This window comes from Vanessa atalanta, chromosome 9 (assembly GCF_905147765.1).
Source record: "Vanessa atalanta chromosome 9, ilVanAtal1.2, whole genome shotgun sequence".
NCBI lineage: Eukaryota > Metazoa > Arthropoda > Insecta > Lepidoptera > Nymphalidae > Vanessa > Vanessa atalanta.
This window is the reverse complement of record NC_061879.1, coordinates 9,550,018-9,622,106: the sequence shown is the minus strand read 5'-3', so window position 1 is coordinate 9,622,106 and position 72,089 is coordinate 9,550,018. Positions and strand designations below refer to the sequence as shown.

The window sequence follows — 72,089 nt, the reverse complement described above, 5'->3', positions numbered from 1 at the left end:
CAGTGCATACGCTTGTTTCGAAAGCAAATAAGCCATTGGTCTTCTGGTCGTGTTGTATTGGCCGTCCCATCGGATTATAAGACCAAGATAATATAGTGCACCAGTGTTGGCGCACAAAACCGTGCACTATAGTATGTCGGAAGTCTCACGTTACAGATTTAAAAAGGAAGGAAGGAAAAGTAGGAACATAATAGTACTCATGTAAATTTAGGATAGTAAGTGCTTACATAAAAGTCATAAGATTTAACATTTAATAAATAGTCTTGGCTAAATTGTGTTAAATTATAAAAAATGCTACAACTATTTAAAAAAAAAATTACTCGTTATTTGGTCGTACACTTGCTATTAATAATGTAATACACGACCGTTAAATAACATCAGTTAAGAACATCATTTTTGTTAAAGTATTCCATTGTGAATTTTAAACTCGACATTATTTATTTTAAAAAGCTCTGAGAACCACTATTCATAATGAGTTTTCCAATTAAAACGGATAATGATGCTTTGTGAAATTCACTGTCTGACAATTGTACGCTCAGATTTGTTTTTAGACTTTATCATAAAGTATTAACTTTAGTCCTATAATATTATGTAAACTTTTAAACCGAATGGTTTAAACGTTTTAGCAATTTCCTTAATCGCTAATAACGAACGCATAATAAATTATAGTTCCAAATACATAGAAAGTAGAAGTTATATTAAGTTAGTTTTTAAGGACAACTACGTTCCTCAACGCGAAAATACGCAAAACAGTTATTACAAAGAGTTCCCGCATTACCAGTAGCAAATGAGTTACTTTGTACAATAAGAGTTTCACAACTTTTCCTATAAGGATAAACTTACTATTGTCGTATTTCGGTTTGAAGGGTGAGTGAGTTAGAACTACAAGCACAAGGGACGCAACAAGTTGCCAAGGTTGTGTGTAAGGAATGGTTAAAAATGTTGTTTTTGAGTTAAACATTAAAAATAAAGTGGTATACCTAATACGTGCCATAACAAAGAACTTAAAATTACGGAGGCGAGCTGATGAGAGAACAAAGTGGGAGGGTTTCGTTTTTAAGAGGTTTTCCTTAGCTTTCTTGTGATTTGGAAGGGAGACTTGTAAGAAGGTCACAGATAGAATGGTGAGGGTGAGGGGTACCAAGTTTTGTCATGAGATTGGTTTAATATATCTTTTATTAAGGAGTTTTCAAACTTTGTAGTTCATCGATTACAATGAAATGCTTATACATAAAGGTTTATTAAAACACAATTATCAATTATGTAACATTTATTTTGTTATGGCTTTCAATTATTTTTCTTCTTTCGAAGTAATACTGCAAATTAAAATACACCACATTAACAAATAGAACACAATATTTCATATAATTAAGATTCAATAATAAAGTTTGCAACAATTCTATTTATTCGGATAAAACTGTAAAGGTGAACTTTTTAATTTAGTACAAAGTTGATTTCTTAGAATATAATCTAAATTATCGGTTCCAGGGTCTGACCGTAAGTTTAGGCGCCCGCCAAAGACATATCTGAATCTGATTCTGATCTGGTTTGATTAATTGCAGGACTCGTAGAGCTGCAAACCATACGATCTTTTAAATTTAATAAAGTTATGGATTCTTTCGCATTATCGTTTATTTTTGACTTTGACATGACTTAGCTGGGGCCCTGGGCCCTAAAATTCATATGGTAGATCCGGCCCTGATCTAAATATACTATAATATACCCAATAAAATAAAGTAACGTGTTAAATTTAAATCATATTAATCTATCTATTTCGAAAATACAAAAAGGAATACTCACCTAAAGTTTATGTAACGTTCTTGTTTACTAATAATATAAACCAATATATTTTAATATACTCACATTTTTAACAACGCTGTAACAAAACAAAATTGTATATTAGTGATAACTTATACATACTTTTACTAGAATAATTTGAGAAGGACAGACCGACCAAGCGGAATTGTGCAAAGCCTTTGATATAATTTGAAACATGCAAATTATTGGTGAAAAAGTTGAATGAGTTTTTTTCCGGTCTATTTTTGGTAGAATTTACACTCAGAACCGGTGATAGCAATTTATAATTCACCCATGTATCCTATCTTCTTAAATAAGACTTCCAAAAAACCTGCAATTACCTTTTAAAATATTGTTAGTTATAGGCATGCCCTACCACTATAAATTAATATCGGGGTGAATCTACACTATATTTAATTTATCAAATCGTACTAAAAGTAAAATTCTCGATTAATCTTTATGCAGGTAAACTTGAATTTCGAAAGTAAAAATATATTAAAAATAAACTCACGCTGCCAACGAAAAATTTTACTGCTTCACCCTGTAAAAATATCATTAAGTTTTTATTTTACTACTTATGATGATGTCATCGTTAAGACCAACCCAAAAACACTCGATATAGTCGACGAGTGTCAAGAAGTATCAAGAAGTGTCAACAAGTGTGTGACACACATACACAAATGCACTCTCATAAGCCGAAAGTATTGTAAATCCGCCATTTATGGTTAAACTTACCAGTAATCCTCGTGGTCGGCATCTCCTATTGGCTTTATTTCCAGTATTTACTATCACTATATTTTTATTATCGTTATTCGCTTCTGCTTTGTTGGCCGAATTTACTGAAATATTATATTTATAATGAAGATTAAAACAATAAAATCTATATGTATATATTAATCATTTGTTTTTTTATTTCGATTATTAATAAATACTTTTATATTTATATTAATTATTAATATTGAGGAAATTCATATATTTTTTTATATATAATAAAATGTTGTGGGGGAAAATATATCAAATTAAATGTAGACAAAACTAAATACCATCTGTAGAGGTTCCATCAGGATGCGCAGTGGCTAAAACATAATATAATAATTTAAAAACATTTTGGCACCTTTTGAAAAAAGAAAACGATCAGATAATAAAAAAGCTTAATATGCATATTAATTATTAAATAATTCGTAATAATATGGAATAATTACCACTGTGATCGTTAGTTGACAGTAAAAATAATAAGAAAAAGCTAACAAATAAAACGTTAGTATTCATTCTTAAGGAATGAGTTGACGATTCACGATTGTCAATTGGAATGACTGTTTTGTAACGTTAAAATATATTTATATCGGTTAAAACAAGCTGGCTTAATAAAAATATACTGGCAATTAACATCGGTATAAATTTAATTTATTAGATGGTAATGACTTATTTGGCTTAAAATTATATTTTGAATACTAGCAAAAGTCTACAGTCTCCTTCTATTGAGGATATGTATACGGAGTGGCGACGACATCGTCTCATTAAATAAAAAGACGATTAACACGGCAACAATGAAGCTGATAAGTTGATGAATTAAACAAATACTCGATATCAAAGCTATTCACATAGAAATTAAAACTAAGTAAATCATAATTTGACAAAATTATTTACTAACCTGTAGAAACGGTTACATTGTGCGGCGGCGTCCTGAAGACATCTACATAGTTCTATCTAACTAAATGTAATAATTATAACTAAGTAACTTTAAAGTTAATGAGTGTATTTAATATATTTTTTGTATATGCTTATAGAACGCATTTATTATTTGGGCTATCATTTAATGTGATGACGTCATCGCCACTATGACTATATATACAATCTCAGCATTCAATAAAAATGACGAATGAAAAACGCTTAATATATACATACAAACACACATACATAGGTAGTTACTGTAAAGGTTTAAATATATTTGTGTTAAGATTATATTAATTCATTTTATTAATACAATATCAGTTATTTAGTTTGTCGCTTTGAAGATTACCTTTTTTTGCTGGAAAAACGCATTTCTTCTTTCCATTTAGCACATGAAGAAGGAAATATATAAGACTCACTGGCCCCAAGTGAACTGGAATACTCACTGAAAAACTAGCGGTCTGCCAACTCCATCTCTTTGAGATGGATCATGGGCTTGACCTGTAAAGGAGGTGCTCGAGGTACGGACTACCCCCTAGCACCGACGACAATTATTTTCAGGAAGGGATAGTACCTGACTATGAATATTTAAATAAATGAAAAAAAAGAGAATTAGACACCCGACGACCAGTTGATGGCAAAAAACATAAAAAAAATATAAAAAAAAATGTACACAGTAACTATCTTGATGCAACCGATAGTGCATCGATGTATAGTGTGTGCATATTGAGAGGAATAACATTGGATTCTAAGCTTCAGTTGAATCCTCATCTATCGTCCCTAATAGGAAGACTCAGCTCCGCAGGATACGCAGTTAGAAAATTTAGTCTACTAACTGATATTGATACAGGTCGTCTAGTATATTTTGGTTATTTTCATAGTATTATGTCATGTGGCATATTATTTTGGAGTAACGCTATAGATATTGAATCTGATTTTATTTTACAAAAAAAAATATGTCCGGTCGATTCATAATCTTGGCATAGGAACACTTGTACACGAGAAGTAAGGATAAGTTTATAACGCTAAGCTTCTGACTCATCAAAGTCAACGAATGGTTCTTGGGGAAAATAACTCGGTTCTAAAATGAAATTCCACAAAACGCCGATTCATAAATTCAAACAATTTCAAAAGTTTATTGGTCAATATGTTTTTCATAATTTTCAGTAATATTAAGTGATCCATCAAAATGATAATATAAATCTTATTGATCGTATAACTCATCAAGATTTCTTGATGAATGATGATGATGAACCATTCTTGGAAAATGAGCCAAAAATGTATCCCAGTGGTGGTATATACTCCCGATTTTGGTGTATACTTAAAGAAGACTTTATAGCATTTAAAACATATTATATTAAGCCCTTTGACTTAAGAATAAAGCAATGATATAGAAAAAGATCATCCTCATGTGACACACAATTGAATTCCAATTAAAATTTACCAATTACGAATGAAAACTACTATTTATAACGAAATTAATATGAATGTGTATAAAATGCTGACATACTCATAAACTGCATCAATGCTTAAGACGCCTTTGAAATAAACATTTTAACCAAGTATTAAAACTTTTAATACAAAAATGAAATCTATACTGTGATTCGTTAACTTCATAATAGTAGTATCAGATCCTAAAGTGTATGTTTGTGTACTAGAAAGGACCATTCGTTCGGGGAACAAAAACAATAAATGTGATTATTGAAACATTGGTTTTTACCATAAAAAAGCACATGTTTATTTTTCTTTTAATAAGGGATATTGCCTCCACGTCTCATTATTAGAGATTCTAGTCGGTTCCGCATAGATCTGATTAGGGTTATTAAACGATCTTGTGGAATGTCGCACTAATCTTGTGAAATCGTTGTTCTTAGTGCTGCCACTATTGTGGACACGGGATTTCTCACATATACATTTTTTTAAGCTGTTAGAAACATGCTCAATGAGATTAAGATCTGGGCTGGTCAATTATTCATATTATATATCACAATCTATTCGCGCCATGGAGAGGCATTATCTTGCATTTAAGTTAATTTTTCGCCTATTCATTCCTTGTAAGCTTCTCAAACCTAATTTATTATAAAACGTTGTGCCGTCAAACCATATTTTCTACAGTTTTGATGAACTATCTCGATTTACACAAGTTCCGTTCGCCTGATAATCGAAATGCCACCCCACAGCATATAGTAACCGCCTCTAAAAGGAACACGCTCCTCATCGCAATTTCGAGCAATTATATTACTGAATGTCTGTAAGAAATAGGAGTATAACCCATATTATCTACTTTTAAATAGGGGTGTAACTATTGAATATCTAACTAATAAAAGAGCAATTGTTTAATATTAAGTATTTCAAAATAATATATATTTACTACGGCAGTATTGCATTATAATAATATATTAATATTTTGTTAATGACTATGAATTAGGTACTATAAAAAGTATACCTACACTAAGCCTTATTATAAAAAAAGTACAAATGAATAATTCAATGATTTAAAAATATTTCATTTAGATGAAGAAAAAAAAGACATGAAACCAAATATATATACTTTTACTATAAACTCTAGTTTAAGCTACAAGGATAGTTTCACACCAAGGGTTATTAAAACACAGTTATCAATCAAATAACATTTATTTCGTTATAGCTTTGTCATTACGTCTTCTTGTTCCAAAGTAATACTGCAACATACAACACACTTGATCATAATATATAAGCACTCAAACCTACTTCTTCACATACTGTTTGAGATTTTACAAACTATTATTTACCTACACGTAAATATAATGCATTTTCTCTTCTTCTTCAAGAAATTAAGAAAAAATATGAAAATGTGGAATTAGCAATAAATATAAGCAGATTATCCCCTGAACAGACCTGTGACATTTTCCTTAAAAGTTACAGGGCAAAGGTGGTGTGAGGTTTCCACGCGGCATTTTTATTGGTAACGTATAATTGCGCAAGAGCAGCGACTTCTTAATATGTGTGGGTTACATTTGCAAACAAATTTTAAGCAAGTTCTACCCAATCTATTGAGCTTTCTAATTTTGCACACTACTATATAACAATAAGCGTATAATATATTAAACTGTCACACTTATACAACCCTTTATATATTTAAAATATATTTTTTCTAATTTGTGCGATTTATATTGAAACTGTTTGCATTTATTTATTTATCATTTGCGTTATATATTCACTTGGTAGTAGGGCTTTGTGCAAGCCCGTCTGGTTAGGTACCACCCACTCATCAAATATTCTACCGCCAAGCAGCAGTACCTACTCAGTATTGTTGTGTTCTGGTTTGAAGGGTGACTATAGGCACAAGGGACATAAAATCTTAGTTCCCAAGGTTGGTGGCGCATTGGTGATGTAAGGAATGGTTAATAAATTATATTCATGTGTGTATTAATACTGACTGAAATACAAAAATTAAATATTGTTTCTTAAATATTCTTAAACGAACTTACTTTTGTTAACAACTCTGTAAATAATATAAAAAAATAAATTAATTATCAGAATTAAGAAATAACTTTAATAATATTTTATATAATATAAATTGAAAATTACTTATAAGTTAGTAGCTCAACACCATTTTAAAGTTAGTAATACTACAATAATAATTTATCCAATAAAAAAATTATGCTTGGTGGCGCATAGATGGTAAAATTAGCTTGGTTGTAGGGCTTTGTGCAAGCCCGTCTGGGTAGGTACCACCTACTCATCAGATATTCTACCGCCAAATAACAGTACACTGTATTGTTGTGTTCCGGTTAGACGGGTGAGTGAGCCAGTTTAATCATACGTGGCGGCGCATAGGTGATGTAAGGAATGTTTAATATTTCATACAGCGCCTTTGTCTATGGGCGGTGGTGACCACTTACCATCAGGTGGCCCATAAACTCGTCCGCCAACCAATGCCATAAAAAAAATAATTACCAAATCAGGTAAGTATTGATTTGATTATATTTTAGTGGATCTCCACCGATATCGCCTTATATATTCTATCGCCAAGCTATAATACTTAGTATTGCTGTGTTTAGTTTAAAGGATGAGTAAGTCAGTGTAACAGGATAAAGGGATGACACCCCCAAACTTTCTGTGCCTTTCAAGCATTTGTTAAATTTCATACGATGTCAATATCTTTGGGCAGTGGTCGTGGTGGTGTGATCACATACTATAGGTGGTCCATTTGCAAGCACCCTAGCTATGTCATAAAAAATACGCCTAGCATTCAATTGGTAAGGACGATAGTGGTTTATTTAATGATACTTATAAGTATGACGAATAATGATGATTTTTTACACGTTTTCAATCTGCTAAAGTATGTTACCCGTCTATACATATTCTATTGAATATATCGTCTTACCCTATGTTATGTTATGTTATGTTTGTTGCAGATTTTTTGACGCATGTAATACAAATAGTCTTAATGCAAACGAATTTAGATTTTGTAGCTGAAAATATATTACATTTAGTTTATGTCAAACAAACTTACTCCTGTAAATCTTCTAAACACTGAACCCTGTAAAGAAATCAATGATATAAAACTTTTTCTGTAGCAAAGGGTCGTAAGTCTCTAAGTAAGTAAAGCTGTAAACGGTTGTTTCAAGATATTGGTATTACACTTGTGTAAGTGAAAATTAGCGACTATACCTAAATTATATTTAATTAAAATAAGTTGCCTTTTCCTTTACTAAAATCTGAAAACTTTCACCAAACATTATTATTGAAGACAAAATATTAAGGGTTATTTAAATTATCAAGCAAGCATGGTAATGTTATTGTTTCAATAAACCCCTCTTTACATTTAACTTTGATTTATTCTTAATAAGATATGCTTAATTCTAGGAGACGAGAATATGTCAAAAATATTCTCGTCTCCTTTTTTGAATATAGAAGCATTATATTTACTTATTGACTGTCACGAAAAAATCTAACACCTGTTCAGAGAGTAACACCACAGACCGAGAAAAATCGGCAAAAAATTTGGCAGGACTTTTATTTTTTTTTCAATAGTTATAGTATACTTCATATTTCTATATGAAACAGCCTGGAGTGTTTCATTCCCAAGTTGCCATAATTATCTAAGAAATCCTCGGTTTTATAATACAATTAAATATGTGTGTGAAATACACACACATATTTAATAAGCAAGCGTATAATATTAAGTGCTTTGACAGTACGCATCGTAGTATGAAACCAGCAGCAAATTTTCCAAAGAAAATGAAATCTTTTATGTTTAAACTTACGAATACTCCAGTTGGCCGGCATCTGTCTGATTGAGCACTATTTACTACCACAACATTTTCATCAGTATTCGTGGCCTTTGCTTCGTTGTCCGTGTTCACTGGGACAAACATTTATAAAATGGTAAATATTTTTTCATTAGCTTCTATAATTTGCACATAATTAATAAGACTTGTATTTAAAAAAAAAGCCCTTTAAGATCTCTTCAATGGGAGAGACCGTAGCCCAGCCGTAAGACATTTCATGGCTATTACATAACTTTTATTGAACGAGAAGAAATATTTTATAGTTCAAGTTATGCTGGAATAATAATAAAATTGAGAAAATATAATTAAAAAAGAAAATAATTACCCAAAGTATCAGTTCGTCCAGGATTTCCGCTAACTAAAACAAAATGTCATACTTGTAATAGGTAAGCTTCCAATTCCAAATCCAGTCTGGATTATTTTTAAAATATTGTGAGATATCACTCATTTTATGAGGTTGATGTATTATTAATTTTTAGATATAGACATTTAAAAACGGTCCGAAAGTATTCACAGAGTAGCAAATCTAAATCTGTTGTTTAATATTGAAGCTTAAAACTATTAAACTAATTACCGTAACCGACGTTCGTTGATAGCAAAAATACTAAAAAAAAGCTAATAAATAATATAATTTTTGTATTCATTCTTGAGGGATAAGTCAACGATTGACGCCCGCTTATATTATGTTTGCAGTGATTTGTTCACGATGTCAAATATTTTTATATGTATTTGAACTTGATAAAAATATACGATAGGCAATAAATACGTAAACACATATCAGTAGTTAAATGTGTTAATGGTATTGACGTGTTAGCCTTATCATAAATAAATTTAAGTACTCCTATAAAATTATACAAATCAAATTATTTAATTTATTTGTTTAGCTACACAAGTAAATCTCGCAACAATATTTTTATATCATATAAATTGTGACAAATGTGTCAAATCTGAAATGGCGTTACAAGTTAGCAACAATACAATACAGTTTATACACTTAAACAATAGTTTAAGTGTAATTTTTTTTTTTTCTATTTTGCATATTTGAATAAAAGCTTGTTTTTAAAAAAGATTTTTCTTTTAATTAATTTTTTACTCTTTAGTTAATTAAACTCGCATTTGTATTGTCAGTAATTCCTTTTATTTTATATTCATTATATCGGCAAGCACTAAATACTTAGTCCGTCATATTGGTTTACAGAGACGTCAGCTTATTATTTGACTTATTCTCAGCAAGCCCATTTATTTAATACCATTACCATTACCAGTAGAAATGAATTTAAAAAAGTATCCACTATTTCAGCATAATAGGTTAAAGATATCTGCATCAAAATTTATTTTCAAGCTTTAGAAATCCGCCATATTGAATAAAGAGTGACGTCACTTTATTTTTCGAGTTATTCTTAGCAAGCTCTTTTATTTTATACCCATATTGTAGGAGTGCGTTAAAAATAATTCACAATAATCATGATTATGCCGCCATGTTGGATTTAAAATGACGTGCACATGCGTCAACCATGCATTGTCATCCAAACTGAACGTGTGTACAAAATTTCAGCTCAATTCGTTGAAGATATCTGCTTCTAATTAGCAGCCCGTAAATGTCCCACTGCTGGGATAAAGGCCTCCTCTCCCTTTGAGGAGAAGGTTTGGAGCATATTCCACCACGCTGCTCCAATGCGGGTTGGCGGAATACACATGTGGCAGAATTTCGTTGAAATTAGACACATGCAGGTTTCCTCACGATGTTTTCCTTCACCGCCGAGCACGAGATGAATTAAGCACATGAAATTTCAGTGGTGCCTGCCTGGGTTTGAACCCGAAATCATCGGTTAAGATGCACGCGTTCTAACCACTGGGCCATCTCGGCTCTTATTATATATTATAAGCTTCTAAGCTATTATTATATATTATAAGTTGCAAGTTTTCACCCGTACTTACAAGTTAAATAAAAGCTTGTAGTAATAAAACTACCGAATTCTCACAGTTTTGTCTTAATTAATATACATACACAATTGTTTATTTAAAAACAGATACAAAATGTTTTTTTATAATTCTGTGTTTACTTATATTATTTTATATTATTATGTTTTTAATAGTTCGTGTTATGTTTTAATGCTTATGAGCAATGATTTTGTATTTAAATTCTTAAAACAATTAAAATTTTAGTCGTATGTTTTTAGCACGATAATTAAGTAACGACTTCAAGTTCAATTATAAATAAAGGTTTATTTACTTTAACGTGCATATTAATACCTATTAATTCTATTGGTTAACGTCACCAAAAAAATATAATATAATCGACCATTCACTAAAACATTTAAAACAAATATCGGCGGACACTGATTAACTAAGTTTCAGTTATATATCAACAACATATTATGAAATTCATCAAGAACGCCACTGACAGTTACAAACTTATTACCACCATAACAACCTAATATGGATGCCCCTTTCTTTTAGTACGTCTCAAAGGTGATGTCACTTCCTTGATCACGTCGTTCAGTTTTCGTTCTTATTGTAATAATGACAATTTGGGAAATTATACCTGCATAAAATATATTATTTTTGAGCGCACAAAGCACATTTTTAACTTTATTATTTTACTAAAAAATCTCATATTTCTGAAAACGTGTTTTACGAATAATATTTTTTTTAAAAGCTTTGTTTGAAAGGAGTTGAGTAGATGTGTAAATATAATTAGTTGGAGTAATTCGTTATTGCAATGATATCAAAGCTTGTATTTTGGCATAATTTTGTCTATGCCGAAAGTTACCAAAATCTTCATTTATAACTGATGTTTTTTTTAAATAAAGTCAAAGTATTTTGATTTTGTCATGTCATCATTTTTATGTGTATGTATAAAAAAAATAACTTCTATTATTTTATTTTTGTTTTTGACTGATGACCTGAATAAGTTGGCAGAGCTGGACTAGATGCGGAAGGCGGCGAAGGCGGCGGAAGGTGAGCTTTGGCGGACCTCGGGAGAGGCTTATCTCAAGCAGTGGATAGTGATGAAAAACGATGTGGATTTTATTTCAGGGTCTTTAGAATGTTGGCAAGAAGCAACACATAGGAAAATAAAAATTACAAAATAATTCATCAAAATTTTATTTTCGATTTTATATCGATGTATTATAAATCTGTAATATCGAGTAGTAATTATGTAATGTAATTTTTAAGTACACTAGCGACACTAATATTTGAATTTACGTGACGATCAATTATAACCAACTCTATGGTATTAGGGGTACATGTCAGCTCCTCCTCGTGGTGTACCCTGTACCCTGGGCAACGGGGCCAGCTTGAGCTTGCTCGTCGGCCACGGCTAAGACTGGCGGGAGAGATGCCTCGGGGCTGCCCCTGATCGGCATCAGGGCGGACCGTGTGAGTAGCCTCGTTGGCTAGGAGGGAGTGGGAGGGCTCGCTACTCGAGCTTCCCAGGTGTTTTACACCGGCGGTCAGCGGCGGAGCCTACCATCTTATCCGCCGCAGGGCGTCAGCTTTGTTGACGCCCAGCCTCCAGTGGCGGAATCGGGGGAGTTCGCCACATTCCCACGTGGAGGATGAGGGGGAAGGCGCGCACTAGGCGCGCCTTCCATGAATATTCAGCCGCCTTGCGGCGGCTGCCGCTGGTGGGGTCGCGGTTGCATGCCTTTGGCGATCCCGTGGCCTCACCACTCGACAGCATGGTGGAAACCCGAGGATGGTTTTAGTGGGTAAGCCAGGGCATTAGCACTAGCGTGCGCTGGCACGGGGCATTAGTTCCCGGTTGAGTCCCACATAGCCGTCCCGGTCCCTCGACCGGGCGGCATGCGTAAATGCATTTCCTCCTCGTTAAACAAAAAAAAAAAAACTATGGTATTGCTATGATTTATATTTCTTTTGGATATATTTTTGATAACAATCCGCTTGGCCTCGAATCTATTGAATCTAAGATTTTATTTTGAATTTGGAATGCTCTAGGATATATTGGCAGACACGCTTAAATTTCTTGAGAATTTTTGATCGTGATTGAATTCTTTAGTGGTATCTTATCCATATAATCTATCCATAAACCTATCTATATACTTCAAATAAGAGCGATACGGATTAATATTTGCACACTATCATTTAATTATAATGGTATCAAAGTCAAAAATCTATATTCAATATAGATAGGTGTTATACTTGCTTATTGAAAGTCAAAAATCTACCGGTTTGGAAATTAGCACCTCGGACCCGAGAAGAACCGGCGAAAGAAGCTCAGCGGGATTTCTTTTATCATTTACGTTCAAGTAAATTTTCAGCTTGAAAATGTATGCATAGATCTATTCATATGTCTATTCATATTATATACATTATATACATAGACTATAAATATATCTTTAAGAACAGTAGTATTATGAGATTAGTATTGCAATTTATTTGTCTGAATATTCTTCAAAACAAGATAGAATTCTAGAAATACAAATAAACTAATCACTTTAAGTTTTTGTCTTTATATAGTTAATAATTCATTTTTAAGGAATAGGGCATATATATTTTTTATAAAATGTCGCAGTTCATAACTGACAAGTGTTATTACAAACTAAGACATTATAAAAATATTCTAATAAAGCTCTTGCTCGCTCTAGCTATCGTATAACCTGTTTACTCTAAATTAAAAGATGTATTTCACAAAATCGAAATAATTATATATCACGATATTTCTTTTTTATAATGAAATTAATTCTATTGAAAAAAAACAAAAATAGAATAGCGTAGAAACCACAGTGTAAGCCATAAGTAGCTCTTTATGATTTAAAATTACGTGTAAAACTGTATTTAATAAGTATATTTTAATTCTAAGACATATTTATGGTATTTCTAGTTGAGCTTTAATATTAGTAAAACTACCGCTACTGAAGTTTTTTTTATGTACTTTTATGATAGATGATTTACTTATAATGTTTAAATTCTTAGAGATTTACGATGTCTGGTTGAAACTTTTTCGATTTGTAGCAACAAAAAAAAAAACATTTTTGAATTTACGTTTATTTTGAATAACAATGTCGTTATGCTGCGTGAACTACAATTTAGCAGAACTGAAAAATAAACAAAATATATATTATTATACTAAGTATTCAGAAAGGTGAAAATAAAAAATAAAATAAAAATATTATTGTCAGTTTTAGTTATTTAATTCGCAATATATAACATATATATGTATAGAATATATAAAAGCCACCATAGTTTGTATTATATATACTTATATACGAATTTTATCTTAATAATACGAATGATATTTTTCAAAAGACCTGTTATTTTCAAAATTAAATTATCACTGAAGATTATTTTTTTTTATATTATAGGAAAATATTAAACAGATTACCAAACCAAAACCATATAAACGGCGACGATTAACGACTTTCATCAACCGTTTGTCGGGTAGTTGGGTTCGAGTTGCTTGAAGATACAGCACTATTAAACGGATTCACTAAAAATAAAATTTAAAATTAATATCAATATAAAAACACCTACTTATTAAAATATATTCTTTTATAATAAATATAAAACCATTTAAAAGTAGTTCTTAGTCGCAATAGATACCTATATTGGGTTAACTTATACAGTCGAATAGTTTAATGATAATGTTTAATGATTACTGGTTAAAAAAACATATTTTCAACACTCCCCGAGACTTCTTCGAGCATTTTCACTATTCCTTATATATTTAGGTTTGGTTCTATCACGCTCAGTTGAAAGATTCTTTATGTATGGTTGTTGCAGAACTTAGCATGTTATTAACTTTATTGCCATGATATTTATTGATCCTAGGTCTTGTTTAAGCCCGTCCGTGTCAATATATTTTTCCCATATTTAGAATGATATCGTACAGACCGATTCTGGTTACAGAAGCATTTCTCAACGGAGACCGCGGAAGAGAGTGTGTAAACACAGCTGTATTTGCTTCTAATAAAACTTGAATGACTTTTGAAATTTGAAGAAAATTTGTTTTCGTAATTCGACTCAGAAAATATTTTGTGAAATATTTGTTTTCGGGGGAGCGCCTATGAATCTTTTATCATCAAACCGTTAGAAGTATTTTTAAGTAGACCAATAATTCCAAAAAATAAACCTGGTCATATTTAAATTGGGATGCCTGTCGCGTTGAAATTTTTTTTGTATAATAGCAACATTGAATATACGCGGGCGAAGCCAGGTTGATAGTGAGATAAAAATATCCATAAATACTTAAAATTAATTAAAGAAATTATAAAAATCGGTCTAAATAGCATAATAATACCGTTTACTGTGGTTGAACCATCACGATTGCTATCGTTTTGAGCACCATCATTGATAGGTTGTGAACGAATGGAAGAAACTGCAACGGAAACATTTTAGTAATAAGATAAATATTATTTCTAGTAAATATAAAACAAATACATTTAAAATAATAATATGTACTTTAGAAAAATATAATCTTACCATTGCATGATCCATTGTAGACAAAATATGCTAGGAAAATTGTAAATATTATAAAGAATTTCATTTTTAGTTTAAGGATTTTGTTTTTAGGAAAACCTTGTTTGTAATATTTTGTATTTAAGGTCTGTATGCCTGTTTTATTGAATCTACACTTTTTATACAATCGACGGAATTTAATGTCTCGTAAATATGTCGTGAAACATGATTCAAATTAAATTTTTATTTACAAAGTTTATGAGATATTTTTAATATATATTCTTGTGAATTTAGACCAGAAGTGAGATTTTAAACAAAAAAAACTAACTACCTTAGTATTTGAACACAATTTTAACTTACCAAATGAACAACAAAAGAACACAAATAAATCTAACCAAATAGAAAACTAAGTTTTTACCAAAAAATATATTAACCGACAGAGTAACGGCCTAACTATGCTACCACAATGATTGCTAAGACGCAGCCAGAGCGATGATTTGGAGTTCAGCCCATAAAAGTTGGCAAACAAGGTCTTCGATTTTCGTCGTTAGCTGCGCCCTGCAGTCTGTAGTCTGCTGCAGTGCAGCAGGGTCCTCTAGACACCTCTGCCTTTCCTGAGCACAATGGATATGAAAAAAAAAACGATATTGGTTCTACCTAGCGGCCCTAGTATCAGAGCTCGCCAGAGAACCAACCCAGCCTTACTCTAAAAGTACGTTTATTGTTTGCTAGATGAATATTTTATATAACGGTCAACGACAAACTCGTAGTATGATCACCGTTCCGAGACGACATGTCTGAGAAACTCTAAGACATCGTCCGCTCATGCAAAATTAACCTTAAGCCACACAAGATATGTCCCATATATTAGGATCGCATGTCTGAGCGCATGACAGCATCCAATAATACGAAACCTTTCCCTACTTGTAGTGTATCATTTGACCAGGACGGCGTATCTGACTACAAGGACCTCCGAGAGAGGCCGCGACCGCAAGATTTACTTCAACTTCTACTAACTTCCCAATAAGGCACAAAATGAGCATCTTTTAAATTTACAGCATCAAAATAAATTTAACAGACATTTCTAGTCCATTCGCCTTGCCATGGAATAATATGACCCTTGCATGCTGAAGTCCAGCTTCCCTGTCGATTACGCCTGTTTTCTAACAAAAATTGATGAATTAAGTTCAAACGTTCGGAGTGACTTGCATCCTCAGTTAATACGGATCTTGACGTACTTGGTTTGGAAGAAGGCGTTCAGATGCCCTCTGGCGACAATACTCATGAAGAGTTTCCCTGTTCAGGCTGGAACCCTTAATGGTCACATCTTGGACCAAACTTCTGATAAGTGGTGTTGCGGCATAAATACCAATCAGCAGGCTTAAAGCCGAATACTGAGTTACTTTGTGTTTTGTTATTTTGATGACCAGCTGCAGTTTCCACAAAGACAGTACAATATACTAATGAAACTACAAAACCAATAGAATTGGAGAAGGTTTTAATTTAGTCTGTTGTCGTAATCAGCGCGAATATTATAATTTTGTAATTTTATATTTGTAGCATTTTAAACGATTATATTCAATAATAAACAAATACAGGACGTACAGAAAAAAGACGATTATCTATTGTTTTTCTTATCATGTTCGAAACGTGTATCACGAATATTTTATTTTATTGATAATTAGGTATAAAATGCTAATGAACTATTTGAAAATCAGTAAATTCGTTTATTTAACAAAGCAATTATGTCCAAATTTTTTGTCGTTTGTTTTCTACTGGCATGTCTCGTCTGCAGCGGGAGTTGCAACTGTAAGTTATTATATTTAAATGATACAACAATATACGAGTATGTATAAAGTCTTTGAATCTAGAGATAAAACGCTTTTTTACAGATTTTCTGTTATTTAGACTTTTTACACTCATTCATTTTCCGTAGCTCTTAAATCTATAATATACAGTTATGGCTGCCTCATTGGTAGAATGACTAGCTTATAAGTTAGATCTGAAGTTAGGTACAGTCCATAAAAAATATGCGGTTGTTTGTCAAGAATTTCTCAGTAGCAGCCCGGTTTGAAGTCGTATCATATGTTTGTAAATAAAGAGTACAGTTGTGCACTACTAATTTCTGCGCAGTAGGTTAGTATCCCGTGGTCTCATTAAACAGCAGCACATCGTTTGTAATATGAGGCACAAGCCCATGTTTCTAGTATAGAACTGTGTAGCTGATTAAATTCAGGTGGCTTGCTCACCTGTGTGAAAATGAAAAATCGAATGGAACCCAAAAAATATAATTATTGTATACCTAGTTTCCAACTTTATACAGGTGTTGTGCTCCACTAGTTATTTTTTCACGTTAGAATCCAATGAGAATTTTATTGTTTTGCTTTTAATGCTTTTTGGATTATATATATAGATAGCTTAGTTAAAATTTGTCCTGAATAAAGTTTTTCTTATTTTAAATAGATTAATGTAATTTTGGACCACTTTTATTTTTGCATTTTATTTTGAACCTGAACTCTGTGGAATATTGTATGAATTATCTAAACATATGATTTTGTTTGCAGCTTTTCCGGTCCAGAGCCGTAATAATGGCGGCGGTCGCGACTCGACAACAGTTAGTGGTAAGATTAAGTGGTATAAATTAAATGCAAATATTGTGATGAATTAAATATATTACAATTTATTACTTAAATATCAATTAGTTACCATTATTCTTAAGTAATATTGTTTAGTAATGTGAATGTGCTTGGTACACTTATTCCACCACGCTGATGCAATACCGATCGATGAAATACAAATATTACAGGTTTTCATCAAAAACTTTCACGTTTTTAAAGGATTTGTTCCTTCACGAGTATAATAAAAAATATAGCACGATGATGAACCTGCACGTTGGTTAAGATTAACTTATTCTAAGACATCGGCCATCTCGTTTTCAATTTAATATAAAGTAATATATTACCTTTCAGTGAATCCTACAAATATTGCTAATTCAAGAAGCGATTCCTCTCCGAATACTGTTCAGGAAGTGAGAGGAAGACCTAATCGCTTTTCTCGAGGATTTCCGTTCTTTTCCCAGAATGGATTACAAGTATTTTAATAATTGTAAGTTAAGGGCACCTATTAATGCTTATAATGTCCCTTAATCCCATCCAAGGCCATATTCCTTCAATATAACATCGCAAATTTCTAAATCTATTTTTTTAATTTTTCAGGATACTTTGAAACTGTTCGTAGTTCGCTGATGGTTGTTCCAGATAATTGTTAAAATAAATAATAAAAAATATCATACATATTTATTTATTTATTAATAACTTATTATCGTAATGATAAAAAATATTTTTTTGTTATATGTAAACGATGTTTTCCCAGAACTTCTGTATTTAGATAACAATTGCAGTGTATGTATGTAATATTAAAATAACCGCTTTTTACTAAATGCATTTGTATTTACACGGTACATATAGCAAAATATCATTTTTTTACAATTTTTGTCGGTCTGTCTGCTTGTTCCGGCTAATCTCTGAATGGCTAGACTGATTTTGATGGGAGTTTCACTGGCAGATAGCTGATGTAATAAGGAGTAACTTGGGCTTAGCACTTTTATTTTATGTTTATAAAATAATAATAAAGTCACGCTGCATTGTCCAAATACTGTCCAGTACCGCGCGCAGCCTTTGCGCCGCCATCACGTCGGGTTGATGGGAGCACTTACGACTTAATATAAAAAAAGCTGCCTAATACAGAGTTAATAAGTTGTAGTAAAATCTGAGAACTGAACAATAACACTTTTGTTAAATTCAAACCCCAAATAGTCGCAGGCACAGTTATAAATATATTATATAGTTATTTATATTCATATATTCAATATACAGTTATAATTATATTCATAGTTTTAACTGTAACTTTTAGTGCTATTAATGTATTTATTCGATGAAAGTTTGATAGTTTTTAATTATAATTTCAAATTATTAATTTACCCAATTATCAAACAACTGCTAAATAAACAGCCAAAAAAAATAATTCTAAATGAAAAAGAAAAATCTCTAAAGAAAAAATAACTTAAAATCTTAACGTGTTATAAAACCTCGGAGACTGCCTGTTATTCTACGTTGCGTAAATAACAGATATGAATAATGTTGAGAAAGACCAATTTACAGTAACATATAATACCTATATATTAACATCAAAATCCTGATAGAAGCAATTGATTAATTATTTTAAGACATTTAAATTATCTGGAAAAGTACGAAAAAATGTTACCTTTGTAATCTTTATAAATCCAGCTGAAATTACTAACAGTATTTAAAACAGGATATTTACCATGTTTTTTATTTTTATTTGGTGGGCATCTCGACATTATCTACGAATGTCTTGTTCACGAGACATTCATGAATTCGTGAACAAGACATTCGTAGATAACAAAAAAGTAACAAACTTTTTTATTTCAAATATTATTTTCATACACTATTGTGATGCTGGAAAAGTGTTTTGTGGCTATACATATAAACAATACATTTTTTACATTAACAGCCTGTAAATTTCCCACTGCTGGGCTAAGGCCTCCTCTCCCTTTCGAGGAGAAGGTTTTGGAGCGTATTCCACCACTCTGCTCCAATGCGGGTTGGTAGATACACATGTGCCAGAATTTCGTTGAAATTAGACAGATACAGGATTCCTCGCGATGTTTTCCTTCACCGTCGAGCACGAGATGAATCATAAACACAAATTAAGCACATGAAAATTCAGTGGTGGTTACCTGGGCTTGAACCCGAAATCATCGATTAAGATACACGCGTTCTAACCACTGGGCCATCTCGTCTCGCCTCAACAATACATGGGATATATGAAACAATGCTATCGCCGAATACTGTGTGATTTATATATTTTTTCGGTTTTCGTAACTGGTTTAGCAAATCTATTGTTTTAAATGTACATGATCACATGATTGCAGCTACTGTTCAAGACATAGGATATATGATTCTTATTTTTTTGGATTTCTCTAGGGGATCGATTCTTTTAATACAGATTTATTACTAAAAACATAAATGTGACTTGATAGTTGCCTTTATAATGAACGCGAGCCGATGAGACGAAAGTTACAGACATTTGTTTTTAGGGGTTGGTTTATTCATTCTTGTGTCTTGCAGAGGAGACAGAGAGGGGGGGCATACAAATATGACAGTCGGGGTTAATCCCGAGAAATAAAATAATATTAAGTTTTTAAATAAAACTGATTGTTAAAATTAATAATAATATTTTTTGTATGAAAGGTATTTAAATAAAAATCTTATTATACAGTACATATATATTTACATAATTTACATTAAGATTCAATTATATACAAATTAAAAACAACTATTGTCCGACATCAACAATCATGACCGTGGAATGTTTCCGCATATCAGTAGGTCTCCAACTAAACACGACGCTGAACTTTGACCACAGATGCCCGTATTGAAAGAAATATTTTTGCGGATTACATGGCCTTCCTTGTTCAAAGAGTTCAGTTACATTTCCGAAACGGTATTCTTAATGATACAATAAAAAGGGCTTTTGTCACCATCAAAGTTCCTGTTCTTATTGAACCCTGTGGAATTTGTGTCGTGATTATGGCAAGAGACTCATTGGATTAACACTGGTTCCCCGGAAGCGAGGATATAACGTACTACTGTCTCCAGTGGTAAAATGAGACCTGGTGCATTTGGCGCTCGGATCGGAATTGCGGTTGAAATGTTGCTAACATTCTTGCCACCGTACCATGCATAAATATGCATATTGATTTAAATATTCTTTAATGCTAAATATTAAAATATATTTTATTTGTCAATTTTCAAAATTTTATATCAATGCGAAAAATAAAGTGTCAATAATTGTAATTAGTATATATTATGAGTTAAAAATGGTTACTTATAACCGAAAGTTGAAAATAATAATTAATTTATTCAAATTGCCATAAATAAAAATGCATTTTGTTAAACGTTTTTTTATGGCTTTGGTTGGCGGACGAGCATATGGGTCACCTGATGGTAAATGGTCACCACCGCCCATAGACAAAGGCGCTGTAAGAAATAGTAACCATTCCTTACATCACCTATGCGCCACCAACCTCGGGAACTTATATGTTATGTCCCTTATGCCTGTGATTACACTGGCTTACTCAACCTGAACACAACAATACAGAGTACTGTTATTTGGCGGTAGAATATCTGATGAGTGGGTGGTACCTACCCAGACGGGCTTGCACAAAGCCCTACCACCCGTTTGTCACGTGACACATGACATTGGTCGGGTTTAAGATGACGTTACTTGCTTGTTAACCTCGTTTTCCTACTGTATGTGGATTATACGTTCCACAGATTACAATACAGGCAAGTGACGTCACCGACCCCGTTGCAGCGGCATATTGTCAAAGTAGCGTTTTCGAATTTTCAATTTGATATTTTTCAGAAAATATATACAGGAAACAAAAAAAAACAACTTTTACTGGGTTCTTTAACCTCTACTAAATATTATAAAATCGGTTTAAAAAATCGATCAAATAGCCTATTATGATGAAATGTTTATACAAGAATATTTATTAAAACACATTTATTATTTAAGTAACGTTTATTTTGTTATAGCATTTTCTCAATCTTCTTTTAATGTAATTCTGCAAAATACAATACTATTTCATATTATTAAGGTTGTGTTATATTAATAATGAAATCTATCCTTATGAATTTCCCCGCTTTTCTAAGGATATGCTATGTTATATTCAATAAAATCAAATATTAAATTTGAATCATAAACCTAATACTTGTAACATACTTACTTTGTCAACAAGCCTGTAAAAAATTTGAAAATTGTATATTAGTGCTAACTTATCAAAATTGATTATACTGTCATAATTTAAGAGGGACCGGAAGAAGAACGTAAATCATCAGTCAAGAACCGAGTTCAATTAATGTCTAATAATGTCACAAAGTTTTATTGATGGACCATTTGATAAATGCAAATGTTTGATGGAAAAGAAAACTTAGTAGCCACTACTGAGTTTCTTGTCGGTTCTTATTGGTAAAATTTACACTCGAAACCCGTGATAAATTTACACAATATACGAAAATGAAAATTCAAAAGTCCCTCTAATATTTTTTTAAAATATTGACACTACATTTAATTTTAACAAAGCGTAATAAATTATTATCTAGTGAAATTTTGATGCAATAAGTTTTTAATTAAAAAACTATTATAAATGTACTCACCTTTCCTACGAGTATGTTTAAGGCAGCACCCTGTAAAATGAAAGAAATTTTTAACAACGATTGATTATGTCGTCTTGAACAATTATGGAATGATATAGTGCGCTAGCACAGATGGACTCTCTATTAATTTCTCATAAATCAATGGGATGGCTTATTGGACACAACCGGAAATAATTCAGGCGCAGGAGCAACGGCTTAACGTGCTTATGTTCTTCTCACTGTTACTTATAGAAAAAAAATAACAATAACCGGAAATCCGGATATCTCCGGCCTTATCTAGCCACTAGACCAATAATAAATCAATTAATCATAAAATCGTTATAAATTGCTATCATATCCGGTCAGGTCCCATCAGGGCTGGACTTGCCCTGCGCTGTCTGTCCTGGTAGGAGTTGTGGTATAAAAGAAGTACTGTCTTGAAAAAGTTTGAAAAATGCTGTCCATTTCAAAAGTATTATTTGATCGAATTCCATTTTCGAAATTGTTCCTATCGAGCTACTTGACCCAGATAGGTATATACACCAACAAAATCGGTTTCCCTTTGACGTATATTGGTCCCTGCATGACACGTCTGTTCAACATGATGTCGGTTTTGTATAAGTTTATCCAACAGCGGGACAACATCTCTTCGTCTTCTTCACTCTGCATAGTTGAATCGTCTTAATTATACCAAGGACGGAATTAAATGCTCTGTGCTACTCAAATTTCTCTAAATTTTAATAAGATCATTATTGACCAGAAAACCAACTCCACCCTGTACACTTGCCATAGAGTAAAGCCCGTACTCACCACGTTGGGCTTCCTTGATCGTGAATGCAGTGCATTGTCCCAATCCGTTAAAGATTTGTATCAAACACTTAAGACTAATTGGAATTAGCTTGAAGCCCATTTATCCCCAACGTTTTGGTAAAGTAATGGACAAAAAAAGCAATCCATACGTTCATTTTATTTTATATAACTGTTGACATTGATGAGTATTTATTGTAGACGTACCTGAAATACATATGAGTATAATTAGGGGTAAGCTTACCAGTATTCCTCCTCGTGGTGCGCATTTCTTATTGGCTTTAGGTGCAGTATTTACTATCACTATATTCTCATCCTTGTTATTGGCTGCTGCTTTGTTGGCCGAATTAACTGAAATGTTATATTTATAACGAAGATTAAAACTATAATACCGTGAATGTTATTTATTTTGGTTTTTCAGTAAGAAATTAGTTATTATGAACACGTTTATTTACAGGCAGGCAAATGATTGCAATTAATAAAATATTTTGATTTAATAATACAATAAATACCAAAAATATGATTCTTATTCTAGACTAATTAGTGTAGAAAAAATATACCAGTAGTAGAAGTTCCACCAGGATGAGCAGTGGCTAAAACATAATATAATAATGTACAAACTTTTCTTCATCTTGTGCGACATAAAATTAAAAAAATGTTAATAATTAAATGAGCAACTATTTATCATGTATATATTTGTCATAAATATAATTAATCTTCAGATATCAAACGGAGAGAACATTCAATAAAGCTTGATATTCATTGAAAATTGAATAGTTCGTAATGATGTGCACTAATTACCACAGCGATCGTTGGTTGACAGTAAAAATAATAAGAAAAAGCTAACAAATAAAACGTTAGTATTCATTCTTAAGGAATGAGTTGACGATTCACGATTGTCAACTGGAATGACTTTTTTGTAACGTTAAAATATATTTATATCGGTTAAAAAAACCTAGCTTAATAAAAACATACTGGCAATAAACATCGGTATAAATTTAATGTATTTGAAGGTGATGACGTATGTGGCTTAAAATTGTATTTTTAATACAAGCAGAAGTCAACAGTATCTTTCTTTCTTTATTAATTAAACTTGTACTGATTGTTGCCGAAAGACGTGCTCTTGTCGGGTTGTATGAGTAAGTGTTTACGCATACACTTGTAATATGTCCTGTGTAGAGATAAAAAATAAATAACAGAGTCATTTTAAGTGCATAGGTATAAAATAATAATAAAATAGAACAAAAATATAATTGTTGGCTTTGTGTAGGCGCGTCTGCGTAGGTCACAACTGTAACCTTGAATTTTTATTAAATAGTAAATTTTATTAAAGTAATAATATCCCTGGGTAGCCTATTAGTTCCTACTGATTTGCCAATCTACCTACCTTTATTATGAAAAAGAATACTGGAGGTTTGTTAATATCTATCAATGAGCTACTACCTCATAGCTTTGAAACATTAACATTTAGCGTTTAACTTGGTTAATAAATCATAAATATTACTAGGGTAGTTAATAAATTATAGTTGAACCAGCAGCAGAGTACTAGGCATCGTGCCAGGCAAGAGCTAAGACGACCAAACTGACGCCAGGCATCGTTCATAATGTACTTCTTGTGGAACATGTTGCGTGGGGAGAAGGTCAATTGTTTTCAAATAATACGTCCAATTTAATATTATTTTATGAAATGACGGCAACGTCAATTATTTTAATAATTAATCAATTTTCAATTACATTTATTTCAATTTTGAATTCTCATATTTATAAAAAAAACACTTTCAGAGATTATTCAACTTTAATTAGTAATTACACCTAAACAAACGCTCGGTTAATAAAATATAGTTTATGCTCATGATTGTTACATAAAATTTAAATTACGAACTTAAAATTTATGTTAAAATAAGTTTTCCGTGACTTTTTCGTAGGTATTGGGCAAAATGACGTAATTCAATGACGAATACAAAATTTTATATCGAATCATTTATTATATTAAGATTTTCAAAAATGATTCAATTCCGTCTTACGAAACGGTAAAATTGAAATTGGAATGAGTTTGATCTAGTTGAATGGAAGGTGATTACTATGGTAACTGGAACAACTTACCGAAATATTAAGTAGCTTAAATAAAAATTAAAACATATTTTATTCAAGGAGGATCATTCGAATTTTGAATAGCACTTTTGAATCGAAATTTTACAAAGTTAAATTTGTGCTATAGCGTTCTATAAGTGGCAGTGACCGAGCAACTTACCGAGCAATTATTAGATCAATAGTCATTATTTTTCATAAATCAAAGAATATAAATGTAATAACTACATAATAATTCATTTATTATAACTCCAAGCTTTACTATCATCTATATATGTAATACTGTAAAATATCCTAAGTATTATTTTACGAGTTTTCAATTTATATATGTAAAAAGTTCTCTTTGACTTATAGAACCAAATCGCTGACATAGGAAGGACTTATTAACTTTGGAAATTGAAAATATTGTTTTGCAAATTAGATCTCGTGGTTACATAATATTTGTCATTTGTCATAACAGTCATCGATTTTGTACTTGTGATATATTTATATTGTCATAAGTCCTACTTTATAAAAATATGCTGTTAAAGTCTAATTCTAATTCTAATTGCCTAACCAGTTCGTTTTTGAAAATTAAAGACTTTTTTCATCTGAAGCGTTACTCAAACTTATATGTATAAGACAGTACATGATACTATGAAATTAACCAAAACATACTTAAAGAGCAATCAATGTCGTAAGTTGTCAAACTTGCTTTATCTGCGTCTACATGTAAGGGACTATAAATGAGAATTCCATTGAACATTTGAATTTAAAGTGACTGTCTAAAATTACATTATCTACGCATACCGAAAATAATTGAATCCCGTGGAATATTCGTTAAATACGACACAGACTCAGAATTCCATTGAAAACGTAGTTGTGTTCTTTGACTTGATATATAAAAAGTTTTCGTGTGCAATACGATCAAATGCTTTACAAAAATCACATAATGTACTTAAATCACTCTGTGACTCTCATGCATCGTGTATACTTCCATAAAGATTCTGATAATTTTTCAGAATTGATACCATTGTTAATAATATAACCTAGGTGAGGATTTTATGTCTAACACGAAACATTTTTAAATTATTTTGAGTACTATCTATCATAATACAGTTTTAATCGTGATTGCATTTTTTATTGGCAGATATTCTATCACCTATCTACTTTAAGGGATATGGTCACCTGTTCCTTAAATTATAAAACTTCACAGTCACAATGCATATTTGATCGCTGCTATTAAACAATCTAAACCTGTTATTAAAAACAAAAACGAGAAAGCTTTACAATATTAAAAAAAAATAGGTTGATATCTCCGTGATCGAGTAGTGTGTACACCGGTTTTCATGGGTACGCCACACCGAGGTCCCGGGTTCGATTCCCGGTCGAGTCGATGTAGAAAAAGTTCGTTAGTTTTCTATGATGTCTCGGGTCTGGGTGTTAGTGGTGCCGTCGTTACTTCTGATTTCCATAACACAAGTGCTTTAGCTACTTACATTGGGATCCGAGTAATGTATGTGATGTTGTCCAATATTTATTTATTTATTTATTTATTTATGATACCATCTGATGGGCAACTCTAATACCGCGTTTACTCATTGATTAAATCAAATTGCGTCTGTTTTCTGTTACACTCTTCTGTCCCTTTTCATGAAATCACTTCCATATATAGCAGATAACCTCTATATAGCTACTCTATATTAAAATAAGCCTCTCACAAAAATGCACGAATTTATGGACCTAGTGAAGAAATCTATTTCATATTATTAAATGTATACAAAATCTCAATAAAAAAACATATAATGTTTTTTTTAATAGTGCCAGTAGTAGAACTACAATATCCCAGCTGGGTGTTTAATAGTGTAAGTAGTAGAAAATACAATATCCCAGCTGGGTGTTAACGTTTGACGATTTGACGATTTAAAAGTACTATTTAATTAAATTTGAATAGATATATTTTAGTTCTAAGCCCAACTTTATTTAATTTTCATAAAGTTTAATATTATTTCATTTAAAAACTGCTGCTTTTCATTTTTTTATGTACTTTAATATTTTCATTACCATACAATTTTTATAATAAATGATCTAAGCATAGTTTTCTACATTTAATCGTAGTATCGGGTTAACCAGGCTTAAAATTAAATCAATATTTTCAAAGGGGTGCAATTTGACATTACACTATAAGCTAATGAAATATAATCTTATATCGGGACAGTGCATGTATAGAGTTTAAGGTAGGTATAAAAAATAAGACATTGACGTCAATTCGAATCAGTCAATGATTAAAGACCCCTTCTGTGCCCTCTCAGCACAAATAAAAGCCAAAATTAAAAAATAATAATAAATATAGACCCCTTGCTAAGTATCTGCAAATGCAAAAAATATATATATTACTTAATATATTTCGGTTTTATTTATTTCATGGCAGGTAAGTGCACCCTCTTGCACTCTCCTACATTCATAAACCTGAGCCTTATTATAAACGTTCCCTTCGGAGAGACTACGTTTTCTTTCCTACAATTGGTACGGTTCCTGATTTGAAGGTAAGGTAAAAAAAAATCCAAAGCTTTATATTAATTTTTATTTTCACAAATATCAAAGATGTTGCGATGCAGGATGATATACCATTTAGCAGAACTGAAAAATAAACATAATATTTTTGTAATTTTTTATCAAAACTTATATTATAATAGGACCTATTCTTATAAGCTCTAAGTTTTACCTGTCTCGGTGTGTGTTATCAAAAACTTGGAACCGCTCTCTAATATCTGATACTACACCCAGAATTGCCTTCAGATGAAGGATCTCCTCAGTGGTTATGGGTACAAAATATTTAAGTTATTAAAAAACCATAAGAATCTAGTGTTGAGACTGTTGGAACGCAACGCAAAATTTTAATTCCTCATTAAGCACTTCAGACACTGAATGATGTCTGCATATAATATATTAAATCAGTAATTTTTCGCTGTTCAATCAATAAACTTATATTTAACATAAATCCCGTAATTGTGGTTTATTTATTGAGGTATATGGATAATTATAAGTAGCGCGGGCTTAGTTTTAAATTTAAAGAAGACAATTTATTTTATAAAACGTAATATTCAATATATCAAAGTATTACTAAATAACAAATAGATATATGATAATATGTTGTTATATTATGCTCTTGGATAAATTAATATTAAAATCGCTTCAGTATTTTTAGCTTTTAAACAAAAAAAATATTCATATTATCCCAAAGGAACCGTGAAGTTTTATGTGATAAAAAGAATAAAAAGGTAAAACGATTAAAAGTAACCTATGTGATAATTCAGACTACTCGTAAAATCTATCTATGCCAAATTTCATATGGATCTGTTTTGTCGCTGTGAAGTGGTTCACTAACAAACATATCCATACAATTTTTCGCATTAATAATGATAGTAAAATTAATAGAAAAATATTATACCACACGAAAATCACATATAAATGGCGAAAATTGAGGACGTTGACGATCAACAACCGTTTGTCGGGTAGTTGGGCTTGAATTGCTTCTAGATTGAGCGCTATTGTACGGAGCCACTAAAAATAAAATATTTAAACATTTATAACAATATTTAATACTTAGTCATTTAAAGACGATTTTTTTTCTAAAACGTATTCCTTAGATTTTGTGATTTCACCAGATATCAGGTAAAGTTATTGATCATATTGCCAATTCAAATAATTTAATAAAACAATGTGATTTTTTCCAAAACCAAAATGTCGCTAAGTCGCTTTCTCGTTTCCACTTAAATCTTTATGCGATGGAATACATTGTAATTTCTGGCCCACAACATTCTGTGACAAGTTGCTGATTCTACTTAAAATAAAATACGTTATTGGGATAGCTCTTCTTCCGGAGAAACGCATACTTAAATGTTGTAGGGCACTTTTGCTTACTACTTTGATATATACAAGCTTAGGTCTCCTAAGTGATACAAAAATATCCAAACTATTTCGAATTTCTTAAGTACTATCACTTAAGGTATCATCTTGTGAATAAAAAACAAATTATCCTACAGATTGGCATATGAATAGGAGACAGTGGATTACCCTGGGCTAAGCCTATATTGGACCACGTAACTGACTCCAAGTTATTATGAATGTTTTTCATCGAAAGTAGCTTATCATTTTAAACATCCATAGATACCTACATATCTTTTGTCCCGTAGCTAAACTATCAAATATCTCTATGATTTTGTAAATTTATACATTGTTATATGCACTTTCCATATCCAGATAACAGGCTAAAGTTGCCAAGTTTTCGGAAAAATCAATTTGTAATTGTGAAACTATTCTTATGAGGCAATCTAAACTTGATCTGGCTCTTCAAAGATCAGTAGTGCTCTCAGCCAAAATTTATTTTTTCTTTATTTACCCGACATAACATGAAAGATTATGCATAAGCAAAATATTAGAGACGAGTCTAGACTTATTAGAGGTTCCCAATTTAAGGATTGCTATAACTTTTATTCTTCGCCACTGCACCGGTATTATATCTGATTTTAAAATGAGGTTATATAATTTCAATAAAAATTATTTAAGCTTATAAATCATCGAATACGTTACTCCGTCTTCTCCGGGTGTATTGTCGATTTGCTCATTTGAAATTTCGCTTTCGATTCCAATTTATAGTATCTTTGTACGTCAAAGAAAGTCTTTTAAATATATGGTCACTACCTAAAGACTCGTTAATTTAGTCGATAGTGTGTGTAGTAATTATCATCTTGTTAATACATTAGTAATTAAAATAATTAAAGTGACAGAACTTTTGACTTATTAACAAAAAGATCTTCGCATTACTGTCAATTAACCTTAGTATTCACCTTTGATTTTGTATTTGATTTTTTAGCTTCAGTGTAATGTTTCGTGCGCTCATAATTGGAGCGGGTCACTTTGAAAACGCGTTTGTATATACGTAACATTTTATACACTGCGATGATAATGATATTAATTATTTTAAATGAATTAATTAAAATTAAAGAAATGATAAACATTTTTTCGGAAAAGCTTAATACCGTTTACTGTTGTTGAACCATCATCACCGTTATTGTTTGGAACATCATAGCTGCGGTCATCTGGTGAACGATTGGTAGAAAAATCTGTAACGGAAACACACTATATATATTTCAGTAAAAAGTATGTCATATACATCTGTATATTATAAAATATCTTGAATTCAGATTGGTGAATTCTTTGAAAAAGTTATTCTTAGGGTAAGAAAAAATCGCTTTCAAATTCGTGCGCGTATGAATTTAACAAAACAGTTATTGTGGTAGTCTAAGTTATTTCTAATTACATTACACTATCTGCTAGTGAAAGTCAGGACAAAATCGGTCCAGCCATTCCAGAGATTAGCCGGAACAAACAGACGGACAAAAAGTCAATGTTGCATAGATATGCATTTAGTAAAAAGCGGTTATTTTAATATTACAATAAGACACTCCAATCGTATTATATATATAGATTACAATCGGTAGTAGTTTTTACTTAGACAATAAACAAATACAGAAAATATATCTACATGATAGTTTTTTTTTTATCTTAGTTCTATACCCCAATTAAAATTGTATCAAAATTAATACTATTTATAGTTGATACAAAATTCATAAATTCCGAACAATAAATAATATGTTATATTAAGGAAAGGATACATATATAATAATACTTACCGTTACATGATCCACCGTAAACAAAATATGCCAATGAAATAGCTGTTATTATAAGCAATTTCATTTTCTAATAAAGAAACTTCGTTTATAATATTATGCAATTAAATCTTTTACAGCCTTTTATTGCTGTATTTACACTATTTATACTATCGATGGAATTTAATGTATCGTAAATATATCGTGAAACATGATTTCAACATTTTTATTTTTAATATTTTATGAGATATTTTTAATACATAGACTAATAAATAATAGAGAGACGTTTTCTTCGCAATGTCTAATTAAAAAGAACTATAAAATCAATGTACTTAACATTTGCACATTTGCAGAAGGTTTTAGTGTATATATTAGCCACCTTTAATTTAGACCATTCAAAGTCAAAGTCAAAAATCTTTATTCAATATAGAAGTGTTTACACTTGCTTATTGATTGTCAAAAATCTGCCACCGGTTCGGAATTTAGCACCTCGAACCTGAGAAGAACCGGCGAAAGAAACTCAGCGGGATATATTTTTTTTTTTAACCATTTTCCATGTACAATTTTAGTTATTTGAAACAGCCTGGATGCGATCATTTCATTCCCAAGGTGTGCAGTCAACTAAAAAGTCATTAGTGTTGTAATATCCTTTAGCACACAAACGCTCTTTAACGACTCTTTTGATTTTATAATTGAATAATTTTGAACGTTTTCTGGGATCCTGTTGTAAAAACGTATACATTGCCCCAAAAAAGAGTTACTAACCCTGTGTAATCGGGTACTTGGAGTATCAAGTTTATTGTCGTAACAAGCTAAGCTAAGCTAAGCTGAATTTCATATTCTTATATTTGTACTATTTTAAAAGTCAATTTTTAACTTTACATTACATTAACAGCCTGTAAATTTCCCACTGCTAGGCTAAGACCTCCTCTCCCTTTGAGGAGAAGGTATGGAGCCTATTCCACCACGCTGTTCTGAATAGATATGTGGCAGAATTTCGTTGAAATTAGACACATGCAGGTTTCCTCACGATGTTTTCCTTCACCGCCGAGCACGAGATGAATTATAAACACAAATTAAGCACATGAAAATCAGTGGTGCTTGAATGGTTTGAACTCAAAATCATCGGTTAAGATGTACGCGTTCTAACCACTGGGCCATCTCGGCTCTCAACTTTAAATTAACATAAATAGCGTTATTGTTTTCGATATCAATTATAAACAAATACAGGACGGACAGAAACGAGAATATTTTAGACTATGATTGTCTATTATTATTCTTATCATGCTCGAACCGTGTATCACGAATATTTTATTTTATTGATGAACTTAGTATAAAATGCTGACGAACTATTGGAAAATTAGCAAATTGTTTTATTTAACAAAGCAATAATGTCCAAATTTATTGTCGTTTGTTTTCTACTGGCTTTTCTCGTCTACACCGGGAGTTGCACCTGTAAGTTATTTTATTTACATACAACAGTATACAAGTAATCCTAAAGCTATTTGTATTAAGATATAAATTGCTTTTGACAGATTTTCTGTTGATTTTTTACACTTTATTCATTTTCGGTAGCTATTAAATCTGAATATACAATTGAGGTTGCCTCATTGGTGAGGTAGCTTGCTTAAAGGTTAGATCCTAAGGTCCTAGTTTCAATTCTGGTCGGGCCAATAAAAATATATGCCGTTTTTTTCATTAAATTCTCAGCAGCTTAAAGTCGTATCTTATGATAGTAAATAAAGAATAGAAGTGCACTACTCTATAGTGCACTACTAAATACTAAACTGTAGGTTAGTATCCCGTGTCCTCATTTAACAACATCATATTGTTAGTGTACTTTGTAGCACAAGCCCATGTTTCTGATAATTATATCTCTCATCAAATATTCTACCGCCAAACAGCAATACTCAGTATTGTGGTGTTCTGGTTTGAAGTGTGAGTGAGTCAGTGCAACTACGGGCACAAGGGACATATCATCTTGGTTCCCAAGGTTAGTGGCGCATTGGTGATGGAAGAAATGGCTAATATTTATGTACTATCTATGGGCGGTGGAAACCAATTAATAACCTGGTGCCCATTTGCGACTACGCCTACCGATATCATAAAAAAAATATCAGGTGGAGGACATCGCTATTTTTTCGCGTTAAAAATTAGTAAGAAAATAAATTTTCACTTTGGATTTATTATCGTATTACGCAAAGTTAAAAAAAATTAAGAAAACGAAGTTAACGAATTTGAATTTAGTAATTATTCTTTAATGTTTTTTTCTTTTTATTTTTAATGCTTCTATTGGCATATTAAATATAGTTTGTGTCTGGAATAAAGTTTTTCTTCCTCTAAATAGATTAACGTAATTTTAAGCCACTATAATGATAGCATTTTATTTTGAACCTGAACTCCGTGGAATATTCTATTAATAATTTACATACATGATTTTGTTTGCAGTTTTTCCGGACCAGAGCCGTAACAATGACGGAGGTCGCGGTTCTACAACAGTTAGTGGTAAGATTCAGTTGTAATCAATTAATTTCCAATACAATGTATGCGAATCAATCATTAAAATATCAATCATTAAAATATCAGTTTGTTCCATTTTTTTTTAAATAGTAAAGTCCAGGAGCAGACTCTTACAGGCTGTAAATGTCTACTGCTAGGCTGAGAAGTCAACGATCACATACGACGATATGAAGGCGTGGTGAACTTATTCCATCTCTCTGCTGGCATTCGGATTGATGAACAGACGTATGACAGAACAAAGTCCGTCCTGTATTTGTTTATAATTTATATCGAAAATGACAACGCTTTTTATGTTCATTTAAATGTGAGAGCCGAGATGACAGATCATCTAACACTTTCTAGTTTCCTTACAATGTGTTCCTTCGCGAGTACACTAAATATTTTAAGCACTTGAAAATAGAGCGGTGTTTGACCAGGCTTGAACTCGCAGTCTTCGGTTAAGATTGACATATTCTTAGCACTGGGTCACCTTCGTTCTAATTTAACTTAATAAATCAAAATAATAGAACTTATTTATACAATATTTTTTTCAGTGAATCCTACGAATATTGCTGATTCAAGAAGCGAATCCTCTCCGGATACTGAGCAACAAGTGAGAAGATCGTCTTTCGGCTTTGGTCGATGAATTTCGGCATTTTTATAGTATGTCCGACATTATTTCTTACAACACAATTGCAATTTTAAGCTTTGCTAAAAAAAATTATAATGATCTTTCAATTATGTCGCAGTATTGTAACTCAAACGAATTTATTTTTCAGAATACTTTGAAACTGTTGGCAGTTCATCGAATGTTATCAATTTAAACATTAAAAAATCTTGATCTATAACAAAATATTTGTTTTCAATTAATTCTTCAAAATAGTATGTATACACATGTATATACACATCTTCATACATATTGACATTAACAGCCAGTAAATTTTCCACTGCTGGGATAGGGCCTCCTCTCCCTTTTAAGGTTAAAGTTTTAGAGCATATGAAATTAGACACATGCATGTTTCCTCACGACTTTTTCCGTCACCACCGAGCACGAGATGAATTAATTATAAACACAAATGAAGCACATGAAAATACTTTGGTTTTATCCCGCAATCATCGGTTAAGATGCACGCGTTCTCACCACTGGGCCATCTATATATTGTTCCAATTGTTCCAATGTTGAAATAGTACCATGAGTAATATATGTAAAATGTAGGCTTGCTGGTATAACGTAGTTTGCCTCATTTTTTAGCAATAAATTTTTGATAATACTCTTAAAAAGGTATTATTTAAATTCTAGTCTTTCTACTTAAACGTAGATGAGTAAGGTTTTTACACACCTTTAGTTCGCGCTACCTGTGAAAGGGCCCCGCATTCGAGTTAGTAAGTACGCATACTGTCTTAACTACATAGTAGACTAGAAATTCTCAAAATTCCAGTTTTGGTAAAATTACGTAGGTCTGGCGGCTCTAGGATTTTGCTATCAGCTTTTGCGGAATATTTTTGTATAATATTCGTAAGTTATTATTAAGTAAAGTAGTGGGAAGCAGACGTCAATACGCCTATTTCTTGTAATTTGAAACGTAATTATATCCTAAAACTACGATTATAAATTGTTCGGTAGGCTCTATTCTGCGGAATTCTTCATAATATAAGACTATGACAGTAACTGTAAAATGAACGTTGTCGAATAATTTCCATTACCTTTCAAGATAATTGCAGAAGAATTTAACTTAATATTTGGCAGAGAAAATAACATACTTTTTTTATTTTTTGCATGAAGGACTAGATTATATTTGTCAAACCAACCTAGGACCTGCGACAGAGCGCTGTTCAGAAGGTTATGGTTGTTTATCCTTTTGTTAAATAAAAAATTAAGAAACATATCATTTACAAAACGTACAGTGTCACAAGTCTTATTAACAAAATACGCTAAATTAACATATAATACGAATACATATAATAAGAATAGCAAAGGTCCCAAAATTGAGCCCTGTGGTACACCCATTTGATTTTTGCCTTGTTAATAACAAGCTTAACAATCTTGAATTAAATAGCAAGAAATGATGAAATGAAAAGAAATAAAAATAATAAGTTTTTTTAAACAAGAAAGGGGACGTATTTTAGGCGAATGAAAAAGGCAAAATTGTTATTGTACCTTAATCTTGACGTTTCATATAAAAGCGTGGAAAATACGTTATATTCTGCATTGCAATTTCGACACACATTCTACATAAATACATACAGAAAGAGGGCGATTAATACTGGTAAAAAAACATATCTTCTTATTGCTACTTCTGTTTTAAATTTTTATGTGCAAACATAATTATGAGACCGAAATAGAGTATATTGAATTAAAAAAATCATGTAAGATATTACAAAATACTATCGACCTATTCGTACTCAGCCTATTATGGTAGCTGAATATAAATCTCCTTCCTATTCAACAACCGCGGGTCAAAGACTATCACGATAGTTACATTTGTATATTATTAAGTTTGTTGAACCATAGAGTGCTTTTAACAAATAAAATATATTACTTGTTTTCTACTTTACATGTTCATTGTATGTTTGGTCTTTGTTTACAAGAGCCCTATATATTTGAATGTTCTACACTCTTCATCTCTTAATGCGATTATCGTCACTAGTTAAAGCTTGTTTTTTTTTTCAATCAGCCTTATTTCCAACCTTTTTCAATTTAGGATTTAAAATAGAAATTAAGGTCTTGTAGGAAGTAATTTAATTTTTTTAACCGTTCTACAATAATTTTAAATTCTTCATTGATTAACTTAATTGCAGTTTTGTGTATGGGTAGTTCAAGTAATAAATTTAAGTATCTTCGACATATCAATGAACCTTGCAGTGTTTCAAGGAAAGTAAATGTAAATGTATAAGTAAACGAAATAGAAAGAATAGGACTTAATATAGACCCTTCTGGTGTACATTTCATGATATTTTTAATATCAAATTTTATCACCTTTCACTAATCAAATTTATATTCTGCATGTTCTTGACACACCACAACACAATATGTAGTAAGAAAACTATGTGTCAGTAATCCATTCCTTAGTTCCATCCAATTTTTGGCAGTTCTTTTAAATACATAAATCGAACTGTTGGAACCTTGATATTCAATTTAATATTGTTAATTAACTTTCTTTTTTAAAGAGCTTATTAACAGCTTTAACATTTTTGATCAATCTCACAAATATGCCAAAAATATGACATTTTTTCTAATAGTATATTATATAATACTTTTAAAGTTGATAGCTGAATAAAAAGCCAAAACAAGAAAAACAAATGACATAAATGATTACTTTGTTATTTTCTTTCTCAAAAAATATATTATAAAAAAACTGTCTTATCTAAGTAATCTTAGTCTCAAAGAGCGTCAAATGGACGGATAGTGGGGACAGATCAAATCGCACCCAGACAGTTATTTTAAAATTTAGATACAAAATATACTATATATATATATATATATATATATAATTATACTTCACTTAATGAAGATTCATGTAATTATAAATTATATAACAAGTAATTAAGCCGCAAATCATGACCGCATCTATACTGAAGGACAAATGACACCTTACCGTATTTTAACTGTCGTTATAAACCCTTATCTAACTTAGAACGTGTATCACGAATATTTTATTTTATTCATGTTACAGTATAAAAGGGCAAAGAACTATTTGCAAATATTAAACACGAATTATCATCACACAATGACGTCTAAATGTTTTTTTTATTTTTACAATGCTGGAAATATTCATTTGTAGTGGGAAATATTTCTGTAAGTTAATATTTTCTTTGAGAACATGTTTATAAAGACAGATTCAAGATTAAAAAAACTCTTTTACAGTGTTTCATTCAGACTTCTTACCTTTAATAGAAAATATTTGCTAAAAGTTCACCTCATGTTAAGTGGTCACCAAAGTTCATCGACATAGATATAATTATGTTTCGGTAAATCAAATCCTGGCACTGCATTGCTTGCCTTCATTTTTAGTTTTTAGTTATGGAGAATGATAGAAAAAAAAATCGAGCCGTCTGTAGGTGAAACCGTGATTTAACATACTTACCCTATTCTACGCTGGTGAGCTGCTTACTATGAGAAATAAGATGTTATATCCCTTGTAGTTGTAATTACACTGACTCAAGAGAATAAAATGAAATTCTCCTATTCCAGTACACACTGTGTACTACGAATACATTTTTTTTATTTCGTCAAAAAAAATATTTAATAATTTTATAAATATATGTAAATACCGGTTTTTTAGTTCATTTCCACAACTCGTGTAAGGAATTGTAAGATACGATAATATCCTAACTTAAACAGGAGTGAATATTTTCAGCTTTCACTTAAGGAAACATTGAGGAATTTTGGCTTTTTTCTGACTGAGGAAACAGTTGAATAGTGACACTTAAATATTGGCTGAGCAGCAACCTCACAACGCACATTTTTAGTAGACACGGCGTCTATCTTAAAAAAATATACAGCATAAAAAAGAGTATATAAATATTTGTTTTCTGCAATGCTTATCCATAAAATTTTTGACTATGGCAAAGTCAGTTAAACTAAAAAAAAATCAAAAGGCTCGAATTTTGGTGTTCGACTTTATATAAATAATGATTTGTGTTTCAGGGTTCTTCTAGTGCATTGTGCCGGAGAAAGTGGTTATGTTTTAAATTACCATTGAATAAGATATATTTATGTGAAAACCTTATTATAGCCCGATTTTATGAGCTTTTAAGCAACATCAAAATGCATCTGATAGAACTTTGTGAAGTTTTTTTAAATTTTATATGTATACTAACAGTATTTAAAACGGGATATTTACCATGTTTTTATTTTTATTTGATGGAGCTCGATATTTCGACATTATATACGAATGTCTTATTCACGGGACTGTAAATATAAGGTAAATATCCCGTTTTAAATACAGTTAGTAATAAAAATAACCATGTTAATTTAAAATCTTTTTTATGTATATATAGTTATTTATTCATTAAATTATAATAAAAAATTAAGTAGTTTTACTCACTAGTCAAAATTCCTTTATAGAAAAAGTCAACTCAAATTACTCCGATTATCAATTCAATCAAATCAATTCTCGTTTGAAAGAATTTGATCATCTGCTATCCATAAACCACAATTAATGACTATTTTTGCTTCCAAAATGAATCTTATTATATTTTCCAATCCAATCTGGTTTTCATTGTAGTTATAACGAAGTCATAATTTTAGTAATGCACAATATATTTTACAAATTACTAGCTACATATGTCTGTTATCACGATTAAAATTGGAATATGCACAAAGCTGGTATTCCGCTATGTGTTTTCTCTCCACTATTATCTTCTGTTTTCATTAATCTATTATCCTTATTTTTATATATTTATATCCTTACTTTTACCTTTTTTGTTTTCCGTTTGTATGCGGTTGATTACGAAATGTAACTAGCTCATAAAATTCATCTTCGAAATCCCTCTGACTGTATCAATTTATTAAATGATATTATATACAAATGATTCTTTAGTAACTTCCTCAAATAAGTAGGAGCATATTCGTTATGATGGGTTAACTTAGAAGGTTGAGCGATTTTCTTCGCATTTCAACTCAAGATATACTAGTCCAATGTTCATTTCTATGTCATTAATGTTTAAGATAAGTGCAATTTTTAGTGCGACAAATCTACATTTTCATATAACAACATATTTAATTTACAAACATACGAATTTATATAATAGCCGAGATGGCCCAGTGGTTAGAACGCGTGCTCGGCGGTGAAGGACCACATCGTGAGGAAACCTGCGTGTGTCTAATTTCAACGAAATTCTGCCACATGTGATTCCACCAACCCGCATTGGAGCAGTGTGGTGGAATATGCACCATACCTTCTTCTCAAAGGGAGAGGAGGCCTTAGCCCAGCAGTAGGAAATTTACAGGCTGTTAATGTAATACGATTTTATGATTGTTAAAATTCAGATTGATTTACTTGATATCGATCAAACTCCTTCCTTTACCTTAACAATAATTTATCGACCTCGTATCACCTCTATACATAAAGATACATCTTAATAATCTAAGTCTGTGAAATACAATTAAACATTTACAAATTACTGGCTTTGGACGATAAATGTCTTGAAAAATATTTTTTTATTCCGGTGTAAGACATTTTGTATTTAAAAAAAATATATCGATCGAGATGCTATTCTTGAATGAATGAACGAATATTATTAATTCCTAAATGTTAATATCAGAAATAACCAAAAAAATTTAATTGTAGACCTGGTGCACCAAAACATTCAAGGAATGCTAGAAGAAGAAAAGAGAGAAGAGAAAAGAGAGAAATCGAGTTATTGGTACATAAACAGCAATGTCATTGATATGTATTGTGTAACAGAACATTGGTTTTTAAATTATCAGTTTATGTTTAACTTCAGTGGTCACCAGATACCTGGTCAGTAGAAAAAAAAGATTATTAATTTATTAATACTTATTAATAAAAATCTAAAGTTTAAAGAACCTAAGGATGTTGTGAGCCATTATATTGAGCAGACGATTGAAATAGCCTGTGCAGAGCTTGAGCGTCTCATCGTTGTGCACAGAATTCCTAGTGGGTTGAAGTATTTGAGACAATATTGGAAAACGTTTTATTGATATTATCTGGATCAAATAAATATATTTTTGTTTGTGGCTTCAATATTAAAATATTAGATAACTATAGCACAAGTATTAGAATCGGATCATTGTTCTATTCATATAACCTCATTAACTTATTCTTAGAATTAAACTAGAATTACTGAATCCACCGCAACATTATAAATGTATTATAAATATATTATAATATATTAAGATCATTGTGCACAGTGGGCTTCATTTAAATCTCAAATAAAAATAATAATAATAAGGAATTAGAATAAATATTTGTTCTAATCAATATATTTCGAATGGAGAAGTTCAAAAGGATATTACAAAACTAATTATTTATTAGTTGATTGCACACTTTGGGAAGGAGATGATCGCCTCCAGGCTGCTTCAAATAACTGAAATGTTATTGTATGAAATAAAAGTTTTTTTCGCCGGTTATTCAGTGACGCGAGCTGTTTATTTCCGAATCGGTGATAGAATTTTAATTATTAATAAGCAAGTGTACACTTTTATATTCTTTAAAAAAAACGACTTTGATTTTGAGTATTTAACAATAAATACTTCTGTATTATTTTAAATTTTTGGTATCAATTTTAGTTTTTCTTGTCATTATTATAATTAAGGCCTTCTTGATAATAAATAAAATATATTTTAATATAATTAATATTTGAGTAGTATGCCTGTAATATTAAGTTATATATATGTATGTAGATGTTTACTTTACCTATAGGTAATTAGTCTTATTTCGTTTTTTTTTTTAGTATTTATATTAATAAATATACATTTTATGATTCGTTTTCTTTAGAAATTTAAGAGGTTTTAGAATTTTCTTTTACAATTTGCTATTAAAAAAAAAATAGTTCGTTTTTTTGGGTCATTCATTAATATATTTTAAGTATGATGTTATGTTATTATAAGATTTTTGTATCGTTAAATAAATAATTTTTGGACACGGTATCAACTTAAGTTTGGAGTTTATTATTAATTATTATTAAACATCTACATACATACATAAATATTTATACAGTTAGCAATACAATTTTATTTTATTTTCATCGTAATTGTTTTGTCTTGGTGTGCACAGTATTAAAATAAAAACAATTGTTTATGCTTGCTCGATATATTTTTAAAGTAAGATATTAGTAATACATATTTTAAATATATATGTTATATAATATTATGTTTGATGTCCTGTGGTATCGCAAAGGTTGTTAGGATAAAGATCCACTTCATATTCTTCTTACAATACTGCCCTCTAACCTGTTAATAATAAAACACAACATTAAATAATAATAGGTCCATATTAAAAATACTCATATTATATATGAACTAATCAATTAATCTGAATTTGAACCATGAAAATGAAGTTAATTTCTATTAAAATGATAAAACGTAAAATACTTTTGTATTTTACTGTAAAACCTATAATATTAAGACGATATAAGTGTAAGTGTAATTATAAAGATATTATTAATTAGTTAATTAATTTCGTTGGGTGACTCACTCCTAGGAGGGCATGCGCACACGCGAGGCCTTGAACGGTAAATTTCACGTTCACGTTTACGGTTATCTTCTGAAAAAAATATTAAATTAGAAAATCGTCAATTTATACCTAGAAAAAATTCAATATATACTGATATCATAGCAAAATTAAAAATTCAATCAGTTACCTCTTTCCTTACGTTCCGTTATTCTTATTTCTGGTACATAAAGATAACGATCCTTGGTACGTCGGTTTATATTTCTGTAAATGATAATAGGTTTGCATTCTGGTACACCTGGACCGCTAGGAGAAGCTCCAGGGTTATTAGGAGAACCACCAGGGGTGCTCGGGTTAGATCCGCCAGGGGTGCTCGGGTTAGATCCACCAGGGACGCTCGGATTGGTACCACCAGGGGTACTAGGGTTAGAACCACCAGGGGTGCTCGGATTATTACCACCAGGGGTGCTTGGGTTAGATCCACCTGGGGTGCTTGGATTTGATCCACCAGGGACATTCGGGTTAGAACCACCAGGGGTGCTTGGGTTTGATCCACCAGGGGCATTCGGGTTAGAACCACCAGGGGTGCTCGGATTGGTACCACCAGGGGTGCTTGGGTTAGATCCACCAGGGGTGCTTGGGTTTGATCCACCAGGGGCATTCGGGTTAGAACCACCAGGGGTGCTTGGGTTTGATCCACCAGGGGCATTCGGGTTAGAACCACCAGGGGTGCTTGGGTTTGATCCACCAGGGGCATTCGGGTTAGAACCACCAGGGGTGCTTGGATTAGAACCACCAGGGGTGCTCGGGTTAGAGCCACCAGGGGTGCTGGGATTGGTACCACCAGGGGTGCTTGGGTTAGATCCACCAGGGGTGCTTGGGTTAGATCCACCAGGGGTACTTGGGTTAGATCCACCAGGGGTACTTGGGTTTGATCCACCAGGGGCATTCGGGTTAGAACCACCAGGGGTGCTTGGGTTAGAACCACCAGGAGTGCTCGGACTGGTACCACCAGGTGTGCTCGGGTTAGAACCACCAGGGGTGCTCGGATTGGTACCACCAGGGGTGCTTGGGTTAGATCCACCAGGGGTGCTTGGGTTTGATCCACCAGGGGCATTCGGGTTAGAGCCACCAGGAGTGCTCGGACTGGTACCACCAGGAGTGCTTGGATTGGTACCACCAGGGGTGCTTGGGTTAGATCCACCAGGGGTGCTCGGATTGGTACCACCAGGGGTGCTTGGGTTAGATCCACCAGGGGTGCTTGGGTTTGATCCACCAGGGGCATTCGGGTTAGAGCCACCAGGAGTGCTCGGACTGGTACCACCAGGAGTGCTTGGATTGGTACCACCAGGGGTGCTTGGGTTAGATCCACCAGGGGCGTTTGGATTGGAACCACCAGGTGTGCTCGGGTTAGAACCACCAGGGGTGCTCGGATTGGTACCACCAGGGGTGCTTGGGTTAGATCCACCAGGGGTGCTTGGGTTTGATCCACCAGGGGCGTTTGGATTGGAACCACCAGGTGTGCTCGGGTTAGAACCACCAGGGGTGCTCGGATTGGTACCACCAGGGGTGCTTGGGTTAGAACCACCAGGGGTGCTCGGGTTAGAGCCACCAGGGGTGCTTGGATTAGAACCACCAGGCGCATTCGGGTTAGAACCACCAGGGGTGCTTGGATTAGAACCACCAGGGGTGCTCGGGTTAGAGCCACCAGGGGTGCTGGGATTGGTACCACCAGGGGTGCTTGGATTAGAACCACCAGGGGCATTCGGGTTAGAACCACCAGGGGTGCTCGGACTGGTACCACCAGGCGTGCTTGGATTGGAACCACCAGGGGTGCTTGGGTTTGATCCACCAGGGGCATTGGGGTTAGAACCACCAGGGGTGCTTGGATTGGTACCACCAGGGGTGCTTGGGTTAGATCCACCAGGGGTGCTTGGGTTTGATCCACCAGGGGCATTCGGGTTAGAACCACCAGGGGTGCTTGGATTAGAACCACCAGGCGCATTCGGGTTAGAACCACCAGGGGTGCTTGGATTAGAACCACCAGGGGTACTCGGGTTAGATCCTCCAGGGGTGCTGGGGTTAGACCCACCAGGGGTGCTCGGATTGGTACCACCAGGGGTGCTTGGGTTAGATCCACCAGGGGTGCTTGGGTTTGATCCACCAGGGGCATTGGGGTTAGAACCACCAGGGGTGCTTGGATTGGTACCACCAGGGGTGCTTGGGTTAGATCCACCAGGGGTGCTTGGATTAGAACCACCGGGGGTGCTTGGATTAGAACCACCAGGGTTGCATGGATTCTTTCGACTGGCAGCCGAAGCTGAAAATAACAAATTTGTTGGTGATATTCCTTTCATTTTATGACTTATCACTATTTGGAAAACTATAATTGTGTTTATAGTTAATATATTATTCTTAATATTGACTATTTTATATAAATACTTGTTAATGTTACATCATTTTAAATATATTATACATGTACTGGAGGAAATACAAAATTTAGTACTTATAATATGTTCTTTTCTATATTTTAGAACAGTTTGTGTTACTGTTCATAAATGGAAAGTTAGCTGATTTAGCCGAGTCCATTGAACTCGATACAACTTATTTTAAAAACTACATACAAATTATGTAAATGAATAAAATATATGATATTTTACTGACCACAAAAACATAATACGATTATAAACAAGAACAGAATATAAATATTACATTATTTATGTTCTGTTTTTGGAAATTATCATTAAAATAAAAGGTATACGTATAGAGACATTGCACATGACGAACTTCTTAAAAATAATTGTAGTCATCATTTGCAATGCATCAACCTCAACTCCCTATTTATTTAACTAAACTATTATATATTTTGATTTATCCTATCGATTACCATTTTTATTTTATGTTGCAGTATAAATGTGCATAATACTGTAATGGTCACTTTGAGGTGGTGCTGGTGGTTGTTGGCAAGGATCGGATTGTTTTTTATGCCTAAGTAGATATTTATAAAACTACCGATACTTAACTATAAAAAAAAACACAAAAAAGTATATAGATTACGTATGTGTGTAAAAGTATCGATTTATATAATGTTACCTACCAAGAGCAAGTGCCTGTGCAGATGAGAATCCGTTCGCTATGGCTTGAGCTAAAGAAGAATAAATAATATTATTAATTAAAAAAAATTGATGTCATTAATCATTGTATTATAAGCCAGGTTTCTAAAAAAAAAATATTGAGTGCATATGTTAAATTATATATGTTACCATAAGCAAGAGCTGCAGCTTGACTCGAAGTTTCACCTTGATCAATTCCTGTTGTAATAAAAAAAAATATATTTTAAGATCAAAAATATAAATGTGTATATATATAAACATATGTATATATATATATATACAAAAATTATATACACATATACATACATATATACATATGTATAATATATTTCTTATACTATTGAATACTTGCTAGAATATTGTAATATAAACATACAAAAAAAATACGTAATAGAAAATAAATACTATTTCAAGTTAAAACTGTAATTTTAGTTTCGTAAATTATACCAACAATCAAATAATTTTTTTTCCATCAAACTCAAAACTCAAACTCAAATTCCTTTATTCAATATAGAAGTATTACACTTTCTTATTGATTGTCAAGTTAAACACTACCACCGGTTCGGAAAAAAAATACACCCTGACCTGAGAAGAACCGGCGAAAGAAACTCAGCGGGACTTTTTTTTTTACGTCAAATTAATTATATACATAATTATATATGAGTAGAAACAGCCAGGAGGCGATCGTTTCATTCCCAAGGTGTGCTATCAAACATAAACTCACTAATTTTATAGTAACCTTTCGCACACAAGCGTTCCTTAACAATTTTATTAAATTTCGCAACAGAAGCATTTTGAACGCTTTCTGGGATCCTGTTGTAGAAGCGTATACATTGCCCCACAAAAGAGTTACTGACTCTATGCAGTCGAGTAACAGGAGTAACAAGATTGTGTTTGTTCCTTGTACCAACGTTATGAGAATCACATTTTCTCATAAAAACATTAATATTTTTCCGTACATACAAAACATTACAGAATATATATTGAGAAGCAACAGTCAATATCTTAATTTCTTTAAATTTATACCTCAAATATTCCTCAATGATCCTTTGAAGTTACTCAATTGTAATAACAAATAAATGTATTTAAGAGGACAGTCCTTCGGAAAGTTAAAATAGCGCTTACTATTTTCAAAATATCTTAAAACTGGAGCATTGATTATGGATAAAAAAATACATTCAGTATGTGAATAGATATATCATATTTATAAAATATATATCAATAACTTAGTAAATTCATCGTCAACATCACTCCAAATACTGAAATCGCCTTTTCTATTAACATTTTTAAGCTATTTAGCGGCTAGTTTATACATGTATTTTTGGTTAAATGGGGACACAAAAGTGTAAATAATAAATTCACCATGTTCAATTTCTATTATATAACACAATATTATAGTAATTTTTATTTAAATATTGCTTACTTTTTGGCATTCGTCGTCCATACTATTTAGTATGGAGAAAATAATTTGACGGTTTTGACTTATTATTCGACATTTCTGTCAATAAATTTTCAGTCCCTCCCCAGAACCCAAGGTGAGAGCACGTCAGTTTTTATTTCGAGCCGAGTCTTATAATTACGCGAAACGTCTACGCACACATATATAAGTTAGCATAAGGGTGGGGCGCGAGTGTCGTTTGATGCAATTGTTAGTTTTTACTTTTTATAATAGTTTTGGACTTTTTTGTAACAAACTATAATATATTTGTTACACTTAAGTACATAAACTAGGTAAATGCGATAATTAATCATATAGTAAGAAAAAACAAATCTAAAAAGTGTACGAAGGGTAACCTCTTTCCCCTAATGTCGAATTAAAAGTACAAAATTGTAAGAATAAACATAGTGAATACCTGAATATACCTGAATGTAATGTAATGTTTGCACTATCCTGCTTATTGTTTTCTCTAAATTCGAAATTTAAAACAAACGCCAACTCATACTATTACTAAAAAAAAGAAAAAAAGAAAGAAAGGAAAGTACCTATGTGTGTGTTCTAAAATAAATTCCCACGCTTACAAACTACGCTCTTAATATTAGTTTTAGTAATAATAATTTAAAATGCAAGATATACACTAATATTTCAATTTAGAAATCATTGAAATAATATCACTATTTAATATATATAAAATGAATACTGCTTCGTTGGTCTAGTGGCTTTAATATAATGACCCAGATCCCGAGGTCCTGAGTGCAAACCCCGGTTCGGGTAAATAAAAGCTATGGGTAAAGCCCATCGAAAAATTCTCAGTAAGAACCCGGAGTCTCGAAGGTTGAAGTATGTACACTCCCGTACTTCGGCAAACACGTAAAGCCGTTGGTCTTGCGCCTAATTTATACAAAGATAAAAAAAAAAGTTATGATCATGGTACTTTACCTGGGCCACTTGGATTAGAAGGACATCCAGGATTGTTCGGATTATTCGATCCTCCAGGGTTACTTCCGCCAGGGGCGCTTGGATTAGAACCCCCAGGGGTGCTCGGGTTAGAGCCACCAGGGGTGCTGGGATTGGTACCACCAGGGGTGCTTGGGTTAGATCCACCAGGGGTGCTTGGGTTTGATCCACCAGGGGCATTCGGGTTAGAACCACCAGGGGTGCTTGGATTAGAACCACCAGGGGTGCTCGGGTTAGAGCCACCAGGGGTGCTGGGATTGGTACCACCAGGGGTGCTTGGATTGGTACCACCAGGGTTGCTTGGGTTAGATCCACCAGGGGTGCTTGGGTTTGATCCACCAGGGGCATTCGGGTTAGAACCACCAGGGGTGCTTGGATTAGAACCACCAGGGGCATTCGGGTTAGAACCACCAGGGGTGCTGGGACTGGTACCACCAGGCGTGCTTGGATTGGTACCACCAGGGGTGCTTGGGTTTGATCCACCAGGGCCATTCGGGTTAGATCCACCAGGGGTGCTTGGACTAGTACCACCAGGCGTGTTTGGGTTTGATCCACCAGGGGCATTCGGGTTAGAACCACCAGGGGTGCTTGGATTAGAACCACCAGGGGCATTCGGGTTAGAACCACCAGGGGTGCTCGGACTGGTACCACCAGGCGTGCTTGGACTGGTACCACCAGGCGTGCTCGGATTGGAACCACCAGGGGTGCTTGGGTTAGATCCACCAGGGGCATTTGGGTTAGAACCACCAGGGGTGCTAGGGTTCGATCCACCAGGGGCATTCGGGTTAGAACCACCGGGGGTGCTAGGGTTAGATCCACCAGGGGCATTCGGGTTAGATCCACCAGGGGTGCTAGGGTTCGATCCACCAGGGGCGTTTGGATTAGAACCACCAGGGGTGCTTGGGTTAGATCCACCAGGGTTGTCTGGATTAGAACCACCAGGGGCATTCGGATTAGATCCACCAGGGGTGCTTGGGTTAGAACCACCAGGGGCATTCGGGTTAGAACCACCAGGGGTGCTAGGGTTCGATCCACCAGGGGCATTTGGATTAGAACCACCAGGGGCATTCGGGTTAGATCCACCAGGAGTGCTAGGATTAGTACCACCGGGGGTACTTGGGTTAGATCCACCGGGGGTGCTTGGATTAGACCCACCAGGGGTGCTCGGGTTAGATCCGCCAGGGGTGTTTGGGTTTGAACCGCCAGGAGCGTTTGGATTAGAACCACCAGGGGCATTCGGGGTAGAACCACCAGGGGTGCTTGGGCTTGATCCACCAGGGGTGCTTGGGTTAGATCCGCCGGGGGTGCTTGGATTAGAACCCCCGGGAGTGCTTGGGTTTGATCCACCAGGGGTGCTTGGATTAGATCCGCCAGGGGTGCTCGGGTTAGATCCGCCAGGGGTGCTTGGATTAGAACCCCCGGGAGTGCTTGGGTTTGATCCACCAGGGGTGCTTGGATTAGATCCGCCAGGGCCGTTCGGGTTAGATCCACCAGGAGTGCTAGGATTAGTACCACCGGGGGTACTTGGGTTAGATCCACCGGGGGTGCTTGGATTAGACCCACCAGGGGTGCTCGGGTTAGATCCGCCAGGGGTGTTTGGGTTTGAACCGCCAGGAGCGTTTGGATTAGAACCACCAGGGGCATTCGGGGTAGAACCACCAGGGATGCTTGGGCTTGATCCACCAGGGGTGCTTGGGTTAGATCCGCCGGGGGTGCTTGGATTAGAACCCCCGGGAGTGCTTGGGTTTGATCCACCAGGGGTGCTTGGATTAGATCCGCCAGGGCCGTTCGGGGTAGATCCACCAGGAGTACTAGGATTAGTACCACCGGGGGTACCTGGGTTAGATCCACCGGGGGTGCTTGGATTAGACCCACCAGGGGTGCTCGGGTTAGATCCGCCAGGGGTGCTTGGATTAGAACCACCAGGGGTGCTCGGGTTGGATCCTCCAGGGGCGCTTGGGTTAGATCCGCCGGGGTTACTCGGTGTTCCTCCAGGTGGCTTACTGGGTTTTTTCTTCCTAGAAGTCTTTGCTGAAAAATACCGAAGTACTTTTAAAATGCATTCAGTATTCCAGCACATGTGAAAGTGAAATAAAATATATAATTTTATTTCTGAAAGCAATGATAAAATTTATAAAACATTTTTAAGTTATTTTATTTTTTACTTTTAAAAATGGTGAATTTGGATATTGTTTAATTATCATAATTAAAACTATCGAAACTTAAAATTTGGTACATGTTCATTACATCAATGAACCTGATGTGATAATGCTTAACTGTTATAGTTATAACAGTATAACTATAATGAACCATTTTTTTAATATAATTAATTTTTAATTTGAGCAAAATATGAAGACTTATAAATCAACTTACCAGTAGCGATCGCTTGCGCAGAACTTGAACCTTTGCCATTTGTTTTAGCTAGAATATTATAGAATATAATATCATCATCAGACAGGTTTTTTCTTTAAATAAATGGATATAATTTTAGTTTATGCAATAGGGCAGCTGATGGTGATTAAATTGCTGGTAGACATTTTTATATAAATTAGTTCTTACACTGTGCCAACAAAGAAATCTGATAGAAAAGGTGTGTCAATCCTATGTGCCAATGTGCTTCATAAAACGAAACTTAGTTCGAATGGTGAATTAGTTATTGTTATAATATCTCAGCAATGGACAGTAGTTTGGCGCTAGAATTATAATAGCTAATTGGTACACCATGTCGCAGGTGCAAGTGCAAAAAGCCTAACCACAACAATTAATAATATATTCGTTATAAGTAATGAAAATGTATATCTCATAAAGACCATTTCTCACCATTTGCTCTAGCTGCTGCTTGACTCGATCCTCCGCCTTCGTTTTGAGCTGAGAAATAATTAAAAATCATTTAATAATATATTCGTATTAAGGAATGAAAATGTATGCCTCATTAAGACCATCTCTCACCATCCGCTCTAGAAGCTGCTTGACTCGATCCTCCGCCTTCGTTTTGTGCTGAGAAATAATTGAAATTCATTTAATAATGTATTCGTTTTAAGGAATGAAAATGTATTCCTCGTTAAGACCTTCACTCACCATTCGCTGAAGACACTGCTTGACTCGATCCATCGCCTTCGTTTTGAGCTGTGAAAAAAATGAAAATAATTTAATAAGATATTTGTTTAAAGTAATGAAAATGTATTCTTCTTTAAGAGCATCGCTCACCATTCGCTGAAGATACTGCTTGACTCGATCCATTGCCTTTGTTTTGAGCTGTAAAAAAATTGAAAATAATTTAATAACATATTCGTTTTAAGTAATGAAAATGTATTCTTCTTTAAGAGCATCGCTCACCATTCGCTGAAGATACTGCTTGACTCGATCCATTGCCTTTGTTTTGAGCTGTGAAAAAATTTAAAATAATTTAATAACATATTCGTTTTAAGTAATGAAAGTGTATTCTTCTTTAAGAGCATCGCTCACCATTCGCTGAAGATACTGCTTGACTCGATCCATTGCCTTCGTTTTGAGCTGAGAAATAATTGAAAATAATTTAATAACATATTGTTTTTAAGTAATGAAAATGTATTCTACTTTAAGAACATCGCTCACCATTCGCTGAAGATACTGCTTGACTCGATCCATTGCCTTCGTTTTGAGCTGTGAAAAGATTTAAAATAATTTAATAACATATTCGTTTTAAGTAATGAAAATGTATGCATATATGATTAAGACCGTCGCTCACCAGTCGCATTAGCTACTGCTTCACTTTTTCCGGTACCATTGTTTTCCGCTAAAAAAGTTACATATTAGTTAGTTACATACATTAGGATAATAACAAATCATTACAAATTTGAATTAAAGTATAATTTATACAAGACCTGACATGACATGACATGAAAAAGTGATGCCTTATAATATATACACAAAAAAATAATTACCCTTCGCTGAAGCTATTGCTTGGCTCGTTCCATTACCGTTGCTGTTAGCTATAAAACACATTGTTTTCAATTAATAATATTAATTGTAAAGAACACTAAATTCTCATTTCTGATACTTCAAACTTTTAAAAGATAGAATTTGAAAACAGACTCACCATCGGCTGCAGCTCTTGCTTCGCTCGATCCGGTACCTTCACTTTCCGCTAAAAATAAAAAAAGATTTGAAAACACAATAACAATATGAAATTAACAATTTTTTTTAAATTGTATCACGTGTAATGGAATTATTTGTAATTTTGACACATTAATGAATACACTTATATGTTTCATACCCTTAGCTGAAGCTGCTGCTTGGCTCGTTCCTGAATCATCGTTTTCCGCTAAAAACAAAAAGTATATTAAAAAAAAAAAGAAAACTGTGTTGTATCTCAAAATTTTGCTATCAACATTTAACTATTAAAATATTATTAAGTGCAATGCTTCCACGGAATATTTATACAAATGAATGAATCCGTTCACCAATAGCGGAAGCAAGAGCTTCGCTCGTTCCTGTACCATCATTTTCCGCTAAAATATCATCATCAAGGTTAATATTGAAAAATTGAAATTTTGAAAAAATGTGGTATATAATCTATATTTAAAGTTTCGTCATCAAAAACAGTTTGCTTTTATCGTTTTAATTATTAAACCTAACTTTTTAAAAACGGAACAGTTTTCATACCATATAAAGTATACTTTCAAATTGTTATTTTAAATGTTAAGCTAGCATTGGTTCGAATATAAATTCGTCAGAAAGAAATTCAGTAGTTAATATTCTAATGAACTATTATGTAAGGACTTACCACTAGCATCAGCATTTGCCTCACTATCTCCACTTCCTGTATTTTCCGCTGTTAGAAATTAAGAATCATTAATTATTACCTTCTAGGTTGAACTACAGGAGAGTTTTACAGAATGAACTATTATGTAAGGACTTACCACTAGCATCAGCATTTGCCTCACTATCTCCACTTCCTGTATTTTCCGCTGTTAGAAATTAAGAATCATTAATTATTACCTTCTAGGTTGAACTACTAGAGAGTTTTACACGAATAAACTATTATGTAAGGACTTACCACTAGCATCAGCATTTGCCTCACTATCTCCACTTCCTGTATTTTCCGCTGTTAGAAATTAAGAATCATTAATGATTACCTTCTAGGTTGAACTACAGGAGAGTTTTACAGAAAGAACTATTATGTAAGGACTTACCATTAGCATCAGCATTTGCCTCACTATCTCCACTTCCTGTATTTTCCGCTGTTAGAAATTAAGAATCATTAATTATTACCTTCTTGGTTGAACTACAGGAGAGTTTTACACAAATTAACTATTATGTAAGGACTTACCACTAGCATCAGCATTTGCCTCACTATCTCCACTTCCTGTATTTTCCGCTGTTAGAAATTAAGAATCATTAATTATTACCTTCTTGGTTGAACTACAGGAGAGTTTTACACAAATTAACTATTATGTAAGGACTTACCACTAGCATCAGCATTTGCCTCACTATCTCCACTTCCTGTATTTTCCGCTGTTTGAAGTTAAGAATCATTAATTATTACCTCCTAGGTTGAACTACTAAAGAGTTTTACACGAACTAACTATTATTTAAGGACTTACCACTAGCATCAGCATTTGCCTCACTATCTCCACTTCCTGTATTTTCCGCTGTTAGAAATTAAGAATCATTAATGATTACCTTCTAGGTTGAACTACAGGAGAGTTTTACAGAAAGAACTATTATGTAAGGACTTACCATTAGCATCAGCATTTGCCTCACTATCTCCACTTCCTGTATTTTCCGCTGTTAGAAATTAAGAATCATTAATTATTACCTTCTAGGTTGGACTACTAGAGAGTTTTACACAAATTAACTATTATGTAACAACTTACCACTAGCGTCGGCATTTGCCTCACTATCTCCACTTCCTGTATTTTCCGCTGTAAGAAATTAAGAATCATTAATAAGATTGTAAGTTGAACTACTAGAGACTTATACACACGTATGGATAAATACCCACCATCCGCAGAAGCTGAAGATTGGCTTGATCCTGAACCATCGTTTATAGCTGAAATTTTTTAATAATAAATAATACCTCAATTTATACTTAATATTGTATATGCACTGGTTAACTTTTAGTATCTGGGATTAAAGTATTGCGAAAGCGAGTTACATGGACAAATTTCATTGAAGCGAGCGTTTTCCTTTAACGGGAGGGGTAACTTTGTATGAAATTTACCCAGACTAAGTCAGGGCGGCCAGCTAATATCAACTATGTCAAGACAAAAGTTTTTTTAAATTATTATACCTTGAGCATTGGCAGAAGCTTCGCTTGATCCATCGCCGCTACTTCGAGCTGTTGATATTTAGAAGGGATAATTAGGATTTTGTTTGAAATCATAATTAAAAAACACACAAAATATATTTAAAAAAGCGTGAGTCATATCAATTTACGATACACAAATATTCGCAAATAAGTATCTTATTTTCGTTCAACTTCCGCTGGTTCTCGCATCGTTCATCCGATGAAGTAGGAACTTTATAGTGTTGTTTGCACATGCGTATAGGTTTCTGGTATGTCATATGTTATGTGTCTGATATGTTTCAAGTTATGTCATACATTACTTGAAACATATCAGTAAATATCCATTAAATGGTCACAATTTTTTTTTCGACATACATTACTTATATATAAATAGGTAGTAAAAAGTTGTTGAAAAACATACCAACAGCAATTGCCTTTGCTTCACTCGATCCTATTTCATCAACTGTATTCCAAATAAAAAAATATTAAAAAATATGTACGTTCATTTATAGAAATAAAAAAAAAGAATAGAAAAAAAAAAATTTTTTTGATAATTCAATATATTTTAAATTAAGAACAATTATAGTTTGTACTCACTTGGTTCGGTGCTTCGGGCAAAAAGCCCAAGAGGCGCAACTAATAAAATAAATAATATTAGGTGCTTTGTACCCATTTTCGGTTGGGTCCAAGTGACTGATGTTTGCTGATTTCCGAGTGGTTTATAAAGGGGAAAAACCATAAAAGTGACATTAAAATGTCGTGATAATAAAATTAGTATTTTTTATTAATGTTCAAAATTCATTATTCACGTGTAAAATTCTGAATAAAGAATCGTGATGCTTAATGTGATAAAATTATAGACAACTTTCATTATATCGAAAACCTTTCTCCGAGGAACAAGTGACTAGTATTTTTTTTTCATATTTTCAAATTCACTACATTTAAATTTTTTATTTTTTTTAAGTGTAATAATTAATTTCTAAATTAGATGTAAGTTTTTAATTAAATTATATTTTATTTATTACAGAAAAAATAATAAAATATTTGAAATAGATTATTAGTTATAGATATAGATAGATTAGTTTATTTTTAATTAATTGAAAAGTGATTCTTTTCTAATGTATAGTATACAATATACTTAATATTGTTATTTTGTTAATAAATCAACTAAGCCCAAACTCGAGTAGCTCACAAGTAGCCATTGAAGTTCCACTATTCAACTTCTGCCTCCATCAACAGATCCTCACCAACAGATCGTCACACACACAATTTTTTTTTAAATTAAAAATGTATGTAAATTTAATCTATATTTTTTTATGTACAGTTAAATATGCACGTGAAATAAAAATCAATATATTACTAAGGGAATAATATAGCTAAACCCAGACCATTATTTTCTCATATTAAGCGAAAGGAAATTATGAACATCCATCATAAATATTTTATTGAAAGTTGATACATGTTAAGATAATAAAATTATAAACGTGAAAGTAATTATGACAAAGTGTTGATAAATAATTGTCTTTAATCACTCATAATAAAACTAACATATTTATTTATATGGTATATGATGGCATCAAAATCAATTTCAACAATGTCGGCCATTTTATATAGATATGCCATGTGCATATCCGTCATCGGAAAGCACATAAATCGTAGGTCCGATTTTACGTGCTTTCCGAGTCATTAATATTCAAAGTCAAATACCAAATTTCAAGCTGCTGAACCTGAAAACCTGAAAATCTTAAAAACATCTATTTTTTAATTCCTATACCCAAAATTTCTAACTGGGATCTTATGATCTATAAGACCGACGTACCAGCTTATTCACTTAAAATCCGACCAACGTAACTCTAGAGCTCAATGGGTTCAGAGATATTGCCCTTTATAAATGCACATATCAAATAAATAAATTATTTATATCCGACTCATATTATATGTGTAAAAGTTCATTACTGAAATGAGCTAAAAATATCGTGACGGATTTGGATGAAATTTGGAATAAAGATAGCTTATATCATATAAGGTTACCTTCAAGCACGAAGCTAGTAATTTATAAAAAAAGTTTTCCTTTATAAGCAAAGATATTACGTGAAATATACTCTCAATAAGTTTTCAAGGCTCGTAATATAAATGTAGACATCTTGTCTTTATGGCATTGGTGCGAAACGGCTTCAATAAAGCCATTGTTAGACTCAGCTTCTTCGGTTTTAGTGCCATACGCATATCATAATTTCTTTATATTTCTATAATATTATTTGATTTTACTTTCCTTATGCACTCGGTTATGGGTTTTATGTATTTTTTTATTTGATAACGTTGTTCGATACTTACGAATATTAAACAAAATGTCTGGGAAAAATATATATGTCTAAGTAAACTCTTCACTAGTTAACATTATAGACTTATATTAAGTATGCATATGAAAATTATGACAAAAATAATAGATTTTATTCGCTATTCAGTAATTATTTAAGTGTTCAAGTTGCAATATGTATTTTGTCTATATTTCATCTACGTGATTCCTATAAAATGTATATAATCAAGTGGGTATATCATTTTTAATTTTACATAGCATTAGCAGCCCGTAAATGTCCCACTGCTGGGATAAAGGCCTCCTCTCCCTTTGAGGAGAAGGTTTGGAGCATATTCCACCACGCTGCTCCAATGCGGGTTGGCGGAATACACATGTGGCAGATTTTCGTTGAAATTAGACACATGCAGGTTTCCTCACGATGTTTTCCTTCACCGCCGAGCACGAGATGAATTATAAACACAAAGCACATGAAAATTCAGTGATGCCGGCCTGGGCTTGAACCCGAAATCATCGGTTAAGATGCACGCGTTCTAACCATTGGGCCATCTCGGCTCTTATTTACATATATCTAATTTTACATAATAGAATTTAAAAAAAAATCTTACATTATTCGCGGGTCGAGTGCTTAAAATGCGTAAAAAATTATTTAGTGAAAATACAAGAAAAATAAATATTTATAACTAAGTATATAATTCTAATTTTTGCCGCTACTCTAAAGATAAACTGTTCTCAGTAAATTGAAAAATTGATATGATGTGCTGCAAATCTGAAACAAAGGAATCTCTACGTAATAAAGGTAAACTTAAAAGTACAACTTAAAAACCACTATTCAATTACAGTAAATGTGTGGATTAGGATTGTATTTAATCCTAAATTAAATGTCGCTTTTCATTCCGCTTCTTGTAAATTTATGTTAACACGATTCCGTATAATTTTGCAAATCGGAAAGAATAAAGAAAATCCCCAGCACCACATAAATAGTATAGATACTGAAATAGGATTATTTAGATGAAATAACAACTTACGCTGCTAAATGTGTTCATATTCATAACGAAATATCCATTTCCAGTTAATTCGAAAGGTTTTTGAGTACGCATCACTAGCATGAGCATGATTTTTTTCGCTTCAGGACTCGCATTTGGCCAGTTGGAAAAATACACAGCATTTGTTAGGTTTTCGCTCTGTTAAAAATAATAGGCAATAATTAAGGGGGTGATTGTAAGGGGAATAAGGATATGAGGTTGATTTTTTCCGTCAGTTGCATGAAATAAACTATTTAAATAATTAGCTAGATATTTTGGAAGGTCTTTGTGCAAGCCCGACTGGTTACCAAATAGTTTCGTTAGTGTTCCAGTTTGAAAGGTGAATGAACCAGTGTAATTGAATCCATAAGAAATAACTTCTTGTACAAATGTAATGTGTTGTACAAATGCGGCTAAGGTTGGTGGTGGTAAAGCGATGTGAGGAGTGGTTAATATTAATAGACAAACAGTTGGGCCACCTGACGTTCAGTGGTCACCTTTACCTGGACCCGCTGATACCTACTGGAATAAGCATAAAGCATTGATTATGCTGTCAAAGCGACATCCTTCAAAGGAGGTTTCTATGCACTACAATACGATACACAATAACGTTATTCAAATATTATACTCACATGATCACTTAAAACTTGTCCAATGAAACATTGATTAAATATCTCAACAAGCAGTGATGCAAACATGAAAAAATACCGCACCGATTTGTACAAATTATCTACAACCTAAAATAAAAATATAACTCTAAATAATGTTTAAACAAATACTGTCTTTATTGCATTGTAAATAATTAAAATCTTTGTACCATGAATGTGAAAGCCGTTAAACAAATGAATATAGCTCCCAGGGAATAGTTTAGAAGCATTGCATCTCCCAAAACTGCGTCGAGCTTAGCCGATCTTCTGGAAAAGTTAACGGTTACTGTTATAGACGTCGTTGCAGTTAAAACTTTAATTTAATTTATAAAACTAAGAAGATTTTACATACTTTGCTAAAAACTCATGTTTTGCTATTATTATTTTTAACTTTCTTATAACTGTGCTATGAATTAGGGTAACGTTACGTCCTTCGGATAATTCAGCAACATTTTCAGGACTTAATATTTCTTCTAAGCAATTTCCAAGTATTCTTAGTTCCATGCAAATAAATATAATGTACGAAGCGTGTATCATATTTGAAAATCCATACACGCATACAACGACTGCCGTCATGCAACTTTCCCAGATATAGGCACCCGTGTACCATTTCACCTTGTCAAAAGGATACCAACCGTCAAAAGGATATAAATATTCATCCGTGACTCCATTGGCTTTATTTTCATACAACATAACTAGATATGGAAAAGAATTCACGACTATAGTCAAAAGTATTGAATAATAGAGCAAAAACCGATTGATCATTACAGTTATCCATTTATACTTCATAATGATGTGTTTGTGTTCGGGCGAATTTTGTCCAACGATATTCCACATGTCATCACGGAAATGGTTGAATATTTCGTCATAAAGTTCCTTATGTATTTGAATTTTCGTGTATTTTATAACAGTCATGACGACTACGCCTAAATTTGGAGCCACATTTATGATCTCCAGCCAATCTTTGGTGCTAAATGAAAATAGAGTGAGCGCAAGTTGAACGGCAGTGCAGAGAACAAGGATATAAGTTATGATGTATCCAAACATTTCCAGCATTTTTCTACCAATGAATGGGTAGAGAAATATTTTCGTACCCATCGATTGGAGGAATTCCAATTCGCGTACTATTTCTTGTCTTAGTGGATTTGCTTCCAACATTTTAACGAACGTAGTTCGAACAAAATTAATTATTTTATTTGTTCGGTTCGATTTTATACTACTGTCAAAAGATTTTTAGCACATACGATACATTTTCAAGATTATAGGAAATTAAAGTTATCTATAGTTATTTTTACATTGTACGAATTATCATTAAAAATAAACACTTTTAATTTTTAAAAAGCACAACGTTTGACTTCTGACTTCCTATTGACTGATTTTAGCTTGGGCGATCATTCTCATCGATGACTAGCAAGAGGTGTGACCAGGTGTGAGCTCAAATTCAAACGGGATATTTTCTTGAGTTATAAAATGTGATTTTATTAAAAACATTTATTTCGATAAGAGTAAATAACAATCGTAAAACGAAATGTATAAAAGTCTTACGACAATTTTCTATGACTTTTTAATACCCACTTATAAAATTACTCTTTTATTTAAAGAGAAAATTACAGAGAGATTCAATTGTACCTTCATTTTAAAACTAACTACTTATTTCTAAAGATATTAGAAATAAGTAGTCACTTTTGTTGTCAAACGTAAAATACTGTGTATGATTAATCCAATATATGTGAATTACAAATAAATTATAATAGAAATTCATAGACGTAATCTAGAAAAAAGTATGATGGTCGCATAATATAAATTAGTTTTTATTACTAAGTAATAAGGTTGATATTCGAAATTCAATGAGCCTTAATAATAATAACCGAATTTAATTTAATACTGATAGAAGTAGGTCAAGATGCTCGGCAACGTAGCGATTGCGTATAATTTGTTCGCATTGTTCGGAGTTAAATCACAGGAGGGCACTCCACAATGCCGTTTGGAGCTCTTTGATGCATGCCTAATATGGACATTAATCCGATGAGAGTATGTCATCCACTCCATGCTAATGTAGACACGGCTTTTGTAGAACTTTGAGATTCCCTTTGCTTATTTGTTGTGGGTTAGGGTTATGATATGTATGTATAAAATTAATTTTGAGTTATGTGTTTGGTTAGATGACTATATACCGCTGATAATAAAATAAATTAATATTTAATTTTGATAATAGCACATAGGTTTCCATAATGATTGATACGTATAAAAAATCCTTGCTTCACCCCTATAAATGATAAAAAACAATTGAACTCTCTCAACGCCTGCCAATGGAAACTGTTTAACTCAATATCAGATAGCATTGAGAAGTGTGAAGTGTTAAACAGACAACAGCTCATTTCGTCTAGCATACAAAATTTTGACTGTCGAATGTTTTTTTCATTTAATTTGACAGTACTATTCCTACCTTTTAGTTACGTTCGTGATACTTGTTTCCTGAAATTACTACGAGTGTGAACATTTCGTTTTAGTTAAGACGTAAATTAACCAATTTTTTTCGTGCAAAGACATTAATTTTTGTGGTCATATACAGCGAATGAATAACGAACGATATATTTATATTATATGCGAATATTATTGGACGACCTCCGTGGTCGAGTAGTGTGTACACCGGTTTTCATGGATACGCCACTCTGAGGTCCCAAGTTCGATTCTCGGCCGAGTCGATGTAGAAAAAGTTCATTAGTTTTCTATGTTGTCTTGGGTCTGGGTGTTTGTGGTACCGTCGTTACTTCTGATTTTCCGTAACACAAGTGCTTTAGCTACTTACATTGGGATCGGAGTAATGTATGTGATGTTGTCCAATACTTATTATTAATACTTATTATATTTTTTAATTATCTTTTATCTATACTAATATTATAAATGCGATTGTAACTTTGTCTGTCTGTCTGAACACTGAACCGAATTTGATGAAATATGGTATGAAGCAAGTTTGAATTCTGAGGAGGGACATATACTACTTTTTATGCGTAACTAATGACAACTAACTCTAAAACGCGAGCTATGCCGCGGCAGAACAACTTTTAATACATAAAAACATAACAAAACTTATCAAAAGTCATTCAACATGATTTAAGGTAACATAATGGGTACTTAAATATGATGTTAGTGTTTCACACTTATAATATCAACGAAGTTTTTTGTAATTTTAAGTTGAATTACGATAATTACGAAGTAAACAATTTTTTTTGTTTACATCAAAAATCGTAGCAAAAATACAAAAGTAAATACAAAAAGAGGAACAATCACTTCATAAACAAAAGCCTTAAAGCCATTCAGACGAAATATTACGTAATAAGATCGAATCAAGCGCCCAAGTGTTCATTGAAATTGCGAATACAGAAACGCATTCGTCTTCAAATTGTATTCATTCGGGGAATGCGTTCCGAATCTTTATAAATGCGATCGTGCGAGACTTGATTGTCCTCTGGAACCAGTATATTTTGATCCGCCATTTTCGTCTGTACCTCAGTGATTGAGATGGCGGAGGGTTTGCCGTATGTATCATGAGATGCCTAAATAGATTGGAAATATAAGACGCGGGTCGTGTTTGAGCCTTTTATGTGTATTCTTTATTCACACGGCGCGTGATGGGTTTCATATGAAAAACGATATGTATGTTGAGCATAAGAAACGCTTGTTATATGGAACTATACATATATTATAAGATAAATGTAAAAGGATATATTTTCTACGTTTTTACTGTAATATATTTATAATCAAACAATGCATGATTGTGAACTGTTTGGGATATTGTTGTGTTATTTTTATTCGTAATAACTTCAATATGGCAACACTAAGTATTGATGCAAAAAATATCGTATTAAAATATAATTATATTTTTTAACAGCTCTCTATAAATACGAGAATCACAAAATGAAGATGTCTTGAAGAATAATAAGACGCAGGTTATGAGGTAGACATGTTCCTCTGTTCCGCACAATAGACGCTGGATCGTTTTATTCGAAAGGTCTCACACGTCAAATTTCACTTGAATAGAACCACCCTCAGCGAAATCTTTATAAATAGTTGTTTAATTTGATGGAGATGCTCAATGCATGCCTCGGAGTCAACGGATTAAGGTTCAATAGCTGCCGTGTTTAATTGAGCTCTTGATTAAGTTGGAAATCTTTGGATTCCATATATTTGAAAATAGAATAGACCAATAAATACAATTCTATATTAAACTTTTGTACGTCAATACAGAGATGTAATATTAATATTGTCTATTCGTGTTTATTCTATTCGTCACAAATATTCTATTTTATATCTCACATGACTTAATGATTATATTTTGTTGCGCTTGTAAGGAGGTTTTAATCCCAAAAAATTTAAACATACGACCTTCGTGATTTCCTTTTAATCTAAACGAGCATGAAATTGTTTTTTTCTTTTTTGGAATATGATTCGCCTAAAATCTCAGTCTGGCTTCTACTGATCTATAATAATTGAAAGTAAAGTGAAAATTTTAAATATTTTATTAAACCTATTTAACAATAGAAATGTAATACATTTTATTGTATACTTATGTACATCTGTATTACACAAGACCACTCCTAAACGGCTGGATCAATTCTGATGAAATATTTTGGTTGTATTTAAGTGGATTCCTGAATGTATATATTGGACTCGGTTGGTAGCGTTGCAATCAGTTTCCAAGATTTATTATTTAGCAAATAATAATATAAAATTTTAACAAAAAACTATTTTTCTACATTTCAAAGTTTTTAGAACCAAGCAGGAAATATACCCTAGGTTTATAAATATTAAATAACTTAAACATAATAATAAAAGAGACTTCGTGCGGATATTTTATCTAAGTCGAGACGGCCACCTATGTAATGTATTTGGGATACAAGCCCATTTTTCATTCTTGTGTAGAATATTCAGATTTAAGAGTTGAAGTAACTTTAATTCATAAACTTGTTTTATTTAATTATATTATTTACGATTCCGTCATATCATACTCTCTGTTAACGAAATCGAAATTCTGATTGAATATTGCCGTGTACATACACATTGTATACATATACAATGTACAAAGTTACAAAGGAGCTATTGTTTTCCTAAATAAAACATATTTATAAATGTAAGCAAAGGCGAACAGGCTCTTACTTAAGCTCGAACAAACGATAAGTAGCTCCTTCTACTAATTAAAACAGACACCGTAGAAAATGAGAGCCATTCGAGGAAATACAAAGGAATGCAACGGTACTTTAGTAGAAAATAACATTGCGAATTGGACGTTCCTTTCAAAAGAATTAGTTGCGAATATGTAAAGTTCTTTGTAACTAGTTTGTTTTTAATTATCTTCTTTAATTAAACGGATAAACAAACGTATTGATTCACTTCTCGTATTATGATTGTGAAATAATTAAATTTAACTTTGGTGTTTCGAATTTCAGTATGAAAATAAGATAGTAAAAATTTCGAGTGAATTCCTATGCGTTACATAAACATGGGTGATTGGAGAGTATTTATAGATTAGAAAGTATTACGCACCTGATACGTGGTTATTATAGAAGGTGTAAGTGGTAAAAATTAAACACTAAAATGAACGCTATCATAGCGAGAAATGAAATCTATGATGAAGAAATTTGGCGTTCTTGCCGAAATAATTTTCGACGTCCTCTCTCTTGCACTGTTATCAAACACTCTATAAATACCATAAGGAACGAACCAACGATGGAAGCCATCTGAAGTCTCTTCGGCTGGTCTTCACCAGAATTCATCGGCATTATTTATAGTTTGCAGTGTCAACAATCTTTAGTGACGTAATGAAATGAAGTTCCATTTAATTAATAATTTTTGAATGATATAATTGATACTTATTTTAAAACGTTTTTAAATATTATGTTAACATTTAATATATCAGCATCTACAATAAACTAATCAGCTGTATTGTTTTATATTTTCTTTTTATTTAAATTTTATATCTCATGGGCAGCTTGGTTTATTTTTTAAAGAGCGTTATAATAAAATACAATGAAAAAATAACCTTTTATAAATCACTAACCGCATCCTACCAAATGGAACTGTATGGCGCCCGAAACATTTTCATTACTTATTTTAATAGCCAATAAAGTCTCTCAATTTATTGCAACTATTTCGTGTGGAGAATCAAGCGAGACTCATGAATAATGGGTGGCCCTTTAAAGTTTAATAAGGCCTCGGCCCCGATGTATGGGTAACGCGTGGCAATTTTAAGCATAACTCACAATATGAATATATTTTAGTGAAATGTTGTGTAGGCTGTATCGCAGCATTTAATTCTAATTAAGGCATTTATGAAATTTAATCGCATAACTTCAATGTGTGAAGTGAAAAAGAATTTTTTTCAATTATTCTTCGTTCTGCTTTCCACCAATAACTTGACCATAGTTAAACTTAGTTAGGACTATAGTGTTTCCGAGGTTACATAATCGATCGACAATTTTTATGTCCTTTAATAAAACCCTTTGAACGCATTTAAAGTTAATATCTAGACTTTATATGCGTTATTTTTTTTTTTTGATAAACATTGTTTCTTACTTACATTTATTATAAACTGTCAATAATTATAAATATACAGTGACTTATAATATAAACAAACAATACTTTTTCTCTCGTTTACGTGTTATTCTTCTTCTTCTCCGTTAAACTTAAGAACTTAGTAAATACCTCAATAACAATAAACAAGCCAACAAAATCGCCATTACAAGGCATAATCGGTTATATTGTCGGTTTGAGTTATGACGTCGGCGAGCGACAGATTGCCGGTATTACTATAACAAATTGCAGTAGACACGGCGCTGGAAAGGTAGATGAACCTTCTACTATAATCTATAATACAGTATCGAAACAAAATATTGTTTAAATGTTTTTATCTGTTGCTTATTCACAACCAAACCTTTGCATCGAATTTGATGAAACAAGCTTGAACTCAAATGAAAAAAATAAGATTTTTATGCTTGACATCTAACAAACAATCCCTAAAACGCGAGCAAAGCCGCTGGCGACAACTAGTTTATTCATAAACAACATTTTTTTTTTAATAGAACATGATGATCTTGCAGCTTTTACTTTTGGCCCAGTGGCTAGAATAGGTAAATTATATACGAAGCTGCGAATTGAAGCCAGGGAATTCACCACTAAATCATCTTGTGCTGATTTCGTGTTTATTCATTGAATTCTTGGCATTATCAAGTAAAATCAGGAAACCTGTATAAGTATAATGAACATCTACCATTCCTTACATCGCCAATGCGCTATACGCGCCAACTATGGGTACTAAGATAATGTTTCTTGTGCCTGTAGTGACACTGGTTAACTGGCAAACCGTAACTGGAACACAATAATATTTACCGCTACGCTGCTTACTGCTGCTCCACTGCGGCTGCTCCAATGGTGGATACACGTGTGGCAGAATTTCATTTTTATTAGACACAGACTGTATGTATGTTATAAGCACAAATTAAGCACATGGATCTTCAGTGGTGCCTGCATTCTAACCAAAAGGTCATCTCGACTATACAACATCCATTAAGTATGCTTTTTTTTTTAAATCTATCAAGTTTTATAATATAGTAATGTTATTTATATTAAACTAGTTGACGCCCGGGAGCTCAGTCGCGATTTAGGGGTTGATCGTCAGGTGTTAGGCATAAAAAAGACTATGTCCTTCCTTGGGATTCAAGCTTGCTTCAAGCGATATTTTAACAATTTCGGTTCAGAGATTTTGTCGTGAAAGAGCAACAAACAGACAGAATTATTTTCGCATTTATAATATCAAAATATTAGATGTTATCATCGTAAAAACAGAACAAAGAATGCTTAACTATAATATAAAAACTATATACCTATATGGGACGGAGGGGCGACTCAATAAAGGAACTATCCGAGGTATGCCGTCAAAAAAGCAATATAATAATTAATTGTTACACTATCGTGCGACGCGGTCAGGGTAGAATTTATGGAGGAATTATTATTGAAAGCCAGAGGAGAAATTGTCCAGTTGCCACAGACGACCGCCGCTCTTACTATATTTATAGCCACGGTTTTCTTTATTTTCTTTCTATTTTCATTTAAAGCGAAAATATAAAATAGACAGAATTTTGTTGCTTTATTTTTCCTATGTGTATAATGAAATTGCTTGTAAACCAAATATGCTTTGACAATATTTATATAAAGGATAATATCATGTCTGTCTATGAGACTTAAATATTGTATAATGTTTTTTTCGCTTTAATGTTAAAACAACTAATGCAAAAACCATAACGAAATCACGGTATATCGTAGAAAAAAACTGGTAAGAACTACTATATAATAGTAAGTCAATTTAAACATACTAATTCATACAAAATAAATGAAATAGCGATTACGGTTTTTCGAAAAATTCTTGAGCCTTATTTTTTAAACGTGTTCTTTTTTATTTACTTAACTTATTAATTAAAAAACTTTTTCTATTTTTAAGTACGATAAATTAATACTTTATGCGTAGCGACATTTCTTAGTATTTTAATATTAGTCTATATTACTGTATTGTACTGTGTTAAACAAAGGTTTGTATTAAATACAATTTGCTGTTAGCTACATATTTTTGTTAACTAGGGGTTTAAGCTCTTGCCGTACTTGTGTTAAGTCCTTGCGAGCGAATATTAAGAGAATTGTGCCGTTCAGAGTACGAAAATAGGATATATAGAAAAATGAATGAATATTTATTCAATATAGAAACATTACACTAACTTATTGATTGTCAAATTAGACACTACCACCGGTTCGACACCCTGAGAAGAACTTGCGAAAGTAACTCAGTGGATTTTTTTTGACAATTATATTATTTACAAATATTCAATATGAAAAGGAATAGCAGTTTAAAATATATAAAAAATATGCAGATTAAATATCATATTACCAAACTTGTTACATATAACTCCCTAATCAAAGTCTGACAGAACAATAAACTGTGTGGTCATCCTTCAAATTTAGGATTAAATTCAATAAAATCGGACAGCTAGGGCGGGTCTATCAGTGGAAAACTTTTGAATTGCCGTCAGCGTCCATCGTGAAATTGAGGGGCATCCTTTTGTCCGCAAAATTGCCTTATTCCGTAGTTTTAATAAGACTCCTCTGTAACTATCGTACGATGTAATTGTGTCTTTGTACTCTTTGAAGTTCGTTTTTGTATTCGAATTTGTTTTGATATCAAAACAATTTGGCTACGCTTGATTGGTTGGATTATTTGATTTAGTTTCGACTAAAATATGTTTGATATAAATACATTGGGAGAATTATGTAAATTTTGAGCTATTGGAATATTTATTGGTCGAATCGAATTCGTAATTAGAATAGCTCGATGTCGGAAGGTCCACAGGGAAATCGTTTCGGGATGGATTGATGTCGTGACTTGGCATGAATAAGCCCGAAAGCGTAATTATTATACCTCTATTATTTCTGTATTCCATTTATATATTGTTTATATTAATGATAATTAAAAAGTATTTGTTAATAATTATTACAACTTCACGACCTTCGTGGTCGAGTAGTGTGTACACCAGTTTTCATGGGTACGCCCCGAGGTCCTGGGTTCGATTCCCGGCCGAGCCGATGTAGAAAAAGTTCAATAGTTTTCTATGTTGTCTCGGGTCTGGGTGTTGGTGGTACCGTCGTTACTTCTGATTTTCCATAACACAAGTGCTTTAGCTACTTACATTGGGATCGGAGTAATGAATGTGATGTTGCCAATATATTTATATATTTAAAAACAATGTAACTCTCACATAGATTGTTATTTATTATATTTACATTACATTAACAGCCTGTAAATTTCCCACTGCTGGGCTAAGGCCTCCTCTCTTTTTTAAGGAGAATGTATTGAGCATATTCCACCACGCTGCTTGGTTGGTGGAATACAAATGTGGCAGAATTTCGTTGAAATTAGCCACATGCAGGTTTCCTTACGATGTTTTCCTTCACCACCGAGCACGAGATGAATTATAAACACAAATTAAGTACATGAAAACTTGCCTGGGTTTGAACCCGCAATAATCGGTTAAGATGCATGCGTTCTAACCACTGGGCCATCCGGGTCTTCATTAATTAATTGATTTATAAAAAGTACGTAAGTTCAAAAAAGCTTTGTATATAATAAATAATAAAAGTCATGTCTATTTCTTGAAAATATATCTCTGAGTGTGCAAGACAAAATTACTCAATTACAATTACTTAATTTACAACAATTATGATAAATGAACAAACGCTTCTTTTATAAAATTTAATGAAAACACGTGCATGTGATATTAGTAATTGAATGTAAAAGCAATGTACAATATTTGCATCAAAGAACCTCAAATTGAAAAGGGTACTTTATTACTGTAACTATTCAAAATATGAGTTTTAATTGGGTTCTTGTTAACAGGTAACTCATCCTAATTAGGGACTATTGTATTGACTTGTTCGGTGGCGATTGTTGCTGACCACCCGGAACACACGGTCGCATAAAATGTTAAGTAAAAATAAAAGTAGAAATCTGTATTTTTATTATCATTATCTTTTAATTTATTTGTTTGGGAAGATTTTTCTCCTCTCATCTCCTCCATTACTCCTTTCTCACTTTCTTACTTTCTCTTACTTCGTAATCGTATTAAAGTCTTATATGATCCTTGTAATATTATATTTTATGTGATCAAAAATATACATTTATTATAAAAAGTTTATGTGAAAATAAACGTCCCTCGTAATAAGAGTCATTTTGTTTATACCAGATTATATAGAACGCAATTAGGTAAAAGTTTCATCATATCGAGATTTAGACATATATCACGATAGCCACCCTCAGTTCAATCAAAAAATAAAGAATTTGATTTGTGATCATAATGTTGTCTTAGATTTTCGCGATTATTACACATTGAAATAAAACTAGTTTTTAACGGATTTAATCGCGTATATTAATTATTTTAACATCCCGACGTTTCGAGCACTTTGCAGTGTTCGTGGTCACGGGCAGACACGTGTTCAATGTGTAAATCCGTTAAAAACTAGTTTTATTTCAATTGATTTGTGATCTTTGGTTTTATTAATTATTATGTTTAATTTATATTTTTAATACATATCCCATCAAAAACATAAATGTAAAAATGAGAGCCAAGTTAAATATTATGATATATACCTTGGTTGTTGTCTTCAACGACAAAAGAAGTGAAATCTAAATTTGTGCCAAGTTAAATAGTCCTTTCTGAAATTTATTTATAACTACATAAAATATCATTTCTTCTTATAACTTGGGGTAATATATTGTTGCCTAAGGTCTGACTTGGCTAGTTCTTATATGTTTATAAACACAAATTGTAGTTTGTGTTTAGAATAACAAATTATAACTCAGAACATCTAAGAAGAATGGAGGACAGCTCAGTATTGCTTAGTTAGTATTAACGTACATTAAGAGCTGCGATGGTCCAGTCACTAGAAAACATGAATCTTAACCAGATATTGCGAGTTCATATCCAGACAAGTAGCATTGAATATTTGCGTGCTTAATTTGTGTTTATAATTCATTTGTAACAGGCTTAGAACTTACGAATGATATAATATAATTTGTATATGAGAACTAGCCAAGTCAGACCTTAGGCAACAATATATTACCCCAAGTTATAAGAAGAAATGATATTTTATGTAGTTATAAATAAATTTCAGAAAGGACTATTTAACTTGGCACAAATTTAGATTTCACTTCTTTTGTCGTTGAAGACAACAACCAAGGTATATATCATAATATTTAACTTGGCTCTCATTTTTACATTTATGTTTTTGATGGGATATCACTACTTTTTGTATATAAATTATTAGTAGGTACTTATTAATAACAAAATTAATACCAAATGGTTTTTATTAAGCTATTCAATTTTCTTATGTTTACGGGGTATAATTGTCTTTTTTTGATACGTTCTTATTTTTCTTGTAGGTACCTCTGAAATGTTCGAGTGAATTGCCCATTCAGTGTCCGGATATTTTTTACGCGTTTTCTGTTTATACTTAATTTGCCCAAGTAGGGGTGGTATAATGTGCGCAGACGGTTGTACTCTACAATAGAGCTCTCTTGTGTCTTGATTTGACTTGGACCTAAATTGATAAGATGTACTCCATCTAAGTTTTTAACTCTAGAGAGGCCAACGTAAGCCTGCTCTTTACTTAATATAGAGGAGCCTATGTCGAAAAGAGCACCGTCAAGGCGAAGGCCTTGTGATTTGTGTATAGTAGTAGAATATGCTAAGCAAATAGAGAATTGTTTCCTTTGAACATATATGTACATTACTTAATATCTGTGACTTGCTTTGGCTTCTAGTTCGCAAATTAAATTATGTTTAAATTGAATTGTTATTTTACGTGCGCTATTGCTGTTGTCGACGTCCTCAATGTACTTTCTCTATTTTTCCATTGGACTCATTCACCACTCCTTTGCTGATATCAGCATGCTCACTCGATACTGTTCTTCCAAGCACTAAGGATCCCCGTTTGTAGCGCTAGAGTACAAACTTAAATCATTCCTGTTACGATATACATACTCTACTACAGTCTCACGAAACCTATTTTATTGTTGTATACTAATATACTCAAACAAAAAATATGCAGTCGAATAGACTAGGCAGCTTCCATCGGAAGGCATTGAAATAATTCTTATAAGCGCGGTTGCCACTCGCTCAGACACGTCCGCGTTAAGGTTTAATCACAACGCTTCTATCCCGCTGCTTTGGCGTCACGTCGCGCGCCTTGTACCGAAATGCCTATTATTATTATTTTTTAAAGTATATATATAGATTTTGCACCATTGATGTGCGTTAAATGCTAGTTAATAACGTAATAAATACCAAAGTCGGCTATACTAATAAGTAATAAAACGGAAATATTTGGATTTAAAAAACTTAAGGGTGGTTTTCAACTTGTTATATATTCACGTGAAGACCTTAAAATCCACATTAAGACCGGCTGTCATAAGTTTTGATTGCTGGTTCTTACATCATTTTTTTTATTACAGTTATTACAGGAACTAAGTATATAAGTGTTCCTGTAGACCCAATAAAATGAAAAATTATAATGAAATGATAAAAAATCATCAGTTTCAGATTTTTTCCTTTATATTGGCCTAATTATCTACCTGCATGCCAAATTTCAACGTTCTAGGTCACCTGGAAGTAGGTTATAGTTTTGATCTATAGGTCAGTCAGTGATAAAAATGACGATTTTTAGACGTTAATATCTAAATAACCATTTGAGATGCGTTTATGAAATTTAGAACACATATGTATCTCGCGAGTTTCAGTATATGAGCCAAATTTGACACATTTATGTCAAATAGTTTTTGAGTTATGAGGAGGTCAAAAGTGGCTCCAAATGGTTCGTGTAATATTACACACGGTGCTGCACGCCAGTTCTGTTACTAGAACTTGGCTGACACGCTACCGCGTGTCTAGATTTTGCAATGTAGTACTGCATGGTGAGACTACCTGTAAATAAATAGAACATTTGCCAAGATAATTTTGAAACGTATTTTTTTTATTCTGATATACTCTTGGTTATCATACTGCAAATAAAATAAAATAAAAGAGTTTAATGATTAGGTTACATATATGTATGACAACAAGATACATATAATATGTTGTTATCCCTTTTTAATACACCACTTAATTACTAAACTATAGTTTGAAGAAATTAACTACCGAGGACAATAATTAATAACAGTTCAAATAATCGTTGTTTATAAAATTAAAAATAATGTTCAAATTAATGTTCAAGGAAACGATACTTCATCCGGTATCCGGTTGGGGAAGCTGCGTGTTTTTTCACATAAATAAGTCGGTAATTTCTATTATTGTCACAAGTAAAGTCGTAAGGATGAATACTGAAGTATTTGAAATTATATATCTATCACTTATTGAACGTTCAAGTTCAATGTTAGTCAATCATTTGAACCGTGTGTCACTAAAACAATGAATTGCGAAATGAACACGGTTGAGATGGGGCAAGTGGATGGTATTGTTACGCCAGGGATTTGAATCTGATATAATCAAAAGGGTCTTCGCACCGATGACCATCACCGTCGCTAATGAACGAGGGATCGAATATCGCTGACGACGCGGAAATTATTTTCATGAAGTTTTATAAGCGTTTTCGTTTTGTTTATTCTTATCAAACTGTAGTTTCACTGTGAAAACGTAGACAATTTTTGGGTTTGTTTTATCGATCAACGTCGGTTAGGTACCACTCACCATCACTAGTATTAGAAAATGACTGCCTCGTTGGTCTAGTGGGTACATATGGCAACAGATCCCAAAATCCTGATTTGGGTTTTTCTATCTTGGTTAAAAAAATCAGTAACAACACGAAGTCTGGAAGTTGGAAGTGTGTACTCTCCCGTACCTGAAAGCACGTTAATATTATGGGAGTGAGGGAATAAAGAGTGCACCTATAATAGCGCAAAATCTTGTGCAAATATCTGTGTAATTGGCAAGTCTCTTGAGATTGCTGCTGTGGACAAAATCGGTAACGAAAACACTATCAGATAATGTAAATTGATTATAATATTTTCTGCAGTAGCATATAAATAAAGTCTCTTATTAAAGTTATAATGAGATCATTAATTAAAGTTCTCCTTGAGAGAAAAGGAGATTAAAGCCCAACTGTGGAATATTCACACTGCAAATTTTGCTTTAAATAAACAAACATGTTTAATTACTG

The 72,089-nt window shown here is 32.7% G+C and overlaps 2 protein-coding genes and 2 long non-coding RNA genes across 4 annotated transcripts; 2 read left to right on the top strand and 2 right to left on the bottom strand.

The window, feature by feature from the left end:
• The first annotated feature begins 16,867 nt into the window (after positions 1 to 16,867).
• Positions 16,868 to 34,966, top strand: LOC125066610. The gene is made up of 6 exons (XR_007119687.1): positions 16,868 to 16,976; positions 17,732 to 17,788; positions 18,137 to 18,272; positions 18,383 to 18,417; positions 21,237 to 21,241; positions 34,957 to 34,966. It is a non-coding gene; the product is annotated as an uncharacterized LOC125066610 (long non-coding RNA).
• On the top strand, positions 32,283 to 34,288 carry LOC125066609. Its single transcript, XR_007119686.1, has 4 exons — positions 32,283 to 32,391; positions 33,385 to 33,441; positions 33,990 to 34,098; positions 34,215 to 34,288. It is a non-coding gene; the product is annotated as an uncharacterized LOC125066609 (long non-coding RNA).
• Positions 34,967 to 41,197: 6,231 nt separating the features above from the next.
• LOC125066509 (collagen alpha-1(III) chain-like) lies at positions 41,198 to 54,036 on the bottom strand. The gene is made up of 33 exons (XM_047674607.1): positions 53,950 to 54,036; positions 53,774 to 53,815; positions 53,356 to 53,403; positions 53,068 to 53,115; positions 52,940 to 52,987; positions 52,803 to 52,850; positions 52,667 to 52,714; positions 52,530 to 52,577; positions 52,393 to 52,440; positions 52,256 to 52,303; positions 52,120 to 52,167; positions 51,983 to 52,030; positions 51,847 to 51,894; positions 51,337 to 51,384; positions 51,160 to 51,207; positions 51,005 to 51,052; positions 50,809 to 50,856; positions 50,676 to 50,723; positions 50,547 to 50,594; positions 50,418 to 50,465; positions 50,289 to 50,336; positions 50,160 to 50,207; positions 50,031 to 50,078; positions 49,902 to 49,949; positions 49,455 to 49,502; positions 47,064 to 49,112; positions 44,837 to 44,884; positions 44,671 to 44,718; positions 43,546 to 43,893; positions 42,877 to 43,353; positions 41,764 to 42,564; positions 41,598 to 41,666; positions 41,198 to 41,353 (listed from the first exon to the last, which is right to left on the bottom strand). The coding sequence occupies exons 1-33, from the start codon at positions 54,023 to 54,025 to the stop codon at positions 41,349 to 41,351; spliced, it is 5,067 nt and encodes a 1,688-aa protein (XP_047530563.1). The 5' UTR covers positions 54,026 to 54,036; the 3' UTR covers positions 41,198 to 41,348.
• Positions 54,037 to 56,381: 2,345 nt separating this feature from the next.
• Positions 56,382 to 58,496, bottom strand: LOC125066471 (putative odorant receptor 92a). Its single transcript, XM_047674549.1, has 5 exons — positions 57,691 to 58,496; positions 57,509 to 57,605; positions 57,324 to 57,428; positions 56,695 to 56,850; positions 56,382 to 56,435 (listed from the first exon to the last, which is right to left on the bottom strand). Exons 1-5 carry the CDS (start codon positions 58,494 to 58,496, stop codon positions 56,382 to 56,384), a joined length of 1,218 nt encoding a protein of 405 aa, XP_047530505.1.
• Positions 58,497 to 72,089: the final 13,593 nt, after the last annotated feature.

What these genes read in the sequence shown, in the direction of transcription:
- LOC125066509 (XM_047674607.1), bottom strand. Translation starts at nt 54,025, where the DNA reads ATGGGTACAAAGCACCTAATATTATTTATTTTATTAGTTGCGCCTCTT. An exon ending in GGCAAATGCTGATGCTAGTG is followed by an intron (nt 51,895 to 51,982) that starts GTAAGTCCTTAC and finishes AATTTCTAACAG; the next exon opens with CGGAAAATACAGGAAGTGGA. An exon ending in AGCAGCTTCTAGAGCGGATG is followed by an intron (nt 49,950 to 50,030) that starts GTGAGAGATGGT and finishes ATTATTTCTCAG; the next exon opens with CTCAAAACGAAGGCGGAGGA.
- LOC125066471 (XM_047674549.1), bottom strand. Translation starts at nt 58,496, where the DNA reads ATGTTGGAAGCAAATCCACTAAGACAAGAAATAGTACGCGAATTGGAA. An exon ending in AAACATGAGTTTTTAGCAAA is followed by an intron (nt 57,606 to 57,690) that starts GTATGTAAAATC and finishes TAACTTTTCCAG; the next exon opens with AAGATCGGCTAAGCTCGACG. An exon ending in TAACGGCTTTCACATTCATG is followed by an intron (nt 57,429 to 57,508) that starts GTACAAAGATTT and finishes TTTTTATTTTAG; the next exon opens with GTTGTAGATAATTTGTACAA.